General features: G+C 30.8%; 8 protein-coding genes across 14 annotated transcripts in view; 5 read left to right on the forward strand and 3 right to left on the reverse strand.

Annotated features, from left to right (window-relative positions):
- The first annotated feature begins 388 nt into the window (after positions 1 to 388).
- On the forward strand, positions 389 to 2,045 carry LOC137817049 (serine/threonine-protein kinase UCNL-like). The gene has a single exon (XM_068620264.1). The coding sequence runs from the start codon at positions 711 to 713 to the stop codon at positions 1,845 to 1,847; it is 1,137 nt and encodes a 378-aa protein (XP_068476365.1). The 5' UTR covers positions 389 to 710; the 3' UTR covers positions 1,848 to 2,045.
- An 11,469-nt stretch (positions 2,046 to 13,514) lies between these two features.
- LOC137817052 (proliferating cell nuclear antigen-like) lies at positions 13,515 to 14,892 on the reverse strand. Its single transcript, XM_068620268.1, has 4 exons — positions 14,465 to 14,892; positions 14,233 to 14,391; positions 14,031 to 14,128; positions 13,515 to 13,889 (listed from the first exon to the last, which is right to left on the reverse strand). Exons 1-4 carry the CDS (start codon positions 14,781 to 14,783, stop codon positions 13,689 to 13,691), a joined length of 777 nt encoding a protein of 258 aa, XP_068476369.1. The 5' UTR covers positions 14,784 to 14,892; the 3' UTR covers positions 13,515 to 13,688.
- Positions 14,893 to 26,144: 11,252 nt separating this feature from the next.
- LOC137817050 (uncharacterized) lies at positions 26,145 to 32,245 on the forward strand. Its single transcript, XM_068620265.1, has 13 exons — positions 26,145 to 26,256; positions 26,536 to 27,047; positions 28,057 to 28,259; positions 28,445 to 28,642; positions 28,826 to 28,897; positions 29,411 to 29,506; positions 29,591 to 29,670; positions 29,801 to 29,879; positions 30,085 to 30,295; positions 30,418 to 30,614; positions 30,913 to 31,018; positions 31,123 to 31,212; positions 31,355 to 32,245. Exons 2-13 carry the CDS (start codon positions 26,543 to 26,545, stop codon positions 32,089 to 32,091), a joined length of 2,574 nt encoding a protein of 857 aa, XP_068476366.1. The 5' UTR covers positions 26,145 to 26,256; positions 26,536 to 26,542; the 3' UTR covers positions 32,092 to 32,245.
- Positions 32,246 to 39,465: 7,220 nt separating this feature from the next.
- LOC137817041 (DNA damage-repair/toleration protein DRT100-like) lies at positions 39,466 to 41,232 on the reverse strand. Its single transcript, XM_068620254.1, has one exon. The coding sequence runs from the start codon at positions 40,804 to 40,806 to the stop codon at positions 39,706 to 39,708; it is 1,101 nt and encodes a 366-aa protein (XP_068476355.1). The 5' UTR covers positions 40,807 to 41,232; the 3' UTR covers positions 39,466 to 39,705.
- A 1,745-nt stretch (positions 41,233 to 42,977) lies between these two features.
- On the reverse strand, positions 42,978 to 47,395 carry LOC137817020 (protein FAR1-RELATED SEQUENCE 4). 4 transcript variants are annotated; one of them, XM_068620228.1, is made up of 4 exons: positions 47,154 to 47,395; positions 44,362 to 46,542; positions 44,225 to 44,272; positions 42,978 to 43,329 (listed from the first exon to the last, which is right to left on the reverse strand). In XM_068620228.1, exons 2-4 carry the CDS (start codon positions 46,414 to 46,416, stop codon positions 43,201 to 43,203), a joined length of 2,232 nt encoding a protein of 743 aa, XP_068476329.1. In that variant the 5' UTR covers positions 46,417 to 46,542; positions 47,154 to 47,395; the 3' UTR covers positions 42,978 to 43,200. The 4 variants fall into 4 exon arrangements, with proteins under 4 accessions (XP_068476329.1, XP_068476326.1, XP_068476327.1 ...); XM_068620225.1 differs by having other exon boundaries at positions 47,149 to 47,395; XM_068620226.1 differs by having other exon boundaries at positions 44,362 to 46,560; positions 47,149 to 47,362.
- A 6,532-nt stretch (positions 47,396 to 53,927) lies between these two features.
- On the forward strand, positions 53,928 to 57,828 carry LOC137817078 (uncharacterized). Of its 4 annotated transcripts, none has more exons than XM_068620306.1 (8): positions 53,928 to 54,407; positions 54,662 to 54,868; positions 54,978 to 55,118; positions 56,250 to 56,369; positions 56,442 to 56,528; positions 56,757 to 57,006; positions 57,088 to 57,221; positions 57,498 to 57,828. In XM_068620306.1, exons 1-7 carry the CDS (start codon positions 54,057 to 54,059, stop codon positions 57,195 to 57,197), a joined length of 1,266 nt encoding a protein of 421 aa, XP_068476407.1. In that variant the 5' UTR covers positions 53,928 to 54,056; the 3' UTR covers positions 57,198 to 57,221; positions 57,498 to 57,828. The 4 variants fall into 4 exon arrangements, with proteins under 4 accessions (XP_068476407.1, XP_068476409.1, XP_068476406.1 ...); XM_068620308.1 differs by having other exon boundaries at positions 57,100 to 57,221; XM_068620305.1 differs by having other exon boundaries at positions 57,088 to 57,199; positions 57,498 to 57,638.
- Positions 57,829 to 65,537: 7,709 nt separating this feature from the next.
- Positions 65,538 to 70,605, forward strand: LOC137817012 (uncharacterized). The gene is made up of 4 exons (XM_068620213.1): positions 65,538 to 66,557; positions 68,540 to 68,823; positions 69,095 to 69,322; positions 69,929 to 70,605. The coding sequence occupies exons 1-4, from the start codon at positions 66,131 to 66,133 to the stop codon at positions 70,436 to 70,438; spliced, it is 1,449 nt and encodes a 482-aa protein (XP_068476314.1). The 5' UTR covers positions 65,538 to 66,130; the 3' UTR covers positions 70,439 to 70,605.
- A 6-nt stretch (positions 70,606 to 70,611) lies between these two features.
- LOC137817059 (histone H3.2-like) overlaps positions 70,612 to 71,862 on the forward strand; it is a 1,808-nt gene continuing 557 nt past the window's right edge. The window contains exons 1-2 of the mRNA XM_068620284.1: positions 70,612 to 70,705; positions 71,096 to 71,103. Coding sequence (XP_068476385.1) covers positions 70,612 to 70,705; positions 71,096 to 71,103 — 102 coding nt within the window. The remainder of the gene's footprint in view (positions 70,706 to 71,095; positions 71,104 to 71,862) is intronic.

Consider the following 71,862-nt stretch of genomic DNA (forward strand, 5'->3'; position numbering starts at 1 on the left):
AAGTCAGGAAGGTTAATTCATAATTAAGAGTCGTTTAGCATTTTCTTAAACCTGAACCAATCTCCTAATTTGACCCACCAACGAAAATCCATTAAGATAATTAAATAGAACATATCCCAAGAATCAGGTACGTTATGTCATTATTTACAGTACTCTGATAATTGAGTGTCGACATCCTGACTGACTTGATTGTCGAAGTACCTTTTACAGATATCATTCCATCATTCCAGTTGTACTACCAAACAACCGAGAGAAGGAAGAAAAAACAAAAAGCTAAAAACGACAAAAACTGACTGAAGAAAAAAAGCAAGACAATCGTTCTTTAGTCCGAAATGCCTAAAAACCACTCTATAACAATTATAATCACACTCTAATCCCGAACTTCGACGGAATAAATAGCAGATTGTTTATTTCAGAAAACAAATGTAAAAGTAGTTACATAACATTTAGATTCATACATTTACATTTGAATGTTGTTGTTGTCCTGGATCACCTTCTTACCATAACAATGATCACTAAATAAAGAATTAATGATTAAAAAAGGTTGTGATGGGAGTAACATTAGAGAACAGTGTAGTGCACAGAAGAAACAAAAGTAAATCCGCATACAACAGTACAACAACATTATTATAAAAGGCTAATGGCAGCAGCAAGGGTGGATCAAACAAAAACAAACGAGGTTGTTCCATCTCTCTCTCTCTCTTAACGAAATGGCAGAGGAACTTGACCTGAACAACCTTAAGGCACTGAAAGTTTTAGGCAAAGGAGCCATGGGCACCGTGTTTCTCGTGCAACACAACTCCCACCATGTGGCACTCAAAGTCGTTGACAAATCAGCATCCCTCCACGACGGCGCTCGCCGCGCCCACTGGGAACTCACCGTTCTCTCTCGCTTATCGCACCCCTTCCTCCCCACCCTATTGGGTTCCTTCGAGTCCAACAACTTAATGGGCTGGGCAGTCCCCTACTGCCCCGGCGGCGACCTCAACCACCTCCGCTACCGCCAAACAGACCACGTATTCTCCCCCGCCGTCGTCCGCTTCTACCTCGCCGAGATCCTCTGCGCCCTCCACCACCTCCACTCCATGCACATCGCATACCGCGACCTCAAACCCGAAAACGTCCTCATCCAACAATCCGGCCACGTCACCCTCACCGACTTCGACCTCTCCCGAACCCTCTCTCCCACCAAAACCAACACCTCTCCCTCCAAATCCCACATTCCCGACACCGCTCCACGCAAACCCCGCCGCAACTTCCGCTGGGCACCACTCGCCAAGGCCCCCAAGTCCGCCCGAGTCACCCCCGCCGCTCGCCGCGCCGCGCTGAGCTTCGAGCGCTCGAAGTCGTTCGTGGGCACCGAGGAGTACATCGCGCCGGAGGTCCTCCGAGACGAGGGGCACGGCTTCGCCGTCGACTGGTGGGCCCTCGGCGTCCTCGCCCACGAGATGGTCTACGGAACGACGCCGTTCAAGGGGAAGAATCGCAAGGAAACGTTTCGCAACGTGTTGTTGAAGACGCCGGAGTTTGTTGGGAAGAAAACAGCGTTGACGGACCTAATCTCTCAGCTGCTCGAAAAGGACCCTTCCAAGCGTTTGGGTTATGTTCGCGGCGCCACCGAGATCAAGGAGCACGAGTTCTTCAGAGGCGTTAAGTGGGACCTACTAACGGAGGTTATGCGGCCGCCGTTTATCCCTTCAAGAGACGACGTCACGATGCCTTTCGCCGACGGACTCGACATAAGGGGATACTTCCAGAGCTTGAAATCTCCGCCGTCTTTGCCGCCTTCGCCGTTACGGTCACCGTCGTTTGAGTTTCAGAAGAATGTTTCTTTACCGGAATTCTGACGCACGTGCGGGAGGTGGTAGACCTAGCTAGCTATTCTTTTTAACTCTTTAAATTTCTATCAATGAATAACGGTGTAGAATTCAAAGAAACGGCGTTACTCAGAATTTACTGCCACCATATGGTTTTTGTATAGTTAGAAACTACATATACAATTGTAAAATATTGTTGTTTATATGTCAAATATTTTTTGTGTTTCAGATTCATGTAGTTCACTCCCATCTACGATTTTAATTTTCAAGAGTGTAAGAGTAAAATTTTAAATATTCTTCTATTCAATATAATAAAAAATAATAATAATCTAATTATCTTTTATTATATTTCTAATATATTATTCATTATACCAATGACATCTCAATATAATTGTTCCATTCAAAGAGAAGATTACGACACTTTTATATAAAAATATTTGTGCAACAATATTTATATATTTTTTTTTGCTTATAAAATTTCATTTTCTTGTGATAAGTTTTGAGTCTCGAATATAAAGGTGATGAGGGATACCCGTCGAGTTGTCTATATATTCCATGATGGATACCTATCGAATATAAATATTTAATTTATGTACGATCTATGTATTCCTCTTTCTTCAATGTTTCATAATGATAAACATTGATAATTAATTAAAAAATATTTTTTATAAAAAAATATTATTGTTCTCATCCAATGAGTGTTATTATTCGTTGGTTAACAAAGAGTCAGCAAAGAATAATAGTATACTTATGTGTTTAAATACAAATATGTGTTCAAATACAAATGAGTATTTTTCTTGGATTTAGGGTTTAGCTTCAAACAAAAAATTATATAGAATTTGATTTAAGTTTTGGAAATTCTATTGGGAATATGGATTAGTTGGGGGTTGTGAGTGGTTGGAGAGATCATCCTATGACCGATTTAATTTTATCACGACATTTGTGTAAATACCGACTATCTTGAATTACTCTTATGGATAGGATTTGAATACTCGCATCTCGCTAAGAAATCAAACAGGTTAGGATAGAACAATTATATATATTATTAAGTGAATTTTAGTTTAACTCAATTTTATATGTTCAATAATATATATTTTAAATGGTTCTGATATAATTTTAAGAAATAAATTTTGAATTCAATTTAATTTTATAAAATCTATGAGGGTAACTTATGGAATATAAATTGGTTTTATCTATGTGATTTCCAACCTATATAAATAAATTTATATCATATGATGATTTTGTGTTTTTTTTCTACAGTGAAGATTTTTTTTTCTTAAATATTTGTATAAGATCGTTCTATACTATGAGTGTATAATTATTATTTTTTTCTAAATTTTATAAATTTTTTATTATTAATTGTATTATTCTTATTAGTAATTATTTTAATATTTAACAAATTTATTATTTATACTAACATCAGCGTAAAATTACTCTATTTCATTATTGATGTTTTTCTCTATTTTTTTTATTATATCTTAAAGTGTTTACTGTTTTTTTTTTCTTACTTTCATCCCTCCTAATGTAAACTCTTAAAAGAATATATTTGTTTTGAAGAAATTGCTTAATTAATAGTAGTAACAAATATAAATTTTAAAATCTATTGTTTTTACAATTTAATTGTTGGATTGGGATTACAAGAAAATTATTAAATAGAAACTAATTTTATAGATAAAAATTAATTAGTTATCATAGTGACTAAATTAAAGATCAATTTTAGAGACTAAAAAAATTTTGGTTTCTAAATTAGTTTTTATTATTATTAAATAGTTTCTAAATTGGTAGATTTAGAAATTATTTAACAATAATAGAAACTAATTTAAATCCAATTTTTTTTAATTTTTAAAATAATTTTTAATTTAGTTACTATAATAACTAATTATTTCTTATCTCTAAAATTAGTTTTTATTTAATAATTTTGGGTATGATTTTCAAAGTTTATTCAGATAAGATTATAATGATAACTTGTTTTATATAATCTTTGTCTATTTTATTTTATTTTTTCACACTTTTACTTTATTATCTTATTTAATTTGCTACAAATATTAACATGTTGAAATGTTCTTTATTGTTTTTATATCTAAAATTAACATAAGATTAACATTAAGTTGTTAAAGTCATATTTGCAGGACAAAAATATTATACTACTAATAATTTATTACATATAATACATTCTTTTATTATTATTACTTTTTTGAATTAGATAATCAAGATAATATGTAATAAAAAACAATACATAGCCAATTCAACTACCAGAAAAAATACATTTGATATAAAATTATTGAATTTTTCATAATTTATATATATATATATATGTCTTTATCTTTATTTTAATTTTTTATTATATATTATTTATTTATTCTGATAAAAAAATTATATCATACAGTGAATTATATATTGTTTTCTTCATCTTATACCTCTAATGTAGAATCTTAAAGGGTGTTTAAGAACAAATTGTTCTCCAAGGAACTGCTTGATTAGTAATATTAAGAAAGGGTACAAAAACATTAGAAATGTGAAAGTAAAAGTAGAAAAACAGGGGTGGGAGGTAAGATTGGCACATATTTAATTCTTTGAAAAAGCACAGGCATCATATTCTTTTTTTTTTCTTTTGTAAAGAAAAATGCTCCCAGTAACTATGCTTTAAAACAATACTTTAAATTCCCCCCTCAAATATTCGATATTACAATAGTTTGTATTGTTGGCATCTCACATATATATGATTAAGATATGCCAACTAGTTTCGAATTTCCAGACATTCATATATGTGTTTTTCTAGATACAGCTATTATCTTTTTTTAAACGAAACACAAATGAAAATGGATATATAGTTACTCTCTAAAATGGAGTTATATTTAGTGAAAAGATTTATAAGATTTAATTAAATTTAAAATTTATTTATGAATATAGTATCATAATCCTTTAAAGCATGTTATAGTAAGAGTTATTTGACTTACTAAACTCTTTGTTATTGTTTCTATCCAGTCTGTTTTTAAAATATTTTATAAATAAGTATAGTTTATCTATATATCGTTTTTGATAGTATATAAATTTTTGTTTAATCTTCTCATATTTTTTTTATTTCTTTAATAATATTTTTTTAATGTGATAAATGATGATTGTTATTACTTGAGGTGTCAGCCTAATTGAGATGTCAAGTTATATAATAATACTTAAGATAAAAGTTTTTTATAAAAGAACAATATTTACTATTAAATTACTTATAATTATACACTTTTATCTGTACGAGTTGTCAGATTTTAAACAAGAGTGTGTTGGAGATCTATATTTATTATAAATAAGGAAGTCTTGTTACGATCTATAAGGTACATACATTGTAGATTTTTTGTATGTGTGGTTTATTGAAATATAGTGAGGCATCTCTGTTTTGTGAAGAAAAGATGTTGTAGGACCTTATAGTATTGTGAGTGTGGAAGGAAGCATCTTATTCAAAGAGAAATTATGAGGATAGTTAATGACACTGTTTATCCCGTGAAGAGTGCCTATTTCTCATCAACAACTAAAGTCTTTACACATAATCAACTTCTTCAACACTTCCTCAACCTTGTTCTCTTCTCACCCTGCAATTCTCTTCTTTTACGCTTTTCTGTCTTAACACAAACAGATCTGCAAGCTGCTATTCTCATATTACATATCATTTCCAAAAATGTATGCTACTCAAACCTTTTTCATATCTGTCAACTATTTAATAGCAGTTTTATTTAATACAAAAAGAGTTCAATAGAAGCACATGGAACAGAAAGGTAAGTAAACAAACAAAGACCAAGAAGAATAATTAACATGATCATACATATCAATGTAAATTTTTGCTAGTTTTAAAACTCCAAAGTACTCTAATGATACTATATATTAAGAAGTTAATTTTAACTCTAATTTAATTTTACAAAATCAACTGATAAAATGATTATAGGTAAATAAAGAAATTAATTAATAGTGTGTTTCGGTATATCATGGGTCGAGGCCAAAGACAATTTATATATTTCTTTCTCTCTCAACTTATCGAGGTGTCTTTTAAGGACAACATCGTGATGGAGGATCGACCTCCAAAATGGATAATATTTCGCATGCGGTGATTGATTCTAGTGATGCTATTTTTGGACTTGAGGTCGGAATAGTGATCTCGTCAACGTGAGAATTAGTTATGATACACAAATATATAGTCTCACATCGTTCAGGAGTCAAGACTCCCAAAAGCAGTTTAAGTACTTAGAGGTCGGAATAGTGGTCTCGTCGACTAGAGAACTTGTTATGATACACAAATATATAGTCTCACATCGTTCAGGAGTCGAGACTCTTAAAAACAGTTTATGTACTTCTTTCTCCCTCAACCAATCAAGACACATTTGAAGGACAAAACTAAACACTGACCTCCAAAACGGACAATATCTCAAATAGATACGGTGATTGACCCTAACAATTATATTTCTTAGACTTAAATTCATAACAATGTGATTTTTGAAAAATAAACTTGTGAAAACATTTGAATAAGAGCCGTCAAATCTATGATTTAAAAAATGATATTTTTGAAAGATTCTCGAACATATTTGATTCTCTCTAATCTGCACACCAAAAGAAAATTTGCGATGGTAAGTAATTGATGGGTTGGAGACAAATGGCAATGTTACTTCACTCAACTCAACTGGACTGTGGAATGTGCAGAGAAGTAGTGGTTTGTTGAAAACAGAGTAAGATCAGGAACAGGTTCCCTAGTAGAACAGCACTAACGTGAAGTAGAGTTTGTTGTGTCGGCCAATTTTTGGCTTCATGTAAGGTATAAAGTCGGTTAGTATTAGAAAACAGAGCAATTGGTTGTTTAACCTATGTACCCATTTGTCCTCTTGTTCTGTCTCACTCACTCAAATTTAAGGTAGTTTGTACCTTCCTCACTGCACTACCTTCATCACCATGCATGAAACATGCTTGAAATGACCCTCTCAACTATGCATGCATCACTCACACACTTCAAGTCTTCTCTCTTGTATTGTATTGTCCTTAGTTGAAATGACTCCTTATGTCTTCTTTTGTACACTAGTGAAGTGTGTGAACTTGTACCATAATGCATATATAATATTACATAATTGAAGAGATGAGTTGCCGAAAGCTCTTTTTATAATTATAACTAGCAAGAATTTGGTCCAAGCTTTTTTGGGAGAAAGATTACCTTTAACTTTGGATGTGAAAAGTGATCCAAAAGTCTACATATTTTTCTCTAACAATTATGTATATTTATCGGTTTAAGACTTTATTTGAGATGAACCAATGTGATGCCACTCCTATACCACACGTATCTAATGAGATCTTGATTTTAGACTTGTAGCATTACACTCGAATGGTACTTCTAGGCTAATGCATTAATATCTACATTTATTATAATTATGTTTAACGTAGCCCTTGAATATTAACACCTCCTTTCTAGACTTAACCGAGATCAACATCGATCTTTGAAAATCAAAGATTTCCAAAAGACTTAAAAATAATTAAGAGTTTTCTTAGTCAATTCTTATAAACTGAGATGGTTGTTATACTAAGTTAAACCAAGGTTTCATACACAAATTTATCAAAAGAAAATTATTAAATAAAAATCAATTTTAAAAATTAAAATAATTAATTATTATATTAACTAAATTAGATACTATTTTTATAAACTAAAAAATTAATGATATTTAAAATATTTTCTATTAGATATTTTATAAACTATGCAGTCTAAACAGAAAACAAATATATTAATAGTAAGTGAAGTACTCACAATTCCGTCAATCGTAAGAGGACAAATTCTTCCTGCACCATATCAATTTTAACCTCCACCATATCAATTTTTAAATTTTCAAAACTACCCTCCTGCACCATATCAATTTTTTAAATTTCCAAAATTACCTTCCTGCACCATATCAATTTTAACCTCCACCATATCAATTTTTTAAATTTTCAAAATAATAATTATAATTGAGAAATAAAAAAATACATGCTAGAAAAAAAATTCTGAACACAAAACTAAAAATACATTCTGGATAAAAAATCTCAGAATTCAAAAATATGTTCCGAAAATTGAAATCCAAAATATTTCAGATAAAAGTTTCAAAAATAATTTTTCCCATTTTTGTGTAAGGTTATTTTCGTCGTTTAGGAGGGATATTTTTGTCATTTTCTAGAACTGATTGGGTGCATGTGAAATTGATATGGTGGAGGGAGAAATTGCCTCGTATGAGGGTCCGTGGTACTGACTTGGGCCCAAATATATCCATTTTACTATTCGGGCTTCTTATGGGTCAATGAATTTGGGCTTCAAAGACACTCTGGGCAGTGAAAAGGCACTAATGACATGTTTTAAATGTTCATTTTCTAACCATTATCGGTCTATTTCACTTGCTTAATTAAAAAATATAATAATAATAATATATTAACTTACTATATTATTTGAGATGCATTTCACTTTCTTAATCAAACAAGATAATGATAATATCTTAATTGACCCTCTTTGAGATGAAATATTAGGGACTTGTTTGTTTTCAAGAGTGGAATTTTTCCAAGGAAAGAAAGATAGAAAGTGAGAAAATCAAGAAATAAAATAATATTAAAATTCAGAAATCAATGTAAAAAGATTCTATTTTTCTTTCTTTGCATATATGCAAAGATTTGTGAGAAAAGTAGAACTAAAAATATATTATATTAAATATATTTTTTATAATTATTAAAAATTAACATAATATCATTAAAAATTAAAAGTCAAAATTATCCATAATTTATTTATATCAAATATTTAATAATATTATTAATAAAAATAAGTATTAATAATTAATAATAATAAAAATAAAAAATAGTTATTTATATAATAATTACTATTAATTATAAAAAATAAATATAAAAATTAATTAATTAATTTATTATTATTTAAATATTTTTAAAGATAATGATAAGTTTGTAAATTTACATCTTACACTTTTTCAAAATTTCGATAGAATCATCTTATCACTCACAAATTTCAATAAACTTTTTTTACAAATCTACTTTATTATATCTCAATCCAAACAATCTCACTTTCCTCTCAAATCACTTCAAATCAACTCCCTCAAATCTTTTATACAATCCAAACACAACCTAGATTAGGTGTTGATTCTATTCCTTACATCATAATTGAAGGACTTATTACATTACACCAACAATGTCTCTTAGAACAAAAAAAGAATGTATCATAAATTTTACAAGTTCATGATTAGTAAATAGGCTTAAGAATGGTAAGTGTTATATCTTAGTTTATATATATACCATTAATTTCTCTTTGACACATGTTAATGGTATGATAAGAGACAAATTTAATATAAAAATTGAAATATTTTTTTATTTAACTTATTTATTACTAATAAAACATAGTAGTAAACATAATCTTCTTTAACCTACTCAGATTATTATTTTTATATAAAATCAAGTAATAAAACTCTGAAAAAAATAATATTTCAAATGGTGATTTAGGAATACTATCTTAATTGACTTATGTTTATAATAATAATAATAATAATATACAAAATTCGTATAATAATGCACACAAATACTTAAGCTTTTCATTTACATCATCATTACAAGTTCACATCTGAGTCATGTTAGTATTTTATTTATTTTTTGTTGGAGGGTATATGTTTTGCTTGCACTCTACTACTGTTTTTTATTTACTATTTTTTAAATAAACTTCCCTTCTCCGTTAACCTTTCTCTTATCCCTACCAAGACACCATTTCTTATTTATTAAGGACCTACAAAGAATAATTCACATTTATAAACATTGATAACAACAATTAATATAATTTTGTAGGATGCCATCTATGAAATCTTGTGAACTTTGATGAGACCTATGGTAAATAGTTAAATTCCTTCTGATATAGAGTTATTAAATTTTTATTATAAAACAAAATTGGTGTTAAAAATGATAGAAAAAGAAAAAAAAAATCATGGATTCAAATTTTTCACTAACAAAAATTAACTTATTGATTAGTAATATTTGCTGATAAAAAAATTATATTTGTTAACATGATGTTAAAAAACGTATCTACAACTTGTTGATATTTTAAACTTGAAATAGTTTTTTTTTTTTCAACTTTGATTGATTGGTGAATTTAATTTTGCAAAAACTGGATAGTCTAGTATTTTTCATTGGAAGCCTTAGGTAATATTTCATAATGAATTTGAGAACCATAGTTATAGCAATAATAAGAATAATAATAATAATAATAATATAGTCTTTAATACATTCTTTATTGATATCATGAGATTTGTATTTTGTCATCTAATGCAACCTATATAAGAATTATATTTTTTAATAAATTTTAAGGTAAAACATTATTTGTGTCTCTATAACATCATTAAATTAGATTCTTAAATAAGAAAATCTTAGTGAAACTATTAAGAGTGCAATTTGCAATCACATAACAAATTTCTTAAAAAACGTAAATAGAAAACCTAAGTTATAATACTTACAAGTATGTGTAAATAAGCCGAAATTACAACAACAAAATTAGGTTTAGAATATATATATATATATATATATATATATATATATATATATATATATATATATATATATATATATAACAATTGAGGAACACAAACAGGTCTATTTAGACACGTGTCACAACCTCAAAATTTTGGAAAAAAAAATTCAAAAACATTTTTTACCACTAAGGGAATTGTTTCCACGTGTTACTCTCAGGGTATATCATCGTGGCTTTCTAAATGCACGACACGTAGCACATAAAAAATTAACCACGTCTCCTACCCCATATTCACCTTTTCACTCTGACCCTCTGCATTCTCTCCCTCTCAGACTCTTTGCACACCACGCCTCTCACTCTCTTCATTCCCTCCACACACTAAACCCTTACTTTCTCCATTCTCTCCAAAACTCTGAGCTTTCTCTCTTCTACTTTCCCCTTCTCTTTCACCGATTTGGCAACTGCACACTTTCTGCTCATTGCCTTACCACCACTACAAATCTCTTTTTTAAGGTATTTTTCACTTGGCGCGATTTTTGAATTTTGAAATTTTGAAATGGTTATCAAGATTGGTTTTCGAGAATATATAGGCGCAAAGACCCATTCACATTTCATTTCCTCTTTTCATTTGCCGAAGAAAAGGTGATTCTTTAATCATTTCTTTTCATTTTTGTTGGGTTTTGATGTATTTTTTATTCGCAAATGATGATTTTTGTAGGTATTTGTGTATTCTATTATTCAATTCGTGTGATGTGTTCACAGTTTAAGTTTTTATTTTTTCAGTGTTTTCCCTTCATCTGTTTTCTGTTTACAGATTTTTGTTATGTGGTTTTTGTTATTGGTTTTTTCATTTGTGGTTTTAGGGTTTTGATAATGATATAGATAGATATAGATTTATGATTTTATTGTCTCGATTATAGTACCAGAAATAGAAAATTTCCCGAATTTGGATGATATCTTCACAATGGATTCTAAGGGAAAGTTGCACACAATGAACATCTTAAACGAGGTATGCTATGCTTTATTATTATTTTGATAATTTTATATTTTAGATTACTATTAACGAAATGTAACATGTATTTTCTTTGGTAAAGGATCATGGTTTAGTTGATCAGGCTTTTGCCATCCAGTTTGGCAATGAACTCGGACCAAATTGGTTTTTGGTTGATGTCGAGAACAATAGATTCATTGTCAAGTATAATATGGATCTATATATGCCGAAGTTGATTGGAGGTTGGTCTGAAATTCGGGAACATTATGGGCTTCCCAGTGATCACGTTGTTTATTTTGATTATGTAGGAAATAATTCTTTTAAGATTACTTTGTTTAAGGGTAGATCAACATCCGCATGTGTAAACAAATTTTATGATCGGATCCAGAATCGCGCCCCACTCTTTGATGGTCCCTATGTTCATTTCAGTCTTATATTAACCCATTATCAATGCAATTCAAGTCACTTGGTAATTTTTTTATTGCATATTTTTTTTCTTTAACTTTATATTTATATTACTTTATTAATGATTTATATGCACATGTTTCTTTGCAGGATCTTCCTGTTGATTTTGCGAATTACATTCGACAAATGAGGTTAAAGTATACTGTCCTTCATGGACATAAGACTGAGGTAAAGTGCAAAATTCTTATAAGGGCACCTCCGAAGCCTTCAGTTAAATTCGGGTGTGGATGGAAACAGTTTTGTGAGATGCATTCACTTCATGAAGATGACAAGTTGATCTTTGAGACTAAGAGTGGGGAAACTCCAACTGATATTAAGGTGTTGTTAGTGTTGTAAGAAGTCCATAATATATTTTTATTCTAAATGTAATTTGGTAAATATATTTTTACCAAGGACAATATTCTGTTTCTTTTAATATTTCAAGTTATGTTTTGTTTGGTTAAATGTGTGTTGATTTTAATTTGGCAAATACATTTTTGCCAAGGACAGTATTATTGTTATTTTAATATTACAATTTTTGTTATTTTAACATGGGAAATTGATTTTAATTTATTTTATTTTACAAGTTTCGTTTCATGTAGATATTTTAAATTAATATTGTAAACTAATATAATGTATATTTTTAAAATACATGAAGAGAAAATATAATTATAATAATATGAAATATGGAATTATAATTTAAAGTTTACAATAAACTTCTGCATGGATAAGTCAAGTGAAAATTAATTTAAAAGCATTTTAAGGACTTACTGTTATAAATTAAAATTAATAAAATATACATACTAATTTAAAAGTATTTTTAGGGTTTACAATATAATATAATATAGATACTAATTTAATTACTACTTTAGAATACTTCTACAAACGGCGACTATGTACACCGCACGACGTCACTTTCAGGTGTCTTTCTGATTCTTATGGTGATGGTTTTACTGCATTATTGTCATGCTTCCAGATTATTTATCTACTAATTACATTCTGTCAACTCACCTGTTTATCGTAAGGTGCCTGTTTTCTTTGATAGGTGGTATATTTTCGATATCAATAGTGTAAAACTGGTGTTATAACCTGTAAATTTTGTTCATTGCTGGTTGTAAATATGCTAATTTGTTCTGTTTCTTTTTTTGCAATAGCAGTAATACCTGTAAATATTATTCCTCGAGGCTCCTCACTCTATCCGTCTTGATGGTGAAATTTGTGGAATCCGTAGATGGTTCTTTATTCTTTATGATAAATTGCATCTTTTTGTGAACACAATTTCTACACTTTTTTTAATAGTAAACAGCTTCTAGTTTATATTAAGATTTTAACTATAAGAATAGTAAAACAATTTGTTAGCATTGCATGAATACTTTAATATGTCTTTAAACCTTTTTCAAAAAGAATTAAAAATAGTTGAATGAAATATAGAATAGTTTAGTTTAAAAGATCTAATTTGGTTTGTTTGAACTGTAGAAAGAGTTCAGTTAAATTGAAGTGAAGTATACGTTTTTGGTTTAGAAAAAGTTTTGATAGTTTTGATACATTTTTCCCTACAGCAAATGACAGTAGAACACTGACATCAAAGCTTTTTAGTCACACAATATGCCACATTCATCAATCCTGGCAAAATCTGTTCGGATCATGCTTGTATTTATAAAAAAGAGTACTCAATAAAGAATCTAATATCCATTGTGAAAACTATATCTCAGAACCACAAAATGTGCAAAATAAAGTGGAAAGGAAGAAGATCACAAACACATGCAAAACAAATACTGAATTTCGAATTATTAGCTAAAAAGTATCTTGAAGAATGTCTTAGAACTCCTTCAACAGAATTCAAAATCTCATCAGATAAGAAATCCTACAACCGAATTTGAAATCCCATCAGAGTATATCAGGTTTTGTCTGCTTCTCAACCTCGTCCTGTTCAGTATTATTCTTCCCTAGGACGCAAAAAAAATCTAACATAACCAGTCTCAGCAATTTTGTACTCGAACACAGAAGGCATCTCGCTTACAAAGCTGATGGTGACTGTATTACACAATGGCGCCGTCTTTGTGAAAGAATTTATCAACCTCAATGAAAATGTCACGCTCACAGTCTCATTCATCTCTATCACAACTGCTTCCTCAGGCTGTATCCATGGCATAAACCCATCAGTCTGCAGTTCAAATTGCTGAATGCTATCCACACATAATTTCACACCCACATGAAAGAATCTACCATAGATCACTATAAGCATGCATTCAACACAAGAAGGCCACAAAAATGTTACCTTGTCAACATCAAGATTCTGCCTGCAGATTATGGTTGAAATCCCATGTTCTCCTTTAGTGCTAAACTTTGCAGACTTGTCGGTAATCTTAATGGTAACTACAATTAAAATGAAACAGAGACACAACAAATTCAATTGCAAAGTGAAAGAATCAGCAAGAAGCATAAGAAAACATGAAAAAGAAAAGCAGAGTAGTACGAACCACTGTCCCCAACATCAGCGAGTTCACTGAAAATTCTTGCAAACACAACAGAAGGCATCTTGAGCATGGCATGGTTCTCCGCCTCGGAGATATGCAGAAGCGGCTCTTGGTCTACTACATCAATATCCTTCGTCATAAACTCAGATACCTTGTCTTGCTCTGCAACACACCAATGTTCAGAAAAGCATAAATTTTGAAGTGAAACAGAGAGAGAGAGGGAGAAGAAACTCACTGGGGCTTTCGAAGACGAAGGTGAGATAGTCCACCCCGTCAAAGGCTTTGATGGTGACGATGTCATCATCGGAGGATACACGAAAGATCCGGAACATGGAGTCGAGGCTGATGCCGATGGAGATGGTGCGGTCGCAGTGATAATAGTCGAAAGCATCGGAGGGGAGAACGACGGCTACCATTATGGCAACATTGTTGGCTTGCAGGGAGAATCCGGTGGTGGAGAAAACCAAGTTGGCTCTCTCCCCTGCCACATTCCTTGCGACCTCTACCACCTTCTTCAGGACTGAACCTTGCACCATACGAGCTTGCAGCAGCATCTTCCTACCCTTTCTTTCTTCTCCTTCTCTCTCACTTTCTTTCTTTCTTTCTTTCTTGTTCCTCTTATCTATGTATCACCAATCATCTACCAACAACACAGAACACTACAAAGAAATGCCAATGACAATGGGATGACACAAAACAATCAAGTTTGTTTTTTTTTAAAATTGTATATTGAGCTCTTTCGCGGGTTTTGTTCGTTTATTCCGTTGCCACCCGTGGTTAGTTTCTTTAACTTTGTTGACCTAATTGTATTTCTTTTACTAATTATCCCTCATTTAATCTTAGGTTCTAATTGATAAATTTAGCCTAGCTTGATTAGTCTAAGTATATAAATTATTTGATATTTGTGCTGAGTTAACATACGAGACTCGGACACGCCTTTTAAATGGTGTCGAACACACATATCGAACACTGACACGGATACTTATCGGTAAAGTGTTTAATTAAAAAAAATATAGAATTCTAACACAATTTTAAAAAATGAGAAATAAATTAATTTTCTAAAAACTTAAATTTATATAATTCATAACTATATAATATATAAATTTGTGTCTTTGTGTCATACATTTTAAAAATTATACGTATTTCTATATCTGTATCCGTATTCGTATCCGTATCCGTATTTGTGCTATATAAGAGTTAACTTAATTACACTTACAAGGAAACAATATCATAAAATCAAGGATATAATTCAAGATGACATTATAATTAGGTATACTAGTATATTTCACATGTTAACAATACATGATCATAATTTTACAAATAAAAATATTTAAATACGAAGTTCATTTGAAAAGATAAAAAGATAGTTAAGTACAATTACCTTTAGTTTTATTGTAAAATAAATAAATATATATTTCATCATATCAATAAAAATAATGAGAATAGTTAAGTTAGATTAATAATATCCTAAATTTAAATTTCGTTTTAATAATATTTATAAAATTAAATAATTTAAGTGATAGACAACATTTAACCTATATATTTAGAGAATGTTTATTTTATTAATCTGAAGCCTAATTTATTGGCAATACATCAATACCAAACTATAAATACTAGTATACTTCCTATTACATAAAAAATAATAACAAAATAATAAGCCCACTTCAATGAATCAAGCGATGAGATGAAACAACTCCAAACTTAGTTCCTACCACATTATAATTTATTTAACAAATTCTTCCTTAAATTCATAAATAAATATCAATTTAAAAAGTTACCTTTCAAACATAGATGAATTTATTTAACGTTCAAAACAAAGATATTTGAAGAAATTTGCAATATGATATTCACCTTTTGCAATATATTAGTGAAAAAATATGTTCATTCTAAATTGCACTAGTATAAAATATGTAATCTACGACTCCCTATAAAAATAGTTTGGAAAGAACTGTCGTAATAAGAGAGGCAGTGACATTTTTGTAGTTTTTTTTTGTGTAAATTTTCACTATTTTTAACCATTCTGAATTGTTGTTATATGTTTTTAATGTGAAACTCCTTCCTAGTGAATCGTCGTTATATATCCTCTTGGAAAACTTTTTTTTTTCGCGTGGTCTCCCTATACTTTCTCACTCTCCATTCTCCATCTTCTTCCTCTCACTCTCTTCACCTTCCTCGCTCTCACTTACCCTCTTTCTCTCACTCTGCATCGCACCTCCGCAGAGGGTTATGTGTGATGGGGATGTGGGTGGTGTGATGCAGAGTGAGAGAAAGAAGGGAGATGGGAGTGAGAAAGTTGAAGGGAGAGAGAGGAAGAAGATGAAGTGAAGAGAGTGAGAGTGTAGGGAGCCCACGTGGAAAAAAATTTCCAGGAGGATATATAAAGACAACTCACTAGAACCATCGCAATTTCACATTAATTTAAAAACACGTATAATGACGTTTCAGATGGGAACCATTGTTAAAAATAGCGAAAATTTGCAAAAAACTACAAAAATGTAACCACCTCTCTTATTACGAGAGTTCTTTACAAACGATCTGATCTTTATAGAGAATCGTAGATTACGTATTTTGTACTAGTGAGGGTAGGGTTCTTGGAAGCAAACCAATGTCATAATTCTTGCATAGTCAATAGAAGACATCTTCACAATGGTGTTGTAAGAAATACCATACTCAAATATCTTTCAAAGTAAGACTCTATCACCATCAGCTTCATCCCACGCTCAAATATCTTGTCTTGCATTGTAAGAAACGAGTTCCTTTGACAACCGTGCTCCACCCTACAACCACAATAAATATTAATATATACAATAGAAAAAAAAACTTTAATGAAAATACACGCAAAAAGTAAAAAGTTACAATTTTTTTCAAAATTAACAAAATTATGAATTTCTATAAGTAACTAAAATGTTAATATTTATTGGGTTGTATGGTGGAACACGGTTGTCAAATAAACATTTTAAGAAACCTTAAACACATAAATCTTTATCGTTTAATTGAGAAAGAAAAGGATAATGAAGAACAAGTGTCGAAAAGAAGTCGCACTAGGACTTTCGGAGAGGAAGGTGACGATGTTGGGAAGGAGGAGGAAGGCGGCGATGGCCGTGGGAGGAATCCATGGCTTAGAGGGAGAAGCTGCCGGTGGCAGAGCAGTAGGTCCCTTACAGCGTCCACCACCATCTTCTTCCCTCTTTCTTGATTTTTTTTTCTTTCACTTAGGAAAAGACACATGCAACACAAACAAGGCTTAAAATGAGTTTATTTAGAATTTATATAGCAAAATTATAGTGTTTGGATTAGCAAAAATACACAAATAATAATAATAAATTGCAAAATATCATTTTTACTTTTTTATTCTAAACACTTTACCTTTTTTTTTTTACAGGTGTCTTTTATTTATTCTTTTTCGGATCCAACAATTAATCAATGTTTATAGATTTTGACCAAACGAAGATTGGAAAGAAAATACAAAGACTAAAAAAGCAAGCGTTTTAAAAGAATGATTAATAATTTAAAATTCTAAAAAGTGAAAAAGTTGTGTACTCGCATAATATTGACACGATAACACACACAAGGAGAATGAAGAAGAGAGGAAAAAAAGTGTACGAAGATACAAAAGAACAAATTTTACAAAAAAAATAACAAATTTGCAGAGAAAAAAGAAGAGAAATGAGAGACAAATAAATATAATGATAAATAATATATAATCATAAAAAGTGTAACAAAGAAGTTGGTAAAGTGAAGAAGAGAATGTGCATACCTAAGAAGAATGAAAGCATGAAACTTTCTTTTTCTTCTTCTTTTATGTATCATTACACACCGTTACACTTTTGGGGAAAATGGTTCACTTCTTAAATCCTATGTTTAATGACGTTGTGGAAAGAGAAGAAAGGGAAAAAATTGGGATTTGAAGAAAAATGTTTGGTTGAATAACTCACGACTCCCAAACTGCAATTTTGAATTATATTGACAAAATATAAGTTTTTATAAATAAAGAAGAAAAATACTTTGATTTATGTTTACAATTACTTCATACTTCATAATTCATAATTCAAAATTCAAAATTTAAAATTTAAAATTCAAAATTCAAAATTTCAAAATTTCAAAATTTCAAAATTTCAAAATTTAAAATTCAAAATTTAAAATTCAGTTTTAAAAAAAAAAAGAAATCACAAAATAACAAATAGAGAGTTGTAGATTACATATTTTATACTAGTGAGGGTAGGGTTCTTAGAAGCAAACCATTGTTATAATTCTTGCATGGTCAAGAGAAGTCATCTTCACAATGGTGGTGTAAGAAATACCATACTCAGATATCTTGTAAAGTAAAACTCTATCACCATCAGCTTCATCCCATATTCAAATATCTTGAATTACATGTAAGAAACGAGTTCCTTTGACAACCGTGCTCCACCCTACAACTACAATAAATAATAATATATACAATAGAAAAAAAAACCTTTAATGAAAATACACGCAAAAAAGTAAAAGTTATAATTTTTTTCAAAATTAACAAAATTATGAATTTTTTAAATAATTAAAATGTTAATATTTATTGGTTGTACAGTGGAGCACGGTGTTGAAATAAACATTTTAAAAAAATCTTAAACACATAAATCTTTATCGTAATTGAAAAAAAAAAATGATAATGACGAACATGTGTTGAAAAGAAGTCGTAATCTTGGAGGAAGGTGAAGACGTTGGGGAGGAGGAGGACGGTGATTACCGTGTGGGAGGAGTCCATGGCTTGGAGGGAGACGCCGCCGGTGGCGGAACACTTGATGTTGACATCTGCAGCAGGTTCCTTACGGCGTCCACCACCATCTTTTCTCTCTTTCTTGATTTTCTTTTCTCTGATTCATCACTTAGGAAAAAAACATGCAACACAAACAAATTTTGGCATGAGTTTATTTATAGCAAAATTGCAGTGTTTGGATTAGCGAATAAGAAAATTCAAAATCCAAACTAATTGCTAAACCTTTTCCGCTATTTGAGGCAACAGCTATGTTTGTTTAAAACTTTATTAATTTCTTTTTTTTTATAAAAAAATCTTGTTATTTATAAATTTATTTTAAAAAATAGAAACCTGGTTTTTGAAGCAACTTAATTAATGTTATTTATTTAAAAAAAAACATGTTATATTTTTTCTATTTCTGCATTTTTGCAATATTTTTTTTATACAAAGCATATTCAATACATGAAGAAATGCGAAAGGATCGGGTCATAAGCATTTAGGATAAAAGAATAAAAATAAATATTTAAATTGTTTTTAAGTTAAAATTAATCTATATTTAAGTTTAAAAAAAAATGTTCATAAATTATGTATGAAAGAACATTTATAATACTGATGAAAAGCTCATTTTATTTCTTCTTCCCGAAATAAGTATGGACAAAAGTCAATCAAATCCTCTATAATTTAAGAAAAAAAAATTGGAAATAGTGTAAATGTAGAATTTATAAAGTAAATAATAAATCTTTGAAGTGTTTCGTTTGCCTCAGCATATTTATATATATATATATATAACAATTGAGGGAGCACAAACAGGTCTGTTTAGACACGTGTCACAACCTTAAATTTTTGGAAAAAAAAATTCAAAAACATTTTTTACCACAAAGGGAATTGTTTCCACGTGTCACTCTCAGGGCACATCATCTTGGCTCTCTAAATGCACGACACGTAGCACATAAACCCACCCCATATTCACCTTTTCACTCTGACCCTCTGCATTCTCTCTCTCTCAGACTCTCTGCACACCACGCCTCTCACTCTCTTCATTCCCTCCACACACTAAACCCTTACTCTCTTCTACTTTCCCCTTCTCTTTCACCGATTTGGCAACTGCACACCTTCTGCTCATTGTCTTACCATCACTACAAATCTCTTCTTAAGGTATTTTTCACTTGGCGCGATTTTTGAATTTTGAAATTTTGAAATGGTTATCAAGATTGGTTTTTGAGAATATATAGGCGCAAAGACCCATTCATATCTCATTTCCTCTTTTCATTTGCCGAAAAACAGGAGATTCTTTAATCATTTCTTTTCACTTTTGTTGGGTTTTGATGTATTTTTTATTCGCAAATGATGATTTTTTATTCTATGTTTCTTATGCTTTTCGTTGTTCTTGGGTTTTCTCATTAAGGTTTCAAACATTGATCTGCTTCGAACATAAAAGGTGATACTTTTATCATTTCTTTCAATTTTTTGGTGCATTTTCTGTCGTTTTTTGGTGCATTTGCAAAATAGTTTTCCATTGTAACCATTCTCTTCTTTAGGTATTTTTTTGGTGCGTTCATCTATTATGGCAAACGTCCACCACTCATCCTGCCCCCTTTCTCAAGCAAGGTCATGCAACCGAATAGGTTCTTTTCTTTCTCCTTTTTTTATTTTTTAACTATATTTTATATGCAGTGTTTTATGATTCTATTGTCTCGGTTATAGTACCAGAAATAGAAAATTTCCCGAATTTGGATGATATCTTCACAATGGATTCTAAGGGAAAGTTTCACACAATGAACATCTTAAACGAGGTATGCTATGTTTTATTATTATTTGGTTATTTTATATTTTAGATTACTATTAACGAAATGTAACATGTATTTTCTTTGGTAAAGGATCATGGTTTAGTTGATCGAGCTTTTGCCATCCAGTTTGGCAATGAACTCGAATCAAATTGGTTTTTGGTTGATGTCGAGAACAATAGAACGTCACTTCCACAAACGGTGACTATGTACACTGCAGAACGCCACTTCCACAAACGACGACTATGTTGACTTCTTGACCACCCACCTTTCTCTTAACTCTTACAAATGAAAATTAAAATTAAAATTAATATAGTGTATATTTTAGAATACTTTAACGTATAAATTATTACCTTAAGTAGGACATCATAATATATATAGAAACGTTATATTAAGTAGGATATTAAGTAGGACATCATAATATTATGCTTTATGGGAGCAGTGCACATTGATCAATGTTTTCATATTTGTATAATGTAACCTGATTTTTTGGATGAAGTTTATAATGCACTGATGTACAAAAATGTATCTGCCTTTGCCTTACCCGAACTGTGTTTAAATTGGGTTGCCAAGTGGAAAGTTGAATGTGGACACTATCACAAAAAAGACTTCTATTTGAACTGCATTTATACTTAATTTATAATGGACTGTAAAATAATCAGAATTGCGACGATGCCAGACCACCTGATCTTCCGTTATCTAACACGGCGATGACACCAACCTGGCGTCAATCGATTATGTATACTGCAGAATGTCACTTCCACAAACGACGACTATGTACACTGCAGAACGCCACTTCCACAAACGGCGACTATGTACACTGCAGAACGCCACTTCCACAAATTTCTTTGATGAAAAAGACAAATTATTAAAGTGTTGCTTATAGAAATAGAATTAATTACATTTCTTTTAGGAATTTATTATTTAATTATTCAAAATCTCAAATAAATACAAATCAAAGTTATTTAATGTCTTACTTAAATAAAAAATTTCAATAAATACACTGCAGAACGCCACTTCCACAAACGGCGATTATGTACATTGCAGAACGTCACTTTCACAAATTTCTTTGATGAAGAAGACAAATTATTAAAGTGTTGCTTATAGAAATAGAATTAATTACATTTCTTTTAGGAATTTATTATATAATTATTCAAAATCTCAAATAAATACAAATCTAAGTTATTTAATGTCTTAAATAAAAAATTTCAATAAATACACTACAGAACGCCACTTCCACAAACGGCGACTATGTACACTGCAGAACGCCACTTCCACAAACGGCGACTATGTACACTGCAGAACGCCACTTCCACAAACGGCGACTATGTACACTGCAGAACGCCACTTCCACAAACGGCGACTATGTACACTGCAGAACGCCAATTCCACAAACGGCGACTATGTACACTGCAGAACGCCACTTCCACAAACGGCGACTATGTACACTGCAGAACGTCACTTCCACAAACGGCGACTATGTACACTGCAGAACGCCACTTTCTCAAACGGCGACTATGTACACTGCAGAACGCCACTTCCACAAACGGCGACTATGTACACTGTAGAACGCCACTTCCACAAACGGCGACTATGTACACTGCAGAACGCCACTTCCACAAACGGCGACTATGTACACTGCAGAACGCCACTTCCATAAACGGCGACTATGTACACTACAGAACGCCACTTCCACAAACGGCAACTATATACACTACAGAACGCCACTTCCACAAACGGCGACTATATACACTACAGAACGCCACTTCCACAAATTTCTTTGATGAAAAAGACAAATTATTAAAGTGTTGCTTATAGAAATAGAATTAATTACATTTCTTTTAGGAATTTATTATTTAATTATTCAAAATCTCAAATAAATACAAATATAAGTTATTTAATGTCTTACTTAAATAAAAAATTTCAATAAATTCATTGCAGAACGCCACTTCCACAAACGGCGACTATGTTGACTTCTTGACCACCCACCTTTCTCTTAACTCTTACAAATGAAAATGAAAATTATTAAAATTAATATAGTGTATATTTTAGAATACTTTAACGTATAAATTATTACCTTAAGTAGGACATCATAATATATATAGAAACGTTATATTAAGTAGGATATTAAGTAGGACATCATAATATTATGCTTTATGGGAGCAGTGCACATTGATCAATGTTTTCATATCTGTATAATGTAACCTGATTTTTTGGATGAAGTTTATAATGCACTAATGTACAAAAAAGTATCTGCCTTTGCCTTACCCGAACTGTGTTTAAATTGGGTTGCCAAGTGGAAAGTTGAATGTGGACACTATCACAAAAAAGACTTCTATTTGAACTGCATTTATACTTAATTTATAATGAACTGTAAAATAATCAGAATTGAGGGAGCAGAAACAGTCATATTTTGACACATGTCACAACCTCAATTTTTTGGAAAAAAATTGAAAAAGAAATTTACCCAAAGAAGAAAATTGACCAAAGCTTCACCAATTACCACATGACACCTGGACCTACCAAAGCTTGCCACGTACCAATTCTTAAAACTCACTTTTTTTTTTCTCTCTCTCATCCGGATATTTTCATCCGTAGTAATATAATGTATAAATAATTATACATGTATTTGTTAATATATATATATATATATATATATTTTATATATTTATATTTATGTATATATAAATATTTATTCAATAATTATCTACATATAAATCTTTATATATATATATATTAATATATTAATATTATATATATATATATATATATTATATATTATAAATTAATACTAATCAATGTATTAATATATTATATTATATGAGTTTATTTTATATATAACTTATACTTATATATATTATTATATTAAAATTTAAAAATGTCAAATATATGAAATATAATTATAATATTAATTAATTTTTAAATGCTTTGAGGGAGCTCAACGTCTCATATTTTACATTTTACATATTAATATGCTATTTATTATATATCCATAATCCTATTTCAATATTTGTGCTGTGAGTCTTTTCATATTCTTCTGTTCATTTCTTCTTTTCATTTACTAGGAAGACATTGATGGCAACTACTGACAATTATAATATTAATTAATATTTTAATATATTAATATTTACAAATCTAAAAATATGAAATGAAATGAAAGATTATATTAATATTAATTAATTTCGAAATGTTTAGAATGAAACGTCAGAATGGATGGTGGCAAATTGGAAAACCCAAAAGTCTCACATATTGGATATTAATATGTTATTTATAGGTGTGGTTTATGAGATTATTGTATACACATAATCCTCTTTCATTGTTTGTGCTATAAGTCCTTTCATATTTCATATTCTTCTCTTGATTTCTTCCTTTCATTTACGATGAAGATGATAACAGCAACTGCTAAGGAGATTGTTGGACTGGATACCAAAGGCATGTTCTAGACAATGAGTGTTAAGGGTGATGTATGTGTTTTCTTGGTTATGTTATTATATTTGATTTTCCAAACTTCAATGATTTGCTTACAGTTTTTATTTTGATTTTTAAATAACAGTATGGTATTGTGGATCGCGCTTTTGCTATTGAATTTCAAAATGAACTTGATGGCCACTGGCTGTTGGCAGATAATAATGGGAACACCCATGTTGTGATGTACAACATGGATTTGCTGAATCCTGAAATAACCTATGTATGGGAGAACTTACGTCATTTTTATGATCTTAAAGGAGAACATCGCGTATATTTCCGATACGTTGGTGATAACTGCTTTCATATTAATGTTTACATGAATGTTTTTTATTTTTTTTATTTTATTTTTAATTTATTATGTTTATATTTATTACACTCTTTATTTATGGTTTTCTTTGTGGTATTTGTTCTGACCATAAAATGTCATATACATAAAATAACTGTTTTATGATTTCACTTTTATTTATTTTTCAGATTTCACTTACAACATTAATTTTTTATTTTACTTTTATAATATAGTTTAAATCTTAAGTTATTTTTTATATCAATAGAAACATCAAAAGCAATCAATTTTTTATAAGAAAATAAAAAAAGAATTTTTTATGTTGCAACAAATACAGAAACAACAATATGAAAAACAATAGAAGAAATAAACCGATAAAGAGATGAAAACAATCGACATAAATGATAAAAGTAAGAAACTTTAATAAAAAAAACCCCAAAAAATACCATAAAAAAAGTCAAAAATATAATATAAAATATTATTAATATAATGATAATAATAATACTTCATCAATAATTGTACCTAATAATTATATCTCTATTTCTTCCTCGTGCGATGCACGGATTAGTAACACTAGTTATTTGACATTGTACATATTTATTTTGCTTTTTTTTTTACATTCTAAAGATTAATACGATAACCATTCACATTTCACATACCAAAATTATATTATAGGCTAAATTTCAACAAATAAAATAGCATAAGATCAACTTGTATAATAAATGTACACCATAGTTGTTATATCTAAATTATATATACAAATATATTTGTAATAATAATTTAAAATATATTAAAAAAATAAATTAATATAACGATCACGTGAATAAAGATGTACATCAAATTAAAATTAAAACTTTAAAATAGCTTTGAAATATAAATTATATAATCCATAAAACTATCCGATTACATAATTAATAATTTTTTATTAATTTATAAATAGTCATTCAGAAAAAATTTAATGTTAAAAATTATTTATAGATTATAATATGGAAATTAAAAATATTTCTAAATTACAAAATCTAAAATTATTTTTTAAAATTATATATTTTTTATATTTATAATGGTGCAGAAATAAATAATGGAGGTGCAAAAAGATATCTCTGTTCCACCATTCCAGATATTCCATTGAAATTATTGGACTGAACTCGTTTCACAGTCCAATTCCAGAAAATATTAAAAATTCTAAACCTTTTGCCTTATTTATATTTTTTAAATAAATGCCCATATTTAATCCAATTAGTATTTGATATAGAAATAAAAATAATACGTTCAGAAATAAAAATAAATAAAAGATTTTGGAAGTTAAACAAAAATTATCAATGGCTACGATCCTATTTGATATAGAATTTCTTTTAATACTTTCACTTTTTATTTCAAACAAAGCTTAGAGTGAAAAGTTGTTTAAAAAAAAGCTATAATAAATTCTAGCTTTTATTTTAACACCTTTTGACATAAAAATTTCCTTTCTCAAATTAGATAATAGAAATTAGTCATAAAAGTAATTTGCAGTTTTTTTTTTTTATAAATACATACTTTAAAACTTGTTACTTTTTCCTTAAAAGAATTTATTTGTAGTCCATTATGACGTCATTATTACCTTTTCTTCTCAGAGGGATTAGAATGACTTTTCTGTTAGCTTTAGTTACCACTTTGCTGTGCCGTTTTGTTGCGGATAAAGAGCACACAAAAAAACAGAACATAACACATACTTTCAGTGATTCCTAGTTTTATCATTCAACTACGAAACTTGCAAGCCAAAGGTAACGTCACTTTATCACTTCACGTCAAAGGATGATATTATCTACCAAAATTTAGCACAAGCTTCTAATTTTTTTCTTCAAATAATTAACAGTTTTGATCAAAATTCTGGAACCTTTTGCTTTAACTTGCAAGTTTTCGAATGAATCTACTTTGACACAGATGGCCATGCTTAACACTTCAATTAAGACTGCTCTTACGAATAAATATACAGGCAAAACAGACAAAAAATTAAATTTTGACCAGAAATTATAACGCTCTTTGTTATTTGAATTTCCCAGGAGGTTGATGGCTTTTCTATTTGCTTTTGTTGCAATTGTGCTGTGGGGTTCCGCTGAGGGTAAAGAGTGCACAAACAACATTGCTCAATCACACACTTACCGTTACCAGTTATTAACATCCATGAATGAAACTTGGAACATAATCTCTCATTATAATTTGGCTCCAAAGGGTGACCATGATCACATTTGGGCTGATTTGGTACCAAGGAAGTTGTTGAAAGAGGAATACCAACATGATTGGGATGTGATGTTGAGGAAAATTGAGAAAGTGGGTGTCTTGAAGGCACCCCACCAACGCCAAGATTTTCTCAAACAAGTGTCTCTGCATGATGTGAGATTGCATGAGGGTTCAGTTCATGCTCGGGCACAACAGACAAACTTAGAGTATCTGTTGATGTTGGATGTAGACAGGTTACTCTGGAGCTTTAGGAACACAGCTGGTCTTCCAACTCCTGGAACACCATATGGAGGGTGGGAAGATCCAAAAATAGAGCTACGGGGTCATTTTGTTGGTTAGTTTAAGTTCATTCCTCATCTAGTTTTCTATCATTTTTGACGTCTTGACTTTAAGAGATTATCGTGACTGAAATGAAATTATTAGGTAGTCTGAGATAATCATACTCTTCATTAATATCTGCATAATATATGGTTAAGTTTGATTAATTGTTACTCATAAATTGAAAATTTCAAGTATGCATCAAGTAGAAATTGGTCAGGACCATGGATATGTGGTGGTCTTGGATTACCTATCTAAGCTATGAAATTAATCTTTGGTTTGAGACTTGGACATACTCAAAACTCTTCGGTCCTTCTTACATATGTGTTATGTAAGAATCAAACTCAAATATTTCCTCACAAACATGTATGTTATACGTGTTTCTTATCAAAGGACATGATACAAGACTTCTAGAACGAATTTAATATCAATTTTGCTTTTTTTAATTCGTAGTTGTTTCTATTCGTACAGGTACAGGTGTAGTCTTTGTTTTGTCTTGTTTACTTCTAACATTTATTCTCTCTCTTTAGTTGATCTAGAAGGGATGTTATATTCTGACACTTTGTTTGCTTTGATTTTAATAGAAAAACAGAAGAAATACTCCTTTTCATATTCTGACTTCCTTTTTCTCTTTTGTTCTTCTATGTTCTTTTTTATAACATTTCTCAACCAAGTCACACTCATTGAATTTGATCGTCTGGTTTTAAGTTACTAAGTCTAACTTGTACTCAGGTTCTTTTTTCATTCCCAGCTCATTGCTTATCTTCATAAAGAGTTCTTAACTGCAGGGGAGTAAGAAGAAAGGGCTATGAAAAACGATTGAAAGCTTAATAACACAGCACAAGACTATTATTGATGCTACCACTGCTTGAACTTAACTCTATAATAGATTTTTTTGTCACTCAAAGACTAAAACATATATGAAAGTGTTTACTCGTAAATGGCTGACTTATGGCTGCAACTTTATGCCTTTAAGACTCATTTTTCATGGTTAACTACAATTGCTTGCTTGTGACATTTTCAAGGGCACTACTTGAGTGCATCAGCTTTAATGTGGGCCAGCACACATAATGATAGATTGAAGAAGAAAATGTCAGCCCTTGTTGCCAATCTCTCAATCTGTCAGGAGAAAATTGGTACAGGATATCTCTCTGCCTTTCCATCTGAATTTTTTGATCGATTTGAAGCTACTGAGCATGTTTGGGCTCCCTATTACACCATTCACAAGGTACTCTCAAAAGGTGACTGATAATTTGATTCTGCAACTGCATTCAGCCTTAATATTAGGGTATTCCAACTTAGACATATATGTATATATAAGTTAATTTATAGGTATTCTTTCATTTAACTTATCCAGAAATATGGGAAATTTTAATTTAGTTTATTTTTTTCCTCAAAAATGTATTTTGTCAGATATTGGCTGGCCTTCTGGATCAACATTCTATAGCTAGAAATCCTCAAGCTCTAAATATGGTGAAATGGATGGTAGATTACTTTTACAACAGAGTGCAGAATGTTATAACGAAATTTAGTATTAGTAGACATTATCAATCACTGAATGAGGAAACTGGAGGCATGAATGATGTCCTTTACAAACTATACAGCATAACGGTACGTTAATTGGTCCAATTTGTTTCTTTAACATTACTTTTGTTGACTCGTACGTTTGACAGATTATTCTTATATCATACTCTATTTTCAATTCTTCCTTTGTTTCAGTTTGTTTTATTAAGTGTTGGCTTCTTGTTCATGGTACCTGGTTGTGCTGTAAACTTACATGCCTTGTCAATGCAGGGAGATCAAAGGCATCTACTGTTAGCTCACCTTTTTGACAAGCCATGCTTTTTAGGTTTGCTTGCAGTGAAGGTAGTGATAATATTTTTTTTTTTCATTATGATAGAATTACCACTATTAAAGTACTGAAATTTAAGCCTAACTCAACTATCAAGTTCATATTGTCACAAATTTCATTATGCAGCTTTTGCAGGATCAAAGTGATTTTTTATAAATTCAAATGGAATCCCTTTATGATTGGTTTTGTGTACAGAACAATTTTTTTTAAATGATTTTGGTTTGGTTTTTTGAAAACTGAACCATACATAAGTATGGAACTAGACAAACAAACTGAACTGAATCACTTTATAAAACAGTTGAAAGAACTATTTTTTGCACATCTGTACTCTTTTTGCCATGCTGTAACAATTTTGGCTTTCAAATAATAAGAACTAAAGAACATCAGTAAAAAAGTGCACATAATACAAACTAGAAAATTTTCCATGGTTAAGTATCTGTATGTTGAACTTCGGGCATTTATTTCTAGTTTAGATATTGTATTTAATCTTTTACAAGGCATGAGAATTCTAAAATTCTATGATGTAGGCTAATGACATAGCTAATTTTCATGCTAACACACATATCCCAGTGGTTGTTGGATCTCAAATGCGGTATGAAGTCACTGGTGATCCACTCTATAAGGTGAATTGCTATGTAGAGTACTGGTACTGAAATTTGTTATTATTATTTTAGATTCCATTACAGGTTCTTGGTTTTTGGTGTTAGGAAATAGGAACATTCTTTATGGATCTTGTTAACTCTTCTCATACTTATGCAACTGGAGGGACATCAGTGGGCGAATTTTGGTATCAAGATATCAGCATTTTAGTTTCAGTTATTTTTCATATGCACTTCAATTTGTTAATATGTTTTCACAGATTTTATTGTTACTAGTATTTCTAAAAAAAAATACTTTGCTTCGATTTTTCTTCATAGGAGTGATCCAAAGAGAATTGGAGACACCCTAGAATCAACCGACAATGAGGAATCATGCACCACATACAATATGTTGAAGGTACAGCCAATCTTCATAAATCATCATGGAATACCTGAGAAGCTGAAAATGAGTATAAAAAATGGTAGATATATTATCACATCATGATGTATTACATTAGTATGTATTTTTGGATTTATGTGCTTATATGAATGTAAATAAACAATTTCCTATGAAGTTATTGTATTGTCCTCTTTAAGTACAAGGAAAACAAACAATTTTTCAGGTTTCACGCCACCTTTTTAGATGGTCCAAAAAGGTATCATATGCAGATTACTATGAGCGTGCCTTAACAAATGGTGTTTTAAGCATTCAAAGAGGAACAGAACCTGGAGTGATGATATATATGCTTCCTCAAGGTCGCGGGGTTTCCAAGGCTAAAACTAGCCTTGGTTGGGGAACGAAGTTTGATAGTTTCTGGTGCTGCTATGGAACAGGTGACCCTGTGTTCATCATATACTTCTCAAGTTGCATCAAAGTTTCAAACTAAACTACACCATATCATTTCTATACTTCTCCATACTCTTTATGTTCTCAAATTTCTTTCCCTGTTTATTAGGAATCGAATCCTTCTCAAAGCTGGGAGATTCTATCTATTTTGAAGAGGGAGGGAAAAATCCTACTCTTTACATTATCCAGTACATATCAAGCTTATTCAATTGGAAGTCTGGGCAAATTATTGTTAATCAGACTGTTGTTCCAGCTGTTTCATGGGATCCTTTCCTACGAGTGTCATTTACATTTTCTCCAGCTAAGGTGCTTGTTCCATTTGTTCTGCATCTCATGTAGCCAAACATTCATCTTAGAAACATTAGAGTAAACACAATAATTGTTAATCTGGCTTTATTTGGCTTGTTTTGTCCTAAACCCCTTCTACTAATGCTTTCAGTTTTAAAAAAAGTTAAGCTGCCTTGTTATGGATATATGTAAACTAATCTGGAGAAACGAATACATGTCACATTTTCACATGTGTGAACCTTCTTCACAAGAAACCAACAAGCTACCAAGTGTAAAATCCCTGTCTTAGTCTTCTAAAACGTATCTACTCATGCAGAAAACTGGTGCTTTGTCTACAATTAACCTCAGACTACCAACTTGGACGCACAAGGATGGTGCAAAGGGTGTATTGAATAATGAGTCTTTATCTCTGCCAACCCCAGGTGTGAATTTCTGTTTAGAACCAAAATGTTGAGATTTCACTGTAGTTACATACATTCACACATAGTAAGAAAAAATTAAAGCTTGTAACTTTCTGGAAATGTAGGAAATTTTTTGTCCATCACCCGAAAATGGAATGCTGGTGACAAACTAAGCCTTCAATTTCCCATGACCCTTAGAACCGAGGCCATAAAAGGTAGCTTGAGTAGATATTTATTCCATTTGTGTTAAATCTTAATTACCATTACTCTTCTGTCACAGTGTGTATTTAATATATCTAATGGAAACAATAATCATGTATTTGACATTACTGATATAGTGCTTTGAATCAAACACAGATGACAGGTCTCAATATGCCTCAATTCAAGCAATTCTTTATGGTCCTTATGTTCTTGCTGGTCACACAACTGGTGATTGGGACATCAAAGCTGCACCAAATGCATCTATAGAAGACTGGATTACTCCAATTCCAGCCAGCTACAACAGTCAGTTATTCTATTTTTCCCAAGCCTTTGCCAACTCAACTTATGTTTTAACAAACTCCAACCATCCATTAGCAATGCAAAAATTACCTGTGCCTGGAACTGATTTGGCCCTTCATGCAACTTTTAGAGTTATCCCAGGAAAATCTGCCACAAAGTTTACCACATTGACAGATGCTGTTGGTAAAACAGTAATGCTAGAACCGTATGATCATCCGGGAATGAGAGTGATTCACCAAGGAATGGAACATCCTCTTACAGTAGCAGGCTCTTCCTCAGGTTGCTCCTCTTGTGTTTTTGTTGTGGTCCCAGGATTGGATGGAAGAAAGGAAACCATATCTTTGGAATCAAAAAGCTATAATGGTTGCTTTGTGCATAGTGGTTTGCATTCTGGTAGAGGAGTGAAACTCAGTTGCAAGACTTCTTCTGATGCTACATTTAAAGAATCAGCAAGTTTTTTTGGCAAAAGAGGAATAAGCAAATATAATCCTATCAGCTTTGTGGCCAGAGGAGCAAACAAGAATTTTCTTCTGGAGCCGTTATTGGCCTTCAGAGATGAGTCTTATACACCTTATTTCAACATTAAAGGTTGACATAGGTGTTTAGGCCTTATAGGAGTTGAAATAAGATAGTGTAAGTTTCATTGTTAAGCTTTATTATTATTTAAGAACATCAGAATAAGAAATTTGTAAAATATAGTAGTTTCTGTAAAAAACATATAGAACAATCAAAGTGTTTTTTATGTAATTATTGGTATTTGTTTAATTTACACAGCATATACATTCAGCTAAAAAATGTACATAGCATATATTGCAATTCTGCAATCTGTCAAAGGTTTTGATAAAGATGTATGAAATGGATGAGACCTTTGCTACCCACAAAATTATTGGGGTTAAACTTTGAGATGTGAATATTAAGGCAATTGCTTCCTGATATTTTTTACCTGAAACCAATCAATTTTGGAAATTTTAAAATTGTCTTTTTAGAGAATTAGAAATCCAGAATTAAAAAATACATTCTAGAAAAAATCCAAAATATATTTTTTGCATTTTAGAAATAAAATTTCAGAAAACAAAATCTGGAAATATATTTTGGAAAAAAAATTATAGAAAACAAAAATCTAAAAAAGTAGTTGAAAATCCAAATTTTGAAATGTAATACAGAAGTCCAAATTTAAAATGTATTCGAGAAATCTAAATCCAAAAAATTTTAAAACTGTTCAAAAATCGAAATCCAAAAAATATTCTAGAAATTGAAATCTGAAATACATTTTGTGAGTCACTCTTATTTAAAAACTCAAAAATGACATTCTTATCATTTCATATAATAAGGTATTGAGTGAAGATTGAAAAACATTGGCTGTAGGAAGCAATTGCGCAATATTAATACATTTACTCTAGTCTCGTCTCATGAATTCTTTTAAGTAATAAACAAGTGTTGTTACTGGAGGAACTTCATAGGGGGTTTTGATTTGAGTAGTTCCAGGACTATGTGTGTAAGATGATAGTCAAAGTACAAAAGTGAAAGTCTAAATCAAAATATTTTAATTTGAAGTACAGGAGGATTAGCAGGAAGGAGAGCAGCTCCAAGATTATCGGTGTATATGGATGGAGTAGGAATGGGAACACATAATTCATGAAGGACACTTGATGCGAGGGCTGCTGCTATAAGCAGCTTCAATAGTATGATGGGCACACTCACTTCAGGTACGCAGTAACTTTCTTGAACATGGAGATGTGAAGACTTACGAAGGAGAAGACCATGAGTCTGAGAGCGTGAAGGTAGCAATTATGGCTTGGTCTCGCTGACGAGAGACGGGAGAAGGAGAGTATTAACGGATATGAATAATCAGAATACAATCAGTATTAATGGGTAGTATATCGCATCTATATTAGAAGCATATTCTGTAATATCGATTTTGTTTATAATTAGTAACTTAATTATAGAATGCTAAGTTAAGAAAGAATTGGTATGATTCTACTGAAATGGTGTATATGTATGGCTGAATGGCACTGGTTGAATAAAATATATATTTCTTTATGGAGCAGAAATCCTGAATGTCATTCTTCCATAGCACCGAAACATATATACACCATATCAATAGAATGGTACAAATTTTTTCCTAGCATCCTATAATTAAGTTCCTAATTATAAACAAAATAGATATTACAAAATATGTTCCTAATATACATGAGATATACTACCTATTAATAGTGATTGTATGCTGATTTCTCTCTATCACAAATTAATTCTATCCGTTAATAGAGAGGGTGCATCTGTCGATGAGGAAGAAGCGAGGAAGAAGCAATGGGAAGTTAAAGAATGATGCAAGATTGAGACTATAAAGGTTGGCTACTGTTGTTTCCAGATTAACTAATTATCATAATCAAATTTGAAATTAATGGGTGCGACAAAGATATGGAAAGAGAATGAAAAACTTTAGTATTGACCATGAAGGTATAAGAAGTCATGAATGATTCTTCATACCATGTAAGAAATACTAGATGAGAGAGTAATATGGAGAAGGCAAAAGCATTCAAAGAAGATGTATGAGAGAGAGCTGAACCAGAGTATATATACATCATATTTTCATATTAGTAAATACAGTTTTATAGAGTATATGGAAACAGAAACATATTAACAGAAAATTGAGTTTGTTGTTGTTAACAAATAACAACTATAAAAACGGAGATTAATTATATAATACAAAAACATAAACTCCTGATTCAAAAATGCATATTAAAACAATACCTTAACGATATTTTTCTTTTGAGACACGTGAACCACTCTATCCTTTCCTTTTGGAAAGAGTTCACTACGGGTACGTTTTTCTTGTTCCAGTGTCAACCACTTCAGAACAAGATTCATGAGTAGTTCCAAGAATTGTGTTTGCATGGGAAATAATTGTATTTGGATTGAGGTATTTAAAGAAAGTTTATTAGAATTTGTGATTACTGTGATGATTGGTAAGGTATTTATAATTTTTTTTAAATATATAAAATGGAAGTTTATAATTTTATTCTTATAATAAAAAAATTTATAAATAATGAAATAAGAAGAATATATATATATATATATATATATATATATTAGTTAATTTTATAAATTATTGTGTTTAGATTAAATTGTGAATTGAAAAAAAAAATCAAATAAGAAAATATTTGTCAAAATTAAAAAACATTGTAGTAAGTAATTCACGTATAAAAAAAAACTATAACAGATTATAATAATTATAAAAAAATATTGATATAAACATAACAACCTACGTAAATATAAACAAAACAACATAAATTTTTATACATATTAAAAATATATTAGAAAATTATAAACAAAATCAATATTTATAACATAAATACAAAACATAATATTTTCGTTTGTTATAATTCTTTGCATTAATGAAAAATAAAAAACATTACGATTAAAAAAATTATAATAACAGATTATAATTCTTTGCTATAATTAAAATTCATATATAAATTTATAATAAACTAAATCATATAGAAAAAAAAAACTAATTTGTAAGAGATTATAATAAAATAAAATAAAAATATTGATTTACCAAAAAAACAACAAAATCGATTGTAAATTCTACTTATATATGACAAAATGGATTTACAAGAATCGATTGTGAACTCTAATGACAAAATCGATTTACAAGAAAAAAAAAAAACAGCGTTATAGAACCTAACCTAAGGCAAATGCTCTCTACAACCGATATTTTTAACTTGCACCCAACATATTTTTTTAATTTCCAAAATTATCTTTAATTCTGGAAATAAAAATCCAGAATTGAAAATAATATATTTCAGAAAAATAAATCTGGAAGTGGTTATTGAGTTTCGAAAATAAAAATTCAGAAAAAAAATTAAAATTCTATTTTGAATAAAAAAATCCGAAAATAAAAATAATACATTCTGGAAAAAAAAAATCTGGAAAAAAGATTATTCTGTTTCGAAAATGAAAATCCAAAAACAAAAATGAAAAACCCATTCCAAATAAAAAAATTCGTAATATAAAATTTCGTTCAAAAAAAAATCCAGAACACATATTTCAGAAATTTTTTTAAGAATGGTGCAGGAAGCAATTGCCCTAACCTAATGTAACGTTTCCACAAGTCATCCGAATTGGGCTTTTTGTATAATTTTGACTAAACCAATTTCTGCTTACACCATATCAATTCCAATATGCACTCAATCTACTATTGAAAATGATAAAAATATTCTCTAAATAAGAAAAATATTCTTATATAAAAGGAAGATGTAAATAAAAAAGTAATTTCAGAAACTTTTTTATCTGAAAATATTCTGGATTTTGATTTTCGAAACACATTTTTAAATTCCAAGTTTTTAATTTTGCGTTCTAAATTTTTTTATTCGAAATATATTTTTTTAATTTTTAATTTTATTCACTATTCCGGATATCCAAATTCAGAATAAGGATAATTTGGAAAATTTGAAAAAATGATAGGTGCAGATACGGTGAATGAAGAAATGGCCGAAAATGAAAAGTTGAAAAGAAGTTTGAAAAGAGTACAAATAATTTTGTCCTGAAGGAATTGTACAAGTCCAATCCAAACAAAAAGGCACACATGGATAATTAATTTTATGTTCAAATTTTATTTTAGTGAGATTTATTTAACTTTGTTATCCATTATTTTAATATTATTACTCATTGAGATAAGGTCAAATTTATATTTAAATTTTTCACATAAATTGAAACGAAATGGATTTGAAATCTCATATGAATTAAGGATAAGATCAAATATGTATTTATAAATTCTGATATAAATTATTTTAGTAAAATTTTTGAATTAAAAAACGAGTTAAGAAATGAATCTTGTTATTGAATATTAATTAATTTTTTAAACAATGATATATTTTAATCATAGTTTTGAGTTTGAGCTTGAATCTGAAAGGGTCTTTCAAATTGAATGCTACGATGTGATGCACTGTCTGATCCCCACGTGTGCTGTTTTTCCAACTCTCACTCTCAGCCACTCGTTTCGTCCCTACTTCCAAATCCAACATTATTCATTTCTTTTCTTACATCTTTATGCATCAATTCCTCACCATTTATTCTTTTCATAAATAAATAAATAATACATTAACAAAACTTTCAACAATTATTCTCCCCAACTACTAATGACTTTGTACTAATCAAATATTCACCAAACTATTCTTCTTAATTAATTAGTACCTCTAGATTAATAAAACTCACACCCACATTAAATTTTAGTGTTCATCATCAATGCTTCAAGATAAGATAGGACTACTACTTTTCATAGAAAAGAAAGATGGTACAAATATTACATTCACTTTACTTGTTTTTTTTTAAAACTGTTTTATTTTAATTTTTCTTTATATATATATCCAATAAATTTTATATAGTTCTAATATTAAAAAGAGAATTTTAAATTTAATTCAATATTTTAAAATTAATTTATAAAATAAGATTAACATTCACTTATATTATAAAATATTATTATAATAAAAATGGAGATTTAAATAAAAATAATAATGTTGAATAAATTATTGTATAAAATGTTATATGCTTATCACTTTTTATTTGATATACTAAATTTAAAAGTAAACTAATTATTTTAACTGTATTACTATCTATTTGTAAGAAAATCGGGAAGTTTAATTTATTTTTTAAATAATCCATAAACAAATAAATACAATTGATATTATTGTATGTACTAAAAACCTTTTTGCCCTTCTAAAAATGGCATTCATCATCAATTTTTTTATTTACAATGTAGGTATAAATATTTAAAAGAAACAGCATTTGATTGAGAAAATAATCGGCAGTGTTATATTATACTTCTAAAAGGGCAATTATTTTGACGTGAAATAATAATAATAATAATAATAATAATAAATAACGTAAACTGATGAAGGTTTCACTTTTAATACTGACTGTAACTCAAATAAGTCCTTTTAACAAAGATATTTGTTTACAAAACAAATATTATTGATCAGTAAATAAAAATATAAACTAATGCGTAAAATTTAAGATAAACCATATGTTTCAAGCGAGTAAAATCTAACTTATTTATATTTACATAGTAAAATGTCTTCAATAAAGAGAGGAAATAACACAGGTTTAATATATCATTATTAATAAGTTTGTAAATAATTAATCTACGTGCAAATAATTGATTTGAAAAAATTAGTATTGATGTTCCTTTAATAATAATTGTTCTAACGTTAATTTTCCAAAAAGAAAAAAATCTTCCATGATATGTGTATGTAGTTTATCTAAAAAAATATAATAAATTCAACCGTGCTAGATCCATAAACTGTTTAATTAATAAACTGTTTAATTAATTAATAATTATATTGTAAATAATGTTTCATCATTTATTTTATAAATAATGATTAAAGAATTCAGAACCATTTTTTATTAGTTGTTCGAAGGAGTTGAAACTAAGAGAACGATCGTATTTTTTTAGTCGATCGATATACCTCTCTTCTCTTCTTTTTTTCAAAATAGTCGGTGTGCTCTTCTTTCACTCATTTATTTCTCGTTCTCGTGAACTTTAAATTTAGATGCTAAAAAAAACACTTTAACGTTTAAGTAAAATCTTGATATTTGACGTATTACTAGTACTAAATAAATACGAATTCTTGAAGTATGTATTTATTTATATTATTATTATAAATTTTTTATTATTGAATCATATTATGTTTTACATAGATTAATAAATACGATTCCATTTATTTATAGTTATAATATTAAGTGTTATATATAGTGGAAAAAGTTTACTATAAAAATTAGTAAAAGTGAAAGATAATTTTTGAAAATTCAATGATTGAAGATGTAACGGTGTTAACTATTAAGGCAACAAGCAAATGATTGCATTACAACCACAAAGCCACGTTACGTTTCAGTGCATGTCGCCGACATAGCTTCCATTTATGGGATCTCCTCATAAAAGACAACCATACTTTTTTTATTATTATTATTAAAAAAACTGTTTGTTATATATATAAAAGGTAAAAAAAATCAATTAATATAGAAAATTGGTTAATCTTAATTCATGAAAAATAATAGTCTCCTTTCTTTTTGTATTGTTTTGAGTATAATTTTTGTCGTAAAAAACATTTTTTTATCATTTAAAAAACAAACATAGTACATACAGTTTACTAATTAAAAATTGAAAAGAACAATTTTTACAACAAACTTTATACATATCAGCTATTATGTTATACATTTAATTAGTCTATTTTTTATTAAAAGAGAGTGTAATTTATTTATTAAACTTTATTAGTTAGTAGTAGAAATATTCAGTAAAACAGATAACATTATTTAAAAAAAAAACAGATTAATCAAGTACAACCTATAAAATACAACTATAAAATTGTTATCATTATCCTTTCACTATCGTACTTTCATTTCATTTTTCTCATTATCTTTTTTTCTTACCAGACCCCTACTTTTATATATTTAACATTTTAAATGGCAAGATGTTACTTTCAAAGTAAAAATTATCAATTTTTTTCTAATATTTTTAAATTTTTTAATGTAAGCTTATATTTTAATAAAAGATTATTTCTTTTTTTTATTTCGTTATAATATAGAGTAATTTATTGGATTATCAGATGTTTTTCCATACTTGGTAAAATGTCATTTTTTTTAAAAAATATTACACAACTGCATATTCAAAACACCATTTTACAGTCTTTTAAAATTTCTTACTTTCTCTACATGGTTAATATTTCAATAAAAAAAATTATGTTTTCTTCGAAAAAGCAAAATGGTAGAAGAAATTGGTATAGAATAGTAAACATTTGATGTGGTTCTATTTGATTGAATCTCTTAAATTTGTTGCAATCATAAATAACAAGAAAGTAGATATTGGAAAGTGAGATGTGGAAATGATTGCAATGAAAGCTGAAGAATGGAATGAATGACGTAAAGCTTTGGAGCTACATTTTGTTTACGATCAGAAGTTGTTCATGCAATAAAAGGAAGAAAACTCGCATTTTATTTAGCGTAGGGCCAAAACATATATCACATAAAACCACAACAAACACACGATGATCCAAGAGTTAAGTAATAATGCACGTACACACAAATCTAAATTCCTATATTGCAAATTACAAATATTGAGTTTGGGAGAGTGAGTTTGTAATGAGTAATAAAAACGGTAATTATTAATTAATTAATTAATTAATTAATTGTACAAGATTGTTGGAGGAAGATTAGCAAGGTTTGAGAGGCTTTCCGCAGAGACAATCGTTGAAGACGAAGGAAGAAGCTTCTAGATGATCGAAGGGAGATCCAAGGGGAATCTTGCCACAGAGATGGTTGTGACTCAAATCTAAGTGTCCAATGTAGGAAGCAGAGGATAGTGATTTGGGTATGGTTCCTTTCAGATTATTGTAGGACAGATCAAGGGCAGTGAAGTAAGACCTTGGACCAAAAGCGTCGGGTATGTTACCCTCCAACGCGTTTCGGCTCAAGTTTAGGTCACTGATACCCGAACTGAACAGGCTCACGGGAATGGGCCCGGAGAGTTTGTTCAGGTCCAAATTCAGCGTAGAGAGCACCGCCATTTTACCCAGTGACTCCGGAATGGGCCCGGAAAGTTGGTTCCGGGACAGATCCAGATCCGCCAGACGGTAAATGAGTGAAACGGAGCCCGGGATGGGCCCGCTGAGGCGGTTTCCACTGAGCAAGGCCCGGCTCAGCATTCGGAGAGAACCGAAGTGTCTCGGAATGGGCCCGGAGAGGAGGTTGTTACGGAGATCCAAGTGCATGAGACTCGTGAGGTTCGCGAGCGACGCCGGGATCGTGCCGGAGATGCGGTTGTCGGCGATGTTCAGCACCGTGAGGCGGTGGAGCCTGCCGATGTCCGCGGGGATGCTGCCGGAGATGCGGTTTCCGATGAGGTCGACGATGCGGAGGAACGGCAGGGCCGCGATGCAGCGAGGGATCTCCCCGGAGATTCCCTTCCAGTCCGCGATGGTGATGCTGGAAAGCCGCGCGAGCTTGCAGATCGCCGGCGAGATGTAGCCGGTCATGTAGCCAGTCCGGTGCGCCCGCTCGAAGATCGGCTCCTCCGACTCGCCGCGGAGGCTGATGTCGGCGACGCGGCGGGTCTCCTGGTCGCAGCTCACGCCGTACCAGTTGTGGCAGCAGTCGGCGCCGGTCCACGAGTTGAAGATTCCCAGGTAGGGTTCGCGTAGCGCCGCCTTGAATGCCAGCAGCGCGGCCCTGTCCGACGGAGGACACGACCGCACGCCGGAGCTGAGTGCCATGAACAACACCACAACCCCCGTTATAAACCTAACACCACCCATTGTTGGTGCAGTAGAAGTTGGTTACGTGAATAGTTATTTATTTATACGGTGTTTGCACTCTTGTATATGCTGTGTTGTCGTGAAAACAAGGTATAGTGAAGTTAATAAAACGGTGAGAAGTTGTGTGGCAAGTTGCATGGGATTTTGGGATTCTGACAATGTTATTTATACTGTTATTAAAGTTTTGTTTGAGTGACGAGTTTGCCCCTCACACAGTTCATAACTGGTGGTGAAGTGATCTTGATAATTTCTCCCGCTTTAAATAATTCAAAGAAATACAAGGAAGAACACGTGAACATGGGAGAGAGGGATAAGCTTGTGGGTAGAAGGAAATGGTGTGACAGATGGAGAATAGAGTTGGAGCATGCACATGGTGGAGTGGAGAAAGGTCAAGGAACTAAATTATACACACACTTCTATTGGGACCTTCTAACTTCAAACTCCTTATCTTCTCATTTATTGTCAAATTATAACTACTAATTATTACTCTTTTTTTCACATCGTTTTTTAATTTAACATTTTATATGTTTTTTTTTTCAATTATGGCAAGTTCTTTTAAGTGGGGTGGACATCAATAAATGCGATATTCATGTTAAGTTTTGAGAGCTGTGAAAGTTTGGATTATAATGGAATTGGTTTTGGATAATTAAATGCGGCCAAAACATAATGAAAAATCTCAATTTTATATATTACATTTTTGGGAGGGTTTTTGTCCTAGGTAAATGGAGTTAGGATGCTGTCATGTTCCACCTCTGGACGAGGATCAGTGATACCATTAGTACATAGCAATGTGACCTCACAGGTACCTAAATCTTTGTCTCCCTACTTATTTTGGACTTGGGGGAAGAAGGTTTAATTACACAGTTAATGCACTTGGTTAACCTAATGTGCCGCAAAATAATTATTGTTGTCGGTATTAGAATCTGTGTACGTGAACTAATTAAAAGGGGTATCATTCTAGCTAATTAGCTTTTTGTGGTCACACTCTGAAAAATGACCCACCTGCATATGGGTCCTTACAGCTTATCGATACGTACAATCCCATCATATCATTTTTATTTTCCTTTGTTAAACGATCTCTTCACACCAAATAATAATAATAATAATAATAATTGCAGTATCAATCTGTGCTGCTGTTCTGTTTTCCATAGAAATATTTGGTTTTTCATTGATATCAGATTTGGGGAACGAAAATTGTATATTTTTATCTGTCTATTCAAGAAAGCCAAAAATGAATGCAATAACTCGTTTAAAATATAGTTTGTGCATGTGAGTTTTTTCTATTATTTTAGCTCTCTGGTTCTGCATTGAGGAGGAAGAATCCGACCAGCCAGTAATGTCCAGAAAACCTTATCCGCAAGATTTTATGCCGAGTTATGGGAATCAGGAACAACAGCATAAAAAAATAAAGAAACATTGTCAAATAAACAGGTTTTATTGATTTTGTTTGTTTCTACTGAGATTTCGCACAAAACCTGACAGTTAGGTGGCACACAAACTTTTTCCCTTCATTAATTTTGATATAAATAAATAGAATATAAAAGATACACGAGGCTCTTACCCGGTTTGAATTTAGTTTGACCAAACGATTTATAACCCATGATTCTGCCATTTCTTACGGTAAGATGTTTGTGAATAGGCTGCATGTGTCTCCATGTGCAGAATGATCTTCATTCAGATGGTTAGTCATAGATTCCTGGGAAACAGCAAGATATTTAACGTACATCTACCTTTTCTTCCACCTAACTTCCATTTCCTTATAATCTCAATCTTTCTATTCATTCTTCATCTCATCATTATACCATCATTTAGGTATAAATTTCAACTACAGTGCATTGATGAAATAGAGTTTTTCGGTACGAGTTTGATCTGTGTAGTCTCTAATTTTACTGCGGCATCACTTGAATTCTTAAGTATTAGACTTACAGTTATCTTAATTTTTAAGGTTGTCAAATTATTGTTTTAATCTTAAAAACTACAAAAATGAAGACTATTTTCAATAATTAAATCGATTATTGTTTGTAATTCTAAAGATTAATTTGATATATTACTCTTTTTTCATCACAAATCATTCAACAATAGTGGAGGAAGAACATTTTTTTACTTGATTTTAACTTCTAAGATAATATTGAGCTAACAACTCCAATGCGTCAAAGTTGAAGAAAAGAAAAGAAAGAAAAACCCTCCTTGATTGACCATTGATGGCGAGCCTACCTTTAGAATATAATGATTACTCACCAAGTTAGCACTTACTCGCTCACATTCAATTGCAACCTGGCCTCTCTGCAACACATACCATAAAGTGAAAAGTATATTGCCTTAGAAAAATGGCAGTTTTTATGTACAGCCCTGTGGATGGTCTCCAGATTCATTTAAAACTAAATTTTCATCACGCTAACGATTCTCGTGCATATGAGGTGAAGGTGCAGTGTGAAAGGGTGCAGAAACATTATGGAACAGAGCAGGTACCACATTGTGAAACTGCATTGCCATGACACCCTGTGATCTCGGATCAGTAAGCTCCTGTAACATAATAAAGATATCAAAATCTTTAAACCATATCATACCCGTTCTTTCACTAATACTTGTATGAAATTTATAAAATTATTTCATCAAGAATACAGACACTGAATGTTTGTTGGCATTAACACAACATGATATGCAAAAGCTATAATCTGCATAATTTATCATCCAATGAGTACAAAATCTAAACTCTGCCGGCTCTCATTTTCTTTCCCCTTCTGAACACAAACTCTCAACATACATTTCTTACTGATTATCAGATCAGACTGAATTATCCCACAGTTCAAGACGGACAGTCAGATAGTCCCCAAATCACATAACACACTAGCATGATAAAAAATTCAATGAGAGCAGCCTCTACGACAGCGTTATTCTCCATCAACGGTCTATTGAAAGGTTAAAATATCTAAAACAGTCAAAATCACCAAAACAGACACAACAGACTAACTGGCTTCACATAATTCTCTCTCAGAAAAACAGTGATGGATAAGTCTAGCTTGAAAACAGAACATCAGTGTTGCTACAGAAATGCACACATTCCTCCCTTGCCCCTATGTTTTCGCTTTTGGATAGATTTTTTTTAAGTTAGCTTCGCTCCAGTGCATGGCTAATGGTGTCTTTTGAGGGGATGTTGCTGTCTTATTAAATATGCAAAAGGGGCTCCGCAGCCCCACTGCACTCCTAGCATCCTTGTGTCTTTAGTTTTCATTTTAATTTATTTATTTTAAATTTTTCATTGCTTGAGGATACCACATTCTGTTCTATGCATATACCAAAATAAATGAAGACTAAGAGCTCAGTCCCAAAAAAACAAGTCTTTCATGGAATTAGGAAAAATACGAGAAGATATACTATAGATGTATGATGGCAATCAAAGAGTTAGGAAATAGCATACCATATGTTGAAAACCATCTTTCGCACTACCTGCTTCAACAAGAGATACCTATAGCATAAAAGAGAACAAACTTAGTTATATTTAATAAAAATAAATAAATACTAGGAGGACAATCATTAATCAACAGAATAGCTGACCTTTCCTTTATCACCTCCACTGTTTTCGACACCTCCTTGACTCCTACAAGCCACACCAATTCTCACAGCCTTCTTTCCCATATTCAGTTTCGGATCAGGGACCTTATGGTTAGATGTAATAATAGATTGATATTCTTCTTCAACATTACAAACAACATGGGTACATGAGGCATCAGGTCTCATACCATTTTCAACAGGGTTGTTCAAATTTACACATTGTTTTAGTGCCTCACTGATGGCACCTAAAGCCATGTAGTAACTTTCCGGTGATAAAGAACCTTCTTCGCCTAATATTATGGCCCGCCTACACAAATCATTGAATCGCCGCACCTTTGATTGAACCACTTCCAATTTTTCACCAATAGGGTGCCTGCTCATAGCAGCATTTGTCCATCTTTGCAATATATACTTTGGTGGAATGCTGAAAACACCAGACATTTGTAGAACAACAATAGCATGTCTACAGAGATAACCTTTATATTCAAACAAACGACATGAACAGCATATATCTGAGGCGGACATGTTCCATTCTACCAAATAGTTTTGACTATTTTCGAAATCTTTCACAGTATAAGTAGTGGTCACACCATCACTTTCTTTCTTAAGATGGCAAGCAGCTGCACCCAACACCTCAACCTGGAACTTTCTAAAAATTTCATGGGTGTAAACTAACAGCATTTGTTTTTCAAAAGGGGAAGGAGACTTCAGGTCAGGTGTTTCATGCCAAGCATCAAAATTTGCTTTGGCTTCCTCTTCATGCCTATCTTCAAGAATCACTCTATATTGTTCTATAAATTCTCTCAAAGAAGAATCAACATGGATATAGTTGTCAAGCAATGAATTTAAACTTTCAGAACGAGAACTAGTAGACAAACCCGCAAAGGAAATATCTTTCATAAATGTTGGCACCCAACATGTACGGTCATCGTATAAGGATCGAATCCATTCAACATCTCCAAGGCTAAAGCTGTCAACCAACTTCCACCATCTCTTTTCAAATTGCTCCTCTGTCCACGATCTGAATATACATTTGTTAAATTTTTCCATAAAGCTATCATGCCATGCGCCTAAAATTTGTAGTTGTTTTGGTATCTTTTCCAGAATATGCCACAAACAAAAACAATGACGTGTTCCTGGAAGAAAAGTGGCAACAGCTGCTTTAATAGCATCGTTTTGGTCTGTGAGAAGCACTTGCGGTGCTCGCTCCCCCATTGCTATCAACCATGTTTGCAGTAACCAAGCATAGGTAAATATTGTCTCATCAGCAATCAATGCACAACCAAGCAATGTTGGTTGAATGTGATGGTTTACTCCAACGAAAAGTACCAATGGTATTTTATATTTGCTAGTAAAATATGTTGTGTCAAAAGAAACAACATCAGAAAAGTATGTAAAATTTTCCAAGCCTTTAGCATCAACCCAGAACACATTTCTTAGTCGATGTTCTTCATTCAAATCAACTGCATAGAAGAATTTTGGATTCTCTTCTTGCATGTGCATGAAGAGCTCAAGAAGTAATTGAGCATGTCCTGCTTCTAGAACCAAACTTCGCCCTTTATCATGTTGATGTTTCACAAAGTTCTCTAAGCAATCAACATTCTGATATGCACTAAATAATTTAGAAACTGCATTTGAGGTCTTCCGCCTACGCATTCGAACATCATTACCTAGTGGATCAGAACTCCTGTGACTCCGAAAAAAATGAGCCTGAGCCGGTAAAAGTTCATGATTATGCTCCTTCACAAAGCTGTAGACATACCATTTACCATCTTGCCTTCTCTTTACATGCATGCTTGCTTTACAACCAATTTTTGGAGAAGGGCGTGGATTAATTGCATCATCAGATTGCTGCTTATTACCATATCTTATACATGAAAATTTGGCATCAATAAATTCTTTGGATGCCCTAGATCGCCGACTGCTCAGCTTAGCAGTGCCAAACCCTGCAGACTTAGCATATTCTTTATAAAATGCATATGCAGCTTCATGAGATTCAAATTCCATATCATGATGAGGCTCGGAAATTGAGCTACCCACGATGGCAGAAGAATCCATAACTATTGAAGCAATATTCAGATTTCAGCTCCAGTTCACATTCCAAAAAATTGTTTCACATGCCTAAAAGTATCACACAGATGAAAGATGCAAAGCTTTGTCTCAATGATCCAGTAAGGGTGGTACCTGAATGGAAGGGCAATGCTTCGTTGAGAAATTGTGCCAGGCGTAAGAAAAAATGTTATTGTAGATATAATTATACAATCTCGATTAAAGAAATGAAGGGCTTTAATAATAAAATAATCAAAACAAACAATACAAAACAATACCCTAAGTACATTATTATGCATAATTCTCTTTTAGCATATTCTAACTCCATGATATCAAAGAAAAATAGAAACAGCTATCCACGTTTCCGTCGACTCTACCTTGTTTTAAATGTATTGTTCATTAATTTAGATACACGGAATGGGTCGTCTCTTGCAATTCACACCACACTCATGATTAAGTTGCCAACTGCGTTGTAGGTGTTACATGTGACACTGAACACACTCATATTCCAAAAAGTTAATGCATACTCGATAAAAACCATCTATCTGAAGTCTAAACCTGCATCTAACCATCGTAAAGCCATACAGAGCTTAAGCAGAACATAAATAATTAATCATTTACAGAAACTGAAGCGGTTTTCTATTTATTTAACACTGTTCTGTAAGGCTAGGAAGCATAAAAAGTAAAATGAAGCCAAAAACTTTCAGGGATTAAGCGTAATATAAAGAAAGCAGAGCAAACCTTACACCGAGTCGAACCCCTTTCCTTCTGCTTTGCCTTTGATGCGAGAAACCTGCTTCCATACGCGCGGATCCAAGCCCTAACAAGGTATTTGAGTAACCTGATATCTTTCTTATCAATTTGGCTTTGGAGAACAAATTAGGGTTTATCTGTGGATGATTACAGAATAATCTACGTTCAAGAAAGAGGATAGAAACACACACATACACAAAAATGGGCGAAAATGTGATATTAAATAATAAACCTCATAAATTATAATATATAATGTTCCTAAATAGTTATGTCATGTAAATTAGTGACGTTTGGGGAAAATTATTTAAAAATTAATAAATAATAAAATTATAATCACATTGTATGAGTTTACATATTCAAATGTATGAATCTTTGATTTAATAGTGAGCTAAATATATAAATTTAGAGAGTGAAAAAATTAAATTTTAATATTTTTTCTTGCAATTTTGAAAAAAAAGTAAGGAAGACCATTGTCCATCCTCAAATATAAAAAGTTGGCCACCATGTTAATGAAAAAAAAATATATTAATTCAGTACATAATATTTTGTATAACATAATATAATATTTATGTTGAGTTAATTTATTTTGAAATATAATAGAAATATGTTTTAATTGTAATTATTTAGATTTCTTTTAATTTTATTTTTTAACTATATGTAACTTTAAATTTTATATATTATATCAATAACTAAAATTTAAGGTCGTCTAATTTTGTCTTGCAGCCGTAAGATATTTCTATAACTCATGATGGATAAAAAGTGTGTGTTTGCGGATCAAATCTATATTGAATATTTTAGTGAATACTTTTAATAGATATTTATAGGAAATGAATATAAGTATTTTATTTTTTTACTTGTTAATCGGATAATATATTTTGTTAGTGATTTTTGTTTATATTTTTTAATAATTAAGTTATTAAAATAAAATATCAGTAAAAAAAAGTAATAATTAAAAATAGTTTAAAATTAATTTTATTGATTTATTTTAATTCAAAAACGATACTAAATCCATTGTATATACACCTGAAAAATTGGAAAAACTTTTGTTATGGATGACTAACTATCTAAAATTTAGTATTAGTATTAAAATAAAATAAATTTAATAGACTAAAATGATATGTTTTATTTATTAAAATATTCTTGTGAAAATCTTGGATTATATTGTCTTGGTTGAGGAATTGTAACCTATGTGATTATGATGCGCACTCGTGTGTTGTTGTTCCTTAATACATTTATGTTCAATATTAGTATTTCAAAATTAGATAGAGTTTTTAATTTTTGAAAAGTAAGAGGATGCCGCTTCTTGGATATAACACTCTTATAAGGTTCAAAAATTGTATTATTGAGTCTTATATTTTGTAAATATTTGTATTTAGTGAAATCTCAGTTATATAGCCAAAAAAACTAGATGTAATTATTCAAAGAGTGTGCCTATGTAAAAAAATGTAATCCTCTCTCTCTCTTCATAATTTTAACTAGTTGGTTTTCTCTTGAGATCAAATTTAATTGGTTGATTTTTTTATGAATTCATAAATGTAATTGAATTTCAATCTATTGTTTTATATTATTGAAATATCTTAATTGTTTCAAATCTTAAAAAACTTCATTCTAAGCATATTTTTTTAAGAAAAAATTGAAAGTTCAATTCACCCTCCTCTTGAACTTGGCTTATTTTTTTAACAATTTTGTTTTTGTGAATCACATGGAATGACAATAGATTACATTTGTGTAATTTATCACATTCACTTATTTGCCTACTACAAATGTTTGGGCTAATGTTATCAAATCACAAATAAGCTAGCTCTTATCCCTTTGGTTTTTCTCGCCTATTTTTAGGTTGTTAGAAGTCTTTGGTTTCTTTTGTGTGTTATATTTTCTCAAATATTATAGTTGGCTAGTGGGTTATACTACAATTGCTCTAAGGTGGTTTCCCTCATGCTTTGTGTGCTACTCTCTTTGTTTTTTTATTCAAGAAGGTGTGGTGAGGAACTAGATACTCTACTTAATACCATCTTTTGAAACTCGAATTTTTGGGACAATGCTAGTAGTCTAGTTAATGAAGTTTAGTAATCCCATACAAAATTCTAAAAAACTCAAAAAAAAACTTGTTATATGGGTTGCTTACTTGTTTGGGATACATAATTTTCTTATTGGTTGCCACTAATATTATGTCACTTTGTTTGGGATACATAATTTTCTTATTGGTTGCCACTAATATTATGTCACTTGATAAAAAAAGTTGGTTTAATAGGTATTTTGTATGTGGTTGGTATCAAATTGGTCCTAATGTTTGGTACCATATGTGTTTGTTTTCACATTCTTAAGAGAGAAATTTGATAAACTTAATATGAATACTAATTTTGGATATTGTGACTACTTCTTTTAATGAAGTAATAACTTTGTCTCAAATTAATTTAATATCAAAATTTATGAACTAATTATTTTTATTTTATAATATAAGACACATGAGTGCATGTGATTTTTAAAGTATAGAGAATTTATAACTTTTGACACATAAAATTGTAATGTTTTTTTTAATTTGAGAATTTATGTTTTATAAATCTATTTATTGAAATGAACATAGTTATATAGTATTAAACTTGTTATCATGTAGGATATATTAATGATTTAAGATATTTAGCACCAATTAATGAGACTGAATATTATCTCAATGAGTGAATTTGGAACACTCCTCGAACTTACTAGTTCGAGTTGTTTAATCTTAATTATGCAAACATACAAAATATCATTAAAAGACCATTTGGGATATCGAAGAAAAAAAATGAAATATATTAAGATTTTCTTCATTTTTTTGACACAAATAAGGATTACAAATGATTGTTTTGTGTTACAAAATTTAATAAAAAATGAGGATCAAATTGATCAACTTTTAAAAGTTCAAGACTTGGTGCTTTTAGCTATTGTTAATGAAGAGTTAACTCATTCAAATGAAAGAGTTCAAAATAATATCAAGATGAAGTTGCAACTATTAAAGACTATAAAAAAGTGAACATGATTTAGAGATATATTAGCAATGGATAAGTTTGTTAGTTATCACAAATAAAGTTAGAATAAATTGTGCCAAGGAGGTTCTTTTTTCTAATTTGTTATTGAATTATTAATTTTATTTACTTGGTTTTGTTGCACATTTGGAATTTTCTATTGAAATATTTACTTTGTAGTTATTATAAACTTTTGTGAAGACTTTTTTTTTATATAATCTATAATCATCATAAGTTAGATTAATCAAGTTAGTGATGTTAGTTATTGAATTTATTAATGTGTTATATGTGATTTTTATGTGTAGATTAAAAAAACATGAAGGGAAAAAGAATCATGACAAAAAGAAACAATGAGGAAACAAGAAGTTATTTTCATGGAATTTGGAGATAAAATATGTGTTAGGTGAAGTATTAATCAAACAAAATTTGGGAAATAACGATGATGAAGCTTGGAAAAATATTGTATATAATGATGTAGTTATAATGTTATCCACCAACATCATGATCCAAAGTGGCGATTGGGAGAATGTTAAAAATTGGATCAAATTTTGGAGATCATGGTTGAAGTTGTTAGCAACCTCTTTGGTCAAAGTGGATTTGATTGGGACGGAACCAGACACAAAAATACAACTTATAATGAAAATGTATGAAATGAGTATGCTAATGTAAGCAATTTTTTAATATTCTCATTATTCAAAATAAAATTGTAGTAGTGTTATTAATAACTTATTAACATTTTCGATTCAAAGTAATTAAAAGTGATATGATATGATGAATTTATGTACTAAAGACAAAGCTAGTAGTTATAGAGCTAAAATTGCTATGAATGTTGATGATATAATGGGTACAAAAGTAAATGAAATATATTCTATGGGTTAGAGGGTTTAAATGCTACTATAGATTTAGATAAACCAAAGTTTAGGTAAACAAGAAAAAGATAATCTTCAAGTTCTACAAGTACATAATCCCAAAGAAGAAAGATTGGGGAAAATGATTCAATGGTTGCTTCCATGAAAGATGTGACTAACTTTTGATGAAGTTTTCTAATTATTTGATGAAGTTTTCTAATTATTTTTGTTAGTTATAGACCACAATGATTGATTGGGTTTATTGTATTTTGTAGGCAATATATGTGATGTCTAGATATCATGTTGAAAGATTTATTTAATTAGATGATGAAGGATTGTAAATTTGACATCATAAATTTAGAATATAATTAAAAAATCAAGTACAAAATGAGAGACATTCTTTCCCAACTATCCCTACAAGAAAATCTTGGTAATTATTTTGGTCTCTAAATATTGGTTTCTATTTCATGATTTTCTTCTAGTGTATTTACATGTTTGTGTTATTATCCCACTACTGATATTGTGCTTTTATGTTATATCTTAGATAATGTATTTTTTTAACTAAATGATTTTAATGTTATTAAATGAATTAGTTAATAAATAATAATATATTTTTATGAAATCGATCAGTATTAATGTTTTAATTTCAACAATTAAATTATTAAATATTATTTAGCATTGAAAGTTGATAATTAAATATTATCTGAATATTTAAATTTGACTAACATATTTTTGTAAAATTAATTTTTGAATTTTATATAATAAAATAATTGTTTTTATAATAAAAAATTATCTATACAAAAATTCAATTACTTCATCCAAACAAGATAATTATTGAAATAGAAGATATTTCAATTATTCTATTCAAACAAACTATTTAGAAAAATGACAGAAATTCAATTACAAATAATTTCAATTTCAATTTTTTGGAATTATTGAAAGTACTCATCCAAGTAGAAGGTAAAATTATATTGATGTTTTAAACTTTAAGAATTTTTTTAAGGTAATTTAATTAAAATTTTCATGAAAACTCTAAAGTAAATTCATCCACATGTTTCAATATACTGTTTCATAATTTTTAAGACATTCAAATATATTGAATTTGAATTTCTCTCATTTTAAATTGTTTCATTTTTTTTTTAAATGTTTTATTTAGATAAAGAAATTTAAATTTAGTGAATTTTGGTTTTCTTATTTGGATAAAATGTTTCTATCACCACAAAATTCAACAATTATTTAAAAGTGTCATTATTGATAATCTTTTGTGGTTGATATTGATTGATATTATTTTTTAGTCAAAGTTTATCAAGATTTTTTCATATGATATTTGCATAACTTTTTCACAATTTATGTTAACTCGATTGTTTTCAATTTGAATGTAATCATTTAGGTTGACATCGAATAAGGTTAATGAATTTTAATTAATGTTGATAAAAAAAAATTCAATTAACATTAGAAAAGAAATCCTAACAAATTATTAACAAAAATAATATCTTTGTTGATGATGAAAAAAACCATTGCAAACAACAACAAAAAGATAGTAATACTTATCTTGAAAAAATCTAGTTCACACTAAAAAAAAAATAGTCTTTATGACATTGATTGAAAAAACTTTAATTAATATTGAGTAAGAAGCAATAGTGATCTATAATAACAAAAAAATCTAACAACTTAAACATCTCCTATTAATATGAATAAAAAAAATCTAATTGACATAAACTAAAAAATAGTTATCCCAACAATTTCATAGTCTTAGTAAGCCAATTACATTTCAAAAAAATCAAAGGAGAAACAACCAAGATCAAAATATAAAGTTGAGAATATGGAAATTTTCAAATTCTTACTTTTTTGTGAAATTTGAATTTTTTTTATAAAGTATTTCAATTTTTTGGAAAATGAATTATACTCATAAAACTTCCTATCCAAACACACTATTAATTTTTTAATTAATATTTTAAATTCTTCAGCAAAATTGTTAAAGAGTTTTATTTTTAGAAAACATTTTAGATTGAATTCACCTACACACCTTTTGAATTTTAAAAAAAAAAATATGACAAATATTGACTATTCAAGACTCAAGACTTAAAAGTTTAATTCAATTACTTTAAATATATTTATAGTAAAATAATTTTAAACATTGATTCTGCTAATACATTAAAGAGAAAAAAAAAATTGTTTTGCCTTGTTCTATAGTTTATTCAGTCAATCCTTTTCAGAATAAGATATTTTTCTAACTTTTTATGTTTTTAAAATTCAAATTCTGGTCATCAGTAACACTTTTATTATGTTTTAAAATATTTTAAATCATTAATTATTCTTAAAGAACTTACCTTAATAATTCTTCTAAACTATTTTCTTACAACACTTATTTTCAGAAAATTTTATGTCAATTATTGCACACTTAAGCTAATTTCTTATAACTTTTTCTGCATTAATTTTTCTTTCCCCCATTTTACAAAATATTATTAAAAATAATGATTTATTATTAGTTGTCAAAGGGTGAACAAGAGTTGTATTTTTTTATACAAAAAAACGCTTAGTTGATATTAATTAAATTTTTATCATATATAACGCGCCATTTTTTAAAAATATTCTTATTTTTTAATTTAATCAAAACTTAAACTAATCATGCACACACACATTATATATATACTATAACTTTAAACTGTATTTTTTAATTTTGCAATAAAAAATATTTGTGCAATGCATAATACAGTCATTAACATTTATTTATTTATTTTAAGACTATTAATTTTCTTTTGATAAAACTTTGACAATTAATATTTTAATATCTACAAATATTTTCTTCCTAGTTTGAAAAATATTCAGAAAAGTGGGAAATAGGGTACAGAAAAAGGTGTGACGAATCGCGTGAAAGGGGTTTTAATTTTTATTTGTAAGGTTTGTCTTTGTCTTCATTCACCATTTCACCGTTTCAATACTTTGTCTTGTACCATAACCATGGCTTATTCTATTCTTTCCCTCTCAATTTCAAAAGTTTGAATGCAAATACTCAAACGCTGCGTCTCACTTCAATCACGCTTCCATGGGCGCAGCTGCTAACGGTGACGGCGCTCCGTCGCCTCCGTTGTTCGTGTCTGTGGCCGCACTCTCCGCCTCTCGCCGCCGCCTCTCCGCGAGCTTCGTGGAGCGGAGCCGCCCTGTCTCGTCGGAGAAGCCGACGGCGTGGCTATCGCTCCAGGGAAGGCTCCTCAACGCCGACGAAGCCAGCTCGGCGCGAACCATCGGCGGTGGCTTAAGCGCCGAACTAGCCCTCGCTTGGAACCTCTTCCCTCCAATCCAAAGGTTCCTCGTAGTCGCCGTCATTGGAGCCGCCGCTGCACGCTCTCGAAAAGACCTTCGCATATGCCACCTCAATAAATCCGTTGAACTAAGGGTACAGTTCGTAACGCGCTCTTCTCTATATTACCTGTTCAAATCCGTAACCGTTTTCGCTTTCGAAATTAATATTCAAATCTATTGTAATATGTAAATGAGCAATAAATATATTATGCACTCTCTTTTAATTTTTTTGGTGAGATAAATTTCTTTCTTCTTTGCTTGTTTGTTTATGAATGAGTGTAATTTTGTTTTTAAGATTTTTTTTTGTTTGTTACGATTTTGTTTTGTGATTTTATTGCACTTTGGCAGGACCAGGTGCTGTCGAGCATGCAGCAGAAGCTTGACACTCTTTGCGAGTTGGTTAACAATTCTAAAGAATACTCAACTACAGCCATGGAAAACTCGTGTGACAAGGATGGGGAATTGCAATTGAATGAGACTTTTGGAATTGAGAAAGTTAAGCTTGTTGATTGCGGTTGTTGGCACTGTGAACAGCACTCTGCTTCCGTTAATGAGGTAATGGTGAAAAATTTTATTGTTTCTTTTTGTCGCTGTAGTGCTATTGCAATTATGCGTCTTCATAATGTGTCTAATTGGCTTCGATCTCTCTTGACTTGGCCTTCAGGGCGCCTCAGTTGCTAGAAACTCCGGTGCTAATGAAGTGCTGCAATATAAGACGCCCTTCCCTAATGAAGATCAAGAGGAACGAAGAATGTCTGATATGTCAGATTGGGCTTCAAGTGTTACTTCTTCTGCTGATATCCAGGTAGTGTTTTTTTCTGATTCATCTTTGTTAGGGTCGTGTGAGAGAGTAAAGGGACCAATATTTAATCTAACTACATTTGGTTGGGGGTGTGTTAGTAGTTTGATTTGGTTTTAGATAAAAAAATCATATGAACCAAATACAAAAGAATATATACCATTGGTTTGAGTGAAATGTTAAATTTGATTTAAATGAACTGATCTTTTGTAATTTGTTTAGTGACTTTTTCAAATTTCAAATTTATTTTATGGCTGTCAAAATTGCTTTTGAATTTGACAACTAATTAAACAACAAAATTTAATTCAAAATGAGTCACAATCATGGCTTGAAAATTATATTTATATAACTATAAGAAATAATCAATGAAAACCACACGTGACACATGTGATAATAATTGTATTACAAACCTCTTATTATTTTTTCTACTGTCATATATTTTGCATGTCACTCTACCATAACAAAATGTCCAAAACACCTAGAATGACATACTACTATTGATATCGAATATTGAAAATTCAAAATGCTATTACATAATGCTACATATTAATATTAATATAGTAATTATTGGTTTGGTTCGGTTAAATTTTAATAATAGTTATTGATAATCAAACCAGACCACAATTAAAAATGTGTTTTTTTCTTTTTTTCTTTTTTCAAATAGGTTAATTGGGTTTTGAATGACTCAAGCTTGAGTGGTGTTTGCATAGGATGTATAATTTTATAAATGTTTACGTTTTCATGTTCAATTGAACAAATTATTGGACTGTTTTTACAAGGCTATGCAATTTTGATTGTGATTTTTCTTTCACAAGTGGGTCATAAATCTTAGCATCGGTTACTTTGACACGAGATCTGTAACTCGAGCAAATGGTGACTCATCAGACATTTTGGTTCTTTGCGTTCCCCGACCTTGATTTTAACTGGAACCAGGATAATTAATGGAAATCGTTTAATTATATTTTATTGGAAGTGGTTAATTGTAATTGTTACGTTTTTCTACTTTCTGGCTACGTTCTTTTCCATTTATTTCCTTGCGTTTTTATTTGTTCCATTATCTTTTGAATAATAATTGCAAATATACTTTTTCTTTCATATTGCTTTAGATAACTTTTCACCCCCTTTTGTCATCCTCAGTTAAACAATTTGGCTGTAGAACAAGATATTTACAATCTTAGGAAGGACTGTGAAGAGAAGGATACCACAATAAAGGAGCTAATGACCCTGTTGAACTCTAACGAGGTTGCTAATTGCAAGGTAACTTTTTTTGTAACTTTTTTTTCTTTGTTTGAATTCACTCATTACTTCTAATACTGCCATTTAAAACAGAGGATTGCTGAATTAGAAGACATTATACGGAGGAAGAATACAACAATTTCAAAATTAAAGAAAGACATGTCGGTTCTTGAACAAAAGGTAATACGAACGCATATAGTAAGGTATATTTAAAAAACCGGGACGCACCACTTTGGTTTTTTTGATGTATTTCATGATAAGAAGCCAAACCCAGGAATTTGAATTAACATGGAAAAAATATGAATATACATCACAATACTGTAAGCTCTCATAGCACTGCAAAACAAGAAGGATTTCGTATCTATGAATTTCAAATGGTTTATATATAAAGGGCTCTTTCAACTGCAGGTTGTGCAGCTTACAAGACTTCGTCGACCCTCTTTCTCTGCCAGTGGCTCAAATGACAGTCAGCTCCCGCGTATTATGATAGATAACCTTCTGTATGATATGGAGAGCACCACTAGCTCCTCGTCTTCTGATTCGGATAGTTCTTCTGTCTTCAAAGAGCCGGATCTTCCTGCTCATATTGTCCTGAAACAGAATTCTGCCTCCAAAATTGATCAGAAACATACACCAGCAAAAGTATCCAGTTCATCAGGTACAGTTTTTGAACGCCACTCAAAGTCTCGATCCATTAGTCCTCGTAAAGAAGTCTCAAGTAGCCGAAAATCTAATGCAGCTTCTTCTTCAGTCCAAAAGCAATTGTCAGCTCGTGGAGACTTGAAAAAGAGTAGAAGACGATCTCTTAATGGAGATAAGAGCACGACTGCACAAAAGAGATGGGTATAATAGTAAGTACATATCAATGTTAAGGTAAAAATTCACAAGTTTTATTTACTTGTTCTACAACTTCTGTTTTATTGTTTGAGTTTGATTCTCAACCGTTGCAGTTAAAACTCAAGAATTTTGCATGAAAGTTTTAAACACATTTTATGCATCAGCAAATTTCTTCACATGTTTAAAACAGAAAATTATATGTGCACCAGCTATTGCCATGAATATTCCTTTGTTTTTTATTATATTCTGTATTCGTCTAATATTAAGAGGTGATATTCACCTATGTTTATACGCTTTCGTTTCTCCTGGTAGGCTCCTCTGGAATGTATGTCGATGGTACAGTTTGTCCTATGCTTTGCAATTATCCTATCCAACGGAATGAAGTGTCACACAGAAGATGGTAAATACTTCATGGGCTTATATACCAGTTAAATACTTCAGCAATGACACATTATGGTTTAGACCGGTAAACCACAACGCAGAGGCAGGGATTTTTTTCAAATCTGTTAGTGCTTTCTAGCAGTTGGTTTATTGTCCTTCACTTCATGAATTTTTACTCATTAAATCCGATTTTTGGATGGGTACCTTTGTCAAGTGATTCATGAAGCAGAAACAAACGAAACCACAATTTCTTTTTCTATCATTTCTGTTTAAAAGTTTACTTAAATTAAAACTCTTAAAAAATACATATCTCAGCATATCACAATTTCTTATCTTTAGTTTTTCTTTCAACGTCAAAAAACATATTCCTTTTGAAAAGTATTTCCGTTATAGAAACATTTGGATTGTAAAATCTGAAATGTATAATATATTTCAGATTTTACATTATACAATGTATATGCTTTTTGTAAGAAGACTTGTGAATAAAAGAAGTAAGTATAGATGTATCTATTAAAGTTAATATACAATAATAAAATTAGTACTATGCATTAATAAATTCAATCATTTATAAAACTAATATATGTATTTGAGTTAACACTTGTATTTTACTAACATAATATGAAGTCCATAATTTAGCTTTTGCACAATATGTTTCGAGTTGGTATGGGACAATCATCTTCCAATTTCACTTGCATTAATTTCTATTATATAATGTAAGTAGTTGAGGATATGAATGTAAAACATAATCACAAACTTTAGAAAATACCTAAATAAAATGTGAATTGTGAACATGTTCTATACATCAATTGATGCATATTGATATATTTGGAAGGCTTACTTTGTAAAAAGAATATTGTGATATTTTAATTCAATGATTATCATAATAAAACAACATTGTGTTTATTAGCAATCACATATTCCATATTAGACACAATTATCCATTTGTCTGCTACACTAGTCATTTAAGACATCAATGTCAACTAAAGAATTATCATTGTAGTATAGAATTTGAAAAAATAAGTGAGGAATGCCATAATTTACCATTGACATCTCATTCACTAGTAATGATCTTTTTACATGGTCTATTCATTCATAACCACCCATCACAGTAGCAAAATTGTTCAATTTCTTTAAACAAATCCATTATAACAAGTGGTCATCAATCTTCCACCATTCCCAACAATGCAACTATAAAGTGATAACCATAATGATCATCAGTCTTGACATCAATGATGACATGTATGTAAAGGTGAGCACTAGGATGAAACTAGTCCAACATTAGTACTTGTTGATTTTTCACGGCAAGTGTACCGAATCAACTGTAATATAGTATTCTTTAAAGTACGAATGTCGAACCCACAATGAACAATTCTAATTAAGATGTTCTGTTATAAAACTCATTAAGTATAAAAAATAATGTTGAGAACATGTTCATAACCAAATTAAAGATTTCACAAATAACTCGAAGAGTTAGGGTTTGATTTAACCAAGACCAAAACTAACTTATCAAATATAGAGAAAGATACTTGGAATTGAATTGCGTCTATCTCAATCATCTGTATTTTGAATAATACAATATATAATATTCAAAACTACTTATTCTTGATGCTTAATTTAAAGTCATTCACCTTGATTACTCACAGATGAAATTCATAAGATAATTTCTCAAATATTGATTCCTCAGATATCTAACAAATCATCCAGCTTTATGAACAGAATTATGATGCAATTAACAACCTGGAAATTCCTAGCATTACAAGTTATCAAGTATTTTCGTCTATTTCAGATCCTTAAAGGTATTTTCCAGTTAAATTTAAGGATCAAAATCAAGACTCTATTGATAAGACAGAATCAAGCAATAAGCATAAAACGAAAATACCAAGAACAAGTAGAAAAGAGAATATTATATATATATATATATATATATATATATATATCACCAAAAATACATTTGATCAAGGTAAATTACATTCAATCCCAAGTTAAAAAGAACTTAGCCACTCATGACAGCTCCTCCAATCTTCATTCTTGATCTGGATTGCATAAGAAGGGCTGATCTTAGCAATTTATTCTCCTAAGAACAGAGGTTTTTCCTTCTTCTCTCACTAATCTCTCTCTATAAAAATTCAATCTTTCTCCATCGCTTCCTTTTGAGTTGTGTTTCAAAATTTATATAATGAACTTTAGCTCAAGCTAGCCAATTTAGCTTAAGCTAGATCTTTCAGTGCATTTTTAGCTTGAGCTAGCAATTATAGCCTGAGCTAGATCAGTACTGCACCTTTAATCAACTCTGGACAATTTTAGCTTGAGTTAGCAATTCTAGGTTGGGCTAGATTAGTACTGCACCTTTAATCAACTCTGGACAGTTTTAGCTTGAGCTAAATCTTCTTGTGATCCAATTAAGTTTTTACTTTCTTTATGTCAATGTCAGCTTGAATAATTCTTTCAATGCTTCATATTCATCTGTAATTTACACAAAAATTGAGATTAAATTTCTTCATTTGTTTCTTGGTTCAAAATTTATAATCAGATTCAATAATTCTCATATTAGGATAATTTTCTTACATTAAGCAACAATTAAGTTCCAAAGTGTTCAATTTTCTCAATCATAAAAACTACACATTGACACTTATCAATACTCCAGTAATCCTCAAATGGAGCATCATTTTCCCCCTTTCCTTGCTTAATTCCATGTAGAATAACTATTATTTATTAAATGAATAACATCAACATGCTCAAAATAAGAGGAGTCGTGCCTACTATCTTCACAATTAGAAAATATCTAAAATACTTCATCCATATCTATCACATGTGAAACATAAACCCTTTTCACATTAGAATTGTTGGATTTGCTTTTGGCAATTTGTATATTGATTGGTGTAGACAAAAAAATGGAAGAAGGCTAGTTTTGTGGGTTTGGGATGATGTAGGGACCGTGTACTTGAGATATGGTTGAGATAAATGATTTTTTTGTTTAGGAATGTACTTCTATTGGTACAATTTTTCCAGAGATATTTGTACGAGTATAGAGGTAGGGTCCTAGGCAATAACATCCCTACGAATGTCGATTTTGAGACAACTGATAAAACAATCTAGTAAAGCATTAGGGATCACACTATATGCATGATTGACTAAAGTAGAAAACTCGCGATAATACTAACATATCCATGTTGATTAAAAATATCAAAAGGTGAACATTGGTACAATAAAGAGGAACAAATTCTAGTTCTTATGGTCTAATAAATCCCACCCAAGACTAAAAAAAGAGTAGTCTTAACAAACATATTGAACCAATGTATAACATCAACATCCATATGCACAACAATGATGATTAAAAGTTATGTATAAAAAGTATTATAATAAGTGAAAAATTATTCATCCTTAAAAATCCATTGAGATGTATTAGTGTCATTAAATTGATGAAGATCAAGTTTGATGTTAGGAATCATAAATTAAGAATGAAAGGATGATGAACTCATAGCTCTGAGGATTTGTAATAAAGTGAAATAAGTTCAACATGGTTGTACCAATTTCTCAAAATGATTAGAATATTGAACATGATAGGATTCCATCATTCACTTGATATCAACTCACAAACTCTTAATATCTATTATAATATCCTCCAAGCTAGTGTTTTTTTGTCATGAGACTTATGTGTTTATTGAATGACGATACATTGATATTCCGCAAACTAAAAACACACTTAACGATTTATTAAATTATTTTATTTTATTTTATTTTTTAATATAAAATATTATTATATTAATTTTAGGGATTGTCAAAAGTATTTTACTCTTTTAGGTGTGAAAGACTCTTTTTTTCCACGTTTATTTGATATTTGTTCTTACAAAAATGACCAAGAACACTCGAACTAAAATAAGATGGCCTTTTACACAAATCTTCTGATTTCGGGCTATACTCTCGGGTTTCTATTGGGCTGGATTACTTCTTGGGCTGGACTCTCAACTGGGCTAGGCTCGCGGTTGTTCCTCTCGGCTGCTTCTCTCGGCTATTCATCTCGGCTGCTCTTCTCGGCTGCACCACTCGACTACTCCTCTCGGTTGGTATGGTATTCATCACAGGTGGGGGGATGTACCTGCAAGTCGCTCCGATGCCAAAGTCAGAAACAATGTAATGGTTTTTCAGATAAAATCACTCTTACCTTTTTCTTGTGCTAACCTCCTATTTATAGAGTTCGTTAATGGGCCTTCTACAGTACTTTTGGACTTTCTTATCACACCTTTTTATTACTTTTACACCCCCTTGTGCAAGTTCCTTATTTAAATTGGGCTTTATTATGATTTTTATTATCCTTTCAGGTTTCGGTCCAGACCTTTCGGTTCTAATTTATCACTTTAATTATTGGACATGTAGTTCTCGGCCTATACCTCTCGGTTTTAGGCTACCAGTACAATATTAATCATTCTTGTCATTATATCATCTTTCAAATTTGTCTCTATCTCATTTTCAGATATAGCATCTGCACTAAGTAAAATACAAAAAAAAAAAAAAACAAATAAAGAAAGAGGAAAAAGAAAAAAGAAAATTTAGATAACTAGAGGAATGAAAAATAATAATAATAATATGATGACTGCGCTTTGATCCATTCATGTCACTCTCACTCATATTGAGTCAACCTTCATACACGCCTTTTCTTTTTCTCCATTAACTCTGCACTTTCTAAATTCAACTCACACAATATACTTAATTTAACATTATCAATAATCAAATATTTCTCACAATTTCAATTATGTTTAGCCAATTTTAATTTTAATTCTTTTATCTTCAATGGTCAATTTTGCATCCAACTCAATTATATAAAATAACTTTTAAACTACTTATAATACTAACTTTATACCTAATCTGTTTTATGGGATATAGACAAAATTTAATATCATTAATGAAATTTAAGTTTATTTTAATATTATAAGATTGATTTATGATATAAAACTTATCCTGTATGCTGTAATTGTCAATATTGACGTGAGATTTCTAATGTTTTTTATTTTAAAAAATCGAGAATAAACTCTTTGAACATTCTTAAAGTGTAAAATAAAAATCATAATACAAATAATTTGAATAATGATTAATCGATTCAACTTTAAAAGTTTTGTTCATTGAAAAAGTGGGAATAAACATCCTTGATAGTTATTTTCAATCATTTGATCTATTTTCCAAACACAAATCAGAGAAAGATAGATGTTTTTGTAAGATTAGAAAGAAACCAGAAATATTATGTTAATAGTTGGAATTTACTTATCTTTCAACAACAAAATTAATGATGAAACACTAAAAAAAATCATTAAATAAAAATCAAAAGTTTAGACACAAAAAATCATTAAATAGAAATTTAGAGATAAAAAATAATTAATTGCTATAGTAATTAAATTAGAGACAGTACTATTGATTTCTAAATTAGTTTATATTATTGATAAATAATTTCTAAATTTTACAAATTCTTGATTATTAAATTTAGAATATAGATAATTGGTAATTAAAACCTTGGTAGTGGATTAAATACCAATTTAGAAGCTATTTATCAACCATAGAAACTAATTTATAAATCAATAGTTTTTTTAATTTCTAAAATGTCTCTAATTTAGTTACAATAGTAACTAATTATTTTTTATCTTTAAAATTAATTTTTATTTAATGATTTTTTTTATAGTTAAAAGAGTATTAATCTGATGAGAAAAATCAACATTGTTTGTTTTTCTTTTCATGAGAACATCATTATTCTGAATAAAAAATAGGCCAATGTTACTCTAGACACTGAAATAGAAAACAGAAAGTTCTTACTCAAAACATAAAAAAAAAAGTAATATAATTTAGTTCTTTGGTGGTTCCGACCAAGTGAGGCAATTTAGTTGAACTGGGACTCTCTTTGTGTGAAGAAGAAGAAGAATATTATAGTCAAACAGATTGTGTAAAGTAGCGTGTGAGGAATTCAATTTCAAAAGCGATTCCATAAACATTACTTCATATTTACACGGTCGGTCCTATATTTGACCTTATAATTACTTGTTAGTCCTATTCTTCCAACACCTTCGCATTACCTCTTTATTTTCCATGAAAAGTCTAATTTAATTTCAAATTCTAAAGTTGGAAAGACATTTTTTTGAATTCTCAACTTTTTTAACTTTATAATTTATAATACAGTCTTAAAGTTGGAATTATAGAGTTTGGAAAGTATTTGAGAATCCAAAAAATATTTTTGAACTTTACAATTTAGAATATGTACCGGTCAGAGGGTAGTTATGGAATGTCTCAGTATTCGGTATCGACCGACATGCTTAAATTCATTAGAATTAAAGGATGATTAACAATATTAAGTCATATAGAAGATTATGTAATAGATCGTAACACAGTAACACAGTCTATCACAATCTTATAAATAGACACAACAACCAAAACAATGGTACATTATTATTATGCATTTATGGCATAAACAAAATACTAAATACTTACTTGAGAGTTGAAACACTTTTTCCACGTGACCTCCCGGCCAAGAGCCGAAGGTAGTGAGCAAGAAGCGAAGGAAGGAAGTGAAGTCTAACCAAAATGTAGGAGTTAATTGTTCAGTGGGTAGAAGAATCTCTTAATCCCTTTATACAATAAATATAATTTTGTATTTCAAATTGTAAAATTCAAAAGGTACTTTCAAACTCTACAATTAAGAATACAATTTTTTTTTTCAAATTGTAGAGTTTAAAATGTATGTGAAAATCCAGAAAATGCCTTCTAAACTCTATAATTTGAAATATAATTTTATACTTTGAATAGTAGATTTCAAATATTTGAAAATTTTGAGAATAACTTTTGAAGTCTCCAATTCAAAGTATAGTTTTGTAAAAGTCTTTACCATTTTACAATTTAGAAATAAAAGAAACCAAATCGGCACTTTTTGTCGAAAGTAGTTTTAAATTAAAAGAATTACATAGGTTGTGGAAGAAAACGCCTAGTTGCCAACAATGTTCAATCCAACTCATTCGAAATCAAAATCTAAAATTCACCTCAATCCAATAATTTTTTGATCAAATTTAAGTTTTGTTCATTATAAGATTACTTCAACCTTGTTTACATGTGGAGCATCAGATATTATAGCATTAGTAAACTATAGGTTATTCACACCCTGTTTTGTTGTGTTGTGTACTTTGTTAGGTTCAATTAGTAATTTTGATTTTTTTAGTTCAACGAATACTTCAAAAATGGTATTTTTTTATGATATAACAATTCAAAATTTGGATATTCTAATATTTTTTTTTACTTCAACTTGGTCCGTTTTAATAAAAGAAAAAAGTTACGTCCTTTCTTAAACAAAAACTATATGAATTTGAAATTCTGGAAACAGAAATTCTAGGTTATATCTGAAAAAAAAAACTAACTATTAAATTAGTTAGGAAATAAGTTTAAGTTAGTTATGTTTCAATCTGATGTCGGTTGAGATGAAATTGTTAAGATCAATCATCGCATTTGAAGTATTATTTATCTTTTTGGAATTTTTGAGTTTAACTACGATTTTTTACTTAAAAGACATTTTGATGGATTAAGAGAGTAATGTGTATTTAAACTTCACTTTTGTATCGGTATAACTGGACGACACCGTGAGTCAGTTAGAATCCCGAACCACCTGAACAATGCTCACCCACGATAACAAAGGCCACGTGATAACACGTGGCCGACCGACCAATGACGACGAATCATGGGTTGACCAAGTCAGTATGGTTAATCCATAATTAAAGGTTACTTAGTACAACCCTAAACACGAGTCAATCCCCTAATCTGGCCTATCAACGAAGGCTCATTAAAATAATATAAATAGCGCAGATTCCAAGAATTAGGTATGTCATTATCTACAATAACCGAGTGTCAACACCTTTGCTGACTTTGATCGTCGGATTGCGTTCTGCAAGTACCATCCGAGTATGTGCTACCAGACGACTAAAAGGAGGAAGGAGGAACTTAAAGAGTAGGAAGCTGAGTATGGAAACGACCAATCGCCAAAAAGAATAGCAGATAAAACAATTGTTCTCTAGATCCCAATACCCGTTCAATACCCGTTCGAGAATAACTTTAGCTCTACTCGTAAAGGAGGTGAGATTATGTTTACCGTACAGGAAAGGATAAAAAAATCAAGTTTTGATTAGTTAAAGTATTGCAATGTTTGGAGGAGTTTGGATTTGAGGAAGAAGCATGGGAACGAAAATGGTCAAAGTCCACAACTCCATGGCAGCATGGATCATAATACTTTTCCACAAACCATAAATTGTTCACATTATTAACCACCATCAAGCCTCTTTGACTTCCCATATCCTTATTCATTTTTAATTCACATAACAACCTCAGTTTTAAGTTCAACAACCATTTACCACACACATCCCTCAAAAATTCCCTCCTCCCAAGCTTCCTTCACCGGAACTTAGTTAGTTACTTTTTGTTAAGGCGCGTTTGGATTGCTGATTCACTCACCGTAACCTTTTTTTTCCATTGTGTATTGGAAAGTGCGAAGGCGGTGTAATTGAAACGGCAACCCAAACAGCCACACAGGGTTGCGTAGGGTTAACATGATCATGGATAGAACATCGCAGAGCAGCTCCGATTCGCCGACGCGAGATCCGAAAGTGCTTTCCATCGAGTGTCTGAGAGGAAGCTCGAAAGCCGACGAGTGGACCGGCGACATGCTCCAAAGCGGTGACATCGTGGAGGAGCTCCGAATCGGTTCGACGGCGAAATCGCAGATCCGGTACCAATCGCCGTTCAAGGGCGGGAGGAGCGGGGTGCAGAAGATCCTTCAGGAGGCGTTCAAGAAGAAGGAGACGTCGATTGTGGTTCGGGTGCGGCGAGGATCGGAGGAGTTGGTGGAGTTGCAGGCGTGCATCGTGCCGAACGAATTCGCGGCGAAGAAGGGTTTGGTTCTTCGCTCGATTGATGACCCAAATTACGTGGTCGGGTTCTTGGATCGGACCGAAGCAGAATGCTTCGAGCTTCAAGGTGCGTTTCGCCATCTTTCTTTCTTGTTTTTCTGGTCTGCTTTTTGACTTTTGAGCTTCCGTGTGTTTTAATAATTAATAAACATTAATAATTGGAAAGTATCAATTTTGTTTGAGATAAGCTTCTAATAAATTAATTTTTTAATTTAATATATTATTATATTATTATAATAGGTTGTTATGTATATGTTGTTCTTTAGATTGTTTATTTAGTTAAATAGTATTTATTTGTATTACTTTTGTTTAATAGTAATAATTAAGAGTTGAAAGGATGATAACTTAGAAAATAAAAAATATAAATAAAACAGATTAATTGTAACTCCTTAGATAATTATTGTCTTAGTCAAAAGTTACAAATTAACGGTAAAAATATTTCAAATGAAATTAAAATTTATAAAAAAATATTTATATTTTAGATCTTCAATAATTAATTTAGATGATGATTTAAATTTAATTGTAATCATTGAAAAATTATTTTAATAGAATTATTGGAAATTTATTTAGAAATAATGATAAAGGAAGGTGCGTTTAAAGAAGATCATAATACGTTGTTATATCATAAATCAGAATAAACAATTTGGAGTATCAATATCTGAATTTGACATTTCTAATATTGTATTTAATATTGTAAGTTCTAACTATATTATATAAAATAGCACATTAACCTTATACAATTCCTGCATGTGTACTAAGGTTTTTTTGGTTACATAGGACAACGGTAGCTTAAGATGTAATAGTTTATTTTTGTCGTTGTGCTTAATTAGCTTACACGTAACATGCGTGGGGTTGCCAATGAGTTGACATTGCGTTGAGTGCACGTGTATTAAGCCCATTCCATCTCTTTCTGTGATTCCATTCCCATGTGCTTGCGTGAACCTCACATATGAAAGTTGCTTATATTCATTTCAAACCTGTGACTTCTTCTTCTGAAGTCACCTTTCCGACTTTTTTTATTAAACACTAAGGGTAAAACTTTGTATTAAAAATACCTTTTTTATGTGCCAAAACAAAGTCTAATGCATACCACATCCACCATCTGAAAAAAAGAGCAAATGGAAAATCCCTGCCTACACATCTTTACATTAGAAGTAAAAGAAAATGATGTTCAGTTTCCTCCGTATTGGTATGCTACTTAACTTAGATATAACCTCTGCGGTTTGGTTAGCCTCTTTAGCTATAGGAACCATTCTTTTCCAAACGTTATTAGATATCAAATAAGGAGTAAATTAAATTATACTTGGAACTGTAGGCCAGAATCATCTTAGGCAAAGGCTTGATGTTTCCTCAAATTATCTACTTACCCTGAACCTCGTCTTCTGTCTTCTTTTAGAATCTAGATGCAGACTGTTAGTTTATTTGTCCTAAGCTCAATACCTATGTCACAACAAATAGTTGGAGGGTTCTCTCTGGACTTCATTCTATTACAAAGTGGACTTTAAGCCTACCTCAACCCCATAAAACCGGCTCATAGGGTTGAGGTTTGCATCCACTTATATACAATGAAAGGTTCTAATTTCTAGTCGATGTGGGATCTCCAACACATTCAAAGTGTTCAGCTACAATTAGCTACAATTAAGTTAGTGCTAGCAATTTTTGAACTGTTCCGGCCGTTCTATTGCAAGAATGCCAATATGAACATATGATAAAGCAACCGATCTCTTTTGTCAAATATACAAATAACTAATCTTTTTATAAGGGACATGGATGAATTGCAACCAATTATTCCAAATTTATGCCGATGGCTTGTCCTGTAATTTGTGAGGTTATACCAACTTAAAGCCCTGTGTATAAAAAACCAAGAAAAATCAATACATCTTGCAATGACCTTACATTATAGGGATAGTTATTCCGCGTCTTTTTTAAACCTCTAAGTCTGTATTGGCTGGTCGTCAGCAGTATTTGGACATTGATGCCAATGGCTTTGCAATTTTCTCCACTCTTTTACTTTCGAGTATCATATCTGATATTTGTTGCAATTTGCAGCTTCCAGGGGCACTAGGATGGTAAATGCATTAAACAAGACCAAGTTACAGGATGGATATGTTTCGTATTCATGGGAGAGGAGAATGCAAGAAATGCTATCAGTTCCCAATTCTAGCAACTTTCTTTCCATATTATTCCTTCCCAAAGCTTCAGATCGGGTAGCTTCTCGCTACAATGATCTGGAGGATACCCTAGCCAGGGTAAATGCATGGCTCAATGCAGGTCAAGCTTCGGGGGTCCCTATTGTCTTCATGAACATCCAAACTGAGTCCCTACTTACTAAGGTAAATGATCACTCCTTATTGTGGCTTTCTTGAACTTTGAACTTGAGAGCTTAACCTTTTAGAAGGATTGGTTCATAATATGATGTTACTGTTGGTTATTATTTTTGCTACCTTTTAACTATATATATCGCAGTTGATATAAGAAACTGTACGACACATTTTAAGATCATAAGAACGAAACTTTTACCTTCTTCATTTGTTTTCAAGTTTCTCGAGTGTTGTGTTTTTGTACAGTATGACATATGGAGTTTCTCTTTTATTTGTGTGACAGATATCTGGAGAGACAGCTTCTTCCACTGTGAATGCAGGATCATTATCTGACTTAGCTAACATAGCAAACGCAAGCCTTTACGGGTTTGAGGATTACCATGGAATAGACATTGGCGTTGTTCGAGCAGTTCGCCTATGGTATGCTCCTGTTGCAGGAGAGTTCTCTATTGAAATCAAACTAAAAGAGGAAGACTCAAAGCTTGGCTTTGCCATTAGTCGTACTGAAGAGGTTTCTATCTTGATCATGTATTTCCATATATACTTACATAAATAAAATTTAGATGCTGTTTGTAGCATTTTCTAATTAGACTTAGAGTTTCATCTCACTATTTTGCATAATCCTTTAGAACAAATTTGAAAACTTTTGTTTCTTAAATTATTGAGGTGAAACTCAGATTTGATTAAAAGATAGAGCAAACAATACCTAAGAAACTATATATAGAAGAATTGGTTCAATGGTATATATAATTTTAATTTTAGAAAAATGAGGGGTGCAACTGGCCACCTCACTCTTTTGGGTTTCCGTATCATATATATGTATATTTTTATGTATGTATTTATAAATATATGTATGAATGTGTGTATATATATATATATTTTAAAATTTTACCTTTTGCATCTTCTTCTGAATTTATATATTGAGTTGACTGTCAAGTGTGAGACTTATATATCAGATCTATAGATTATACGGTAATAATATTTTATTATTCATTATTTTTAAGTAATTGCACCCTCTGAACAGGGTCTTGGATCCGCTACTCTGTGTGGTTACATTAAAAAGACATCATATTGTTTAAAGTTTTAGCTAATTAATATTTTTCTTTTGCATCCACAGGGATTTATTTTCATCTCATCGGTCATTAATCAAGAAAATGTACCAGCCACACGATCAGGTCTGAGCAATCTGTATAAACTGGCAACAGATACTTGTAGGATGTTGGTGGTTTCAAGAGTGTCAAATAAAAAAGTCCTTCCATGGATGGTTTCTTCAACAGGAGCTATTCGGTGTTATGACACTGTTTCACTCAGCCAGAAGCTGTCCTTGCACCGACACACCAGAGTTCCCATTCTCCTACACGTCTTCCTTTGGGACAGGGCTTTGGCAGCTTCAAGTGGAGGAAGCACGAGATTTAGGGCCTTGTCTTCTTCTGTGTTGCCATCACATGCATCTGAAGTTCAGCTACCACCCATTCCAAACGAAACTCATGTACTTCCATTGCCCCCTCCACCTTCTGAACCAAGTGATATTACAAGTGAAATTTCCCAGTCCAGGCTTCAGAGAGACACGGCTGGGGAATTATCTTTTAGATTCCATGATTTTGCTTTGTCTAGTAACTGGGTATGATGTGGATATAATACTGGTAGCATATTAAATGACTGCTCGTGTCATGCTGTTGTAGTTTATTGTTGTATAGCATTGCTTTAGACTTCAGAGGCCTTCCAGATTTTAGTTTTCTTCATCAACTTGTTCACGGAAAAGTTAATAATCTATCATGACCTTTTCACCTTTTATTGAATATGGTAATAGCTGATATTGATATTTTGTTTCATAGTGGCAGAAAGAGAAAAGGTTCCCATGCTGAGACCTTCATGCAAGAGAACTGGTGTAAAGGTGTGTGAAGGAAGGTAAGGAGAAAGAAGGAAAACTTCTTATAAAGTTATTGAATTCTCCCGTACTTAAACATACACCCTATACATAGGAATACAAGCAAACGAAAAAACAGAAAGAAAAACATAAACTAATATATAAAAATAGTAATAAAGCAAAAACAGAAAATAGATATTGATATAACAATATCTTAACACCCCTCCTCAAAGTGGATAATGTATACTTATCAAACAAAGTTTGGATGTGATGGTATTGAAAGACAATCGATCAAGAGAATTAGTAAATACTTCACTTATCACACAAGGAGAAGATGGAAAATGTGCTTGGTATGATAATGGAAGCTTGTATTATAAGCTATATGATATGAAGACTGATTGTCATGGTACAAAATAGCAAAAGAGGTTTGTTGCACATAAAAGTCTTGAAAAAGATAACTTAACCATTGTAATAAATAAGCATATTATGTCTCAGAAGAAGAATGTGAAGGAATAGTTTGTTTATTTAATTTTGTTGAAATGACAAGTTTGTTCACTTGGAATCCCTAAATGCTTTAAGTTGTATCTTATAATCTGAAATAAAGAATAATTATTATGAAGAGATAATAAAATGTGTTTTACATGACTAACATCATCGTCAATATTCAAAATTCAATTTTGTTTACTTATTTGTAATTCTTGTATATAAGACTCACTATTATGAGTGTGTATTTAGTTATGAATTGATGATTCTCGAAGCAAATATGAAATTTTGAAATGATTATCTTTGGATTTATTTTCTCTCAAATCTTTTCAAAGAGTTTTCGCAATGTCAATGTAGATGGTGCTCTAAACAATTTGAGTGGACAAGGTGTGAGTGATCCGAGAAAACAACTATGACATTACATAATTTTAGGATTGTTGCGTTAAAAAATTATGATGCTTCCATCAATGAAACAATATCCATTTAGTTTAGGAGAAACAATAACCATTTTATACTCCTACTCCAAGAGTGATATTTTGTCTCATTTAGTTTAGGAGAAACAATAACCATTTTTGGATTCTCCTTTGGGTACATATAATTGGGACTATAAGAGTTTAAAAGATAATCCATACATGTTTGCATTTCTGTAGTCAAGGATTCCATGATGAATGAAAAAAAGAGATCAAAAGAGAAAATACAAG

This window comes from Phaseolus vulgaris, unplaced genomic scaffold, assembly GCF_000499845.2.
Source record: "Phaseolus vulgaris cultivar G19833 unplaced genomic scaffold, P. vulgaris v2.0 scaffold_15, whole genome shotgun sequence".
Classification (NCBI taxonomy): domain Eukaryota; kingdom Viridiplantae; phylum Streptophyta; class Magnoliopsida; order Fabales; family Fabaceae; genus Phaseolus; species Phaseolus vulgaris.

What these genes read in the sequence shown, in the direction of transcription:
- LOC137817041 (XM_068620254.1), bottom strand. Translation starts at nt 40,806, where the DNA reads ATGGGTGGTGTTAGGTTTATAACGGGGGTTGTGGTGTTGTTCATGGCA.
- LOC137817020 (XM_068620228.1), bottom strand. Translation starts at nt 46,416, where the DNA reads ATGGATTCTTCTGCCATCGTGGGTAGCTCAATTTCCGAGCCTCATCAT. An exon ending in GTGGAGGTGATAAAGGAAAG is followed by an intron (nt 44,273 to 44,361) that starts GTCAGCTATTCT and finishes TTTATGCTATAG; the next exon opens with GTATCTCTTGTTGAAGCAGG. An exon ending in AAGATGGTTTTCAACATATG is followed by an intron (nt 43,330 to 44,224) that starts GTATGCTATTTC and finishes ATTATGTTACAG; the next exon opens with GAGCTTACTGATCCGAGATC.
- LOC137817049 (XM_068620264.1), top strand. Translation starts at nt 711, where the DNA reads ATGGCAGAGGAACTTGACCTGAACAACCTTAAGGCACTGAAAGTTTTA.
- LOC137817052 (XM_068620268.1), bottom strand. Translation starts at nt 14,783, where the DNA reads ATGCTGCTGCAAGCTCGTATGGTGCAAGGTTCAGTCCTGAAGAAGGTG. An exon ending in CGCTGATGTTGGGGACAGTG is followed by an intron (nt 14,129 to 14,232) that starts GTTCGTACTACT and finishes TTTTAATTGTAG; the next exon opens with TTACCATTAAGATTACCGAC. An exon ending in AGAATCTTGATGTTGACAAG is followed by an intron (nt 13,890 to 14,030) that starts GTAACATTTTTG and finishes CCATGGATACAG; the next exon opens with CCTGAGGAAGCAGTTGTGAT.
- LOC137817050 (XM_068620265.1), top strand. Translation starts at nt 26,543, where the DNA reads ATGGCTTTTCTATTTGCTTTTGTTGCAATTGTGCTGTGGGGTTCCGCT. An exon ending in ACATCAGTGGGCGAATTTTG is followed by an intron (nt 29,671 to 29,800) that starts GTATCAAGATAT and finishes TTTTCTTCATAG; the next exon opens with GAGTGATCCAAAGAGAATTG. An exon ending in TTACATTTTCTCCAGCTAAG is followed by an intron (nt 30,615 to 30,912) that starts GTGCTTGTTCCA and finishes CTACTCATGCAG; the next exon opens with AAAACTGGTGCTTTGTCTAC.
- LOC137817012 (XM_068620213.1), top strand. Translation starts at nt 66,131, where the DNA reads ATGATCATGGATAGAACATCGCAGAGCAGCTCCGATTCGCCGACGCGA. An exon ending in CTGAGTCCCTACTTACTAAG is followed by an intron (nt 68,824 to 69,094) that starts GTAAATGATCAC and finishes TTTGTGTGACAG; the next exon opens with ATATCTGGAGAGACAGCTTC. An exon ending in CCATTAGTCGTACTGAAGAG is followed by an intron (nt 69,323 to 69,928) that starts GTTTCTATCTTG and finishes TTGCATCCACAG; the next exon opens with GGATTTATTTTCATCTCATC.
- LOC137817078 (XM_068620306.1), top strand. Translation starts at nt 54,057, where the DNA reads ATGGGCGCAGCTGCTAACGGTGACGGCGCTCCGTCGCCTCCGTTGTTC. An exon ending in CTTCTTCTGCTGATATCCAG is followed by an intron (nt 55,119 to 56,249) that starts GTAGTGTTTTTT and finishes TGTCATCCTCAG; the next exon opens with TTAAACAATTTGGCTGTAGA. An exon ending in ACGAGGTTGCTAATTGCAAG is followed by an intron (nt 56,370 to 56,441) that starts GTAACTTTTTTT and finishes CATTTAAAACAG; the next exon opens with AGGATTGCTGAATTAGAAGA.